Source organism: Leuresthes tenuis, unplaced genomic scaffold (genome assembly GCF_036924035.1).
Source record: "Leuresthes tenuis unplaced genomic scaffold, fLeuTen1.0.hap1 SCAF_9, whole genome shotgun sequence".
Taxonomy (NCBI): Eukaryota; Metazoa; Chordata; class Actinopteri; order Atheriniformes; family Atherinopsidae; genus Leuresthes; species Leuresthes tenuis.
Window position 1 is genome coordinate 21,992,009 of NW_027325363.1, and position 65,725 is coordinate 22,057,733.

At 41.4% G+C, this 65,725-nt stretch overlaps 1 protein-coding gene across 3 annotated transcripts; it reads right to left on the reverse strand.

Annotated features, from left to right (window-relative positions):
• Positions 1–16,606: 16,606 nt before the first annotated feature.
• On the reverse strand, positions 16,607–53,003 carry ets1 (v-ets avian erythroblastosis virus E26 oncogene homolog 1). Of its 3 annotated transcripts, none has more exons than XM_072392835.1 (10): positions 52,954–53,003; positions 51,625–51,821; positions 48,071–48,218; positions 28,311–28,430; positions 27,518–27,718; positions 27,197–27,274; positions 26,509–26,706; positions 23,908–24,168; positions 20,095–20,213; positions 16,607–19,883 (listed from the first exon to the last, which is right to left on the reverse strand). In XM_072392835.1, exons 2-10 carry the CDS (start codon positions 51,691–51,693, stop codon positions 19,668–19,670), a joined length of 1,410 nt encoding a protein of 469 aa, XP_072248936.1. In that variant the 5' UTR covers positions 51,694–51,821; positions 52,954–53,003; the 3' UTR covers positions 16,607–19,667. The 3 variants fall into 3 exon arrangements, with proteins under 3 accessions (XP_072248936.1, XP_072248935.1, XP_072248937.1); XM_072392834.1 differs by having other exon boundaries at positions 26,509–26,754; positions 52,954–53,001; XM_072392836.1 differs by lacking the exons at positions 48,071–48,218; positions 51,625–51,821; positions 52,954–53,003 and adding an exon at positions 39,082–39,468 and having other exon boundaries at positions 26,509–26,754.
• Between the last annotated feature and the right edge of the window lie 12,722 nt (positions 53,004–65,725).

Below are 65,725 nucleotides of genomic sequence, written 5' to 3' on the forward strand. Positions count from 1 at the left end.
CAGTAATTGCATCTCTTCAAAAGTACATTGGAAAAGAAATTATTGTGGACAGTGTACCATACAACTGACAGTGTACCCCCCCCCCACAAAGTCATGAAACATTGCTTTTTCTGTGCCAATAAATAATTGCAGTGAGGTTACATAAATCACACAAACTCAGTAAGAAGTGGGGATTGTGTTGTTTTCAGTAGAACAGTTGTTTTGAGGAGGCATGAGGTGCAGAGTTACAGTGCTGATATTCTAGTAAAACGCGATGTGGCTGCAGCAAGAAAAATCGTCTAGGGTGGAGTTCTGATAAAGGTGGTTTCCTGTATGTGCTTCTTTTAGGAGGAAATGGGCCTTTTTAAGTGCGTGTGTGTGGGTGAGAGAGAATTTTTAAGAAGAAAACAGCAGCTAAAAAGAGAGCTGGGAGAATTGCTAAATAAGCACAATTTACAGAGTTGTCTTGTTTTTTCCAGTGTGTGCTTATGTATGTCTCTCTGTATATATGTATGTATACATAAATACGTTTGTGTGTGTGTTGGCACTTCTAATGCGCTGTGTTTATGGGTGTATAGCATGTTGCCTGGTTACCTGGTCAATGACCCTCAAAACAGACAACCTCCCTCCATCTCCTCTTGCTCATCTAACCTTATCTCTGTAGCTGCTGCCGCCCACTCATTCTCATCCACTAACTGGGTAGCTGAGTGAGTAAGAATGAATGCTGCCAACTTCTGAGGTGGGGCGAACATGTCAGAGCTGGAGACTATGGAGGACTGAAACCGCCGTAATCCGTACCAAAAATATATAAATGGTTCAGTAAATAGGTTAATGCGATGACCAAATAAAGTAAAAAAACTATGCCATAACGCATTTATAAAATGTGAAAATTTTCACCTTTTCAATTTCATTGTTTTTGAGTTGATGTTTTACGTTGTTTATTTTTGTAATCTGTGTAGCTTTTTCTGTATCATTTGCCTTTCCATTTTCTTGCTCTATTAATTCGCTCCAAATGATTTTCTGTGTTTTATTCAAACCTAAAAACACATTTCCAATGTAAATTTTCCAAATAATTTTATCCTCATATGTATTTCCTTCACTGTCGTGTCCCCTTTGCACTTTTGACCCCTAAGTATATCCCTGAGCCCATTCATTACTATGTTAATTCTCTCTGTTTATACGTTTCTGTATGCATTTCTACTTCCTTATGCAAATGTAAGGAGCTGCCTTTCTGGGTTCATGAGAGGCCTCTTTAAAAACACAGCTGAACAAACCAGTGGGGAAGGCTAACAGTTTTAGCAGCTAGCTTAACTTGAAATCAGAACAATGTGCCCCATCTGAAATCTTTATCTTTATACCTGTGGAAGTGGCGTGCTCTTTTTACCAGGTCCAATTTCAGGCATAATTTTGTGAAATACTTTGTCTTTCTGGAGACACGGCCATATTGTTCATGAGGAATGAATGTAGATTAGCTGTTAGTTGTTTAATGAATGTCTTAGGGAGTCTAAGTTTGAGTAACTGAGTAATTTAAACATGGAACTGACTTGTGAAGGTGTAACGCAATCATAATTCCCTTTGGGCATTATGTAGTCCCAAGTAGTTATTCATTCCTAGAATTTGGCAATATAATGTAGCTTTACTTGATATCAAGGAATCTTGTAGATCTTTTTCCAGATCGATGTGAAGTTAATACACATACTGCACTGGTCCAGATGAGGGCAACATAAATGCATGACCTAATTCAGTGGATGCAACACTTACCACATTTTGGTTTTAACTTAGTGAATTGGCTATGAAAACAAACTTATTTGTGAGCGAATTGTCATCTGTTCAATAAAAACAGAGTTTGTCAAATGGAGATTGTGTTTTGCTGTACCATTTGTTGCATGAATCAGAGTATCTGAGAAATATGTATTCCAACATGTAATATGACTAAAAGACAAGACTAATAATCTTAGATATAAATTTAGATTTTTCAAAGACTGTACATTGGTCTCATAAATTAAATTCTGTTGATTCTAACGTTGCTGTTGCTAAGAATAGGAGTGTGTATGTATTGAAAATGAGCTAAAACTTTGCCATTTTTGATTGCAGAGTTTAAGTTAAAACAGTTAATTCTACTTCTCTTATAGTTCTGTTTTTTTGATTCTGTAATTAATTCTAAACCATAATCTGTATAAGTTCTGTTGCCTAAAGCTAACAAAGTAGCTTTGTTGTCTAAACTTTTTTTCCAAATTAAGTTGTGCAAACAAATGTGGCTTTGATAGATAGCGTTGACAGATAAGGTATACGTGAAAACTCAAGAATATAGATATGGGAAAATGTGATATACTCACACAGCATGTACATATTCAAGTTAAATACTGTAAAATGGATATAGTCAAAGATGAATACTGTCATTGTCATATATTTTTCTACTATTAAAATCAAAGTTAGTCCATTAATAGCTCATAAGAGTCAAACAAAACCAATGCTGCAGTTAAACAACGTCTTTCTCAGGGCACAGAATCTAATGCTAAAGTGTAAGCATGAGGTCCACATGTTGCGTAGGCATGTTGAGGAGTTAAATGTTATGCAATTGTCTGATGAGTCATAAGAAAAGGATGACTCCAGTTCAGCCTTGGGTTGGGAAGTAGGCACACATGCAAGCTCTATGAAAAAAAAACACAAAAAAAACAACTGTTGTTAATTTAATTTAGCCAAGTTCATATTAAACATTTACCCCCAAGTCAAAAGTAGAGTCGCTTGTCATCTCCTCTGTGTCCATCTCTTTCTCCCCCTTTCTCGCTCCCTCTGCTGGGTCTGTGACTATAGGGGGAGATGGTGAGAACAGTGGGCTGTAGCCTTTCCCAGCCACAGCCCAGAAGATTGGAGCAAGTAGCCCACCTCTTGCCTCAGCCCCCCGCCCCAGCCCCCAGTGATGTGGGAAAAGCTTGGGAGGGTGTCCCACTGAGCGTGCTCAGGCAGTCGTCCCAGGCTCCAAACCTCTCACTGCATCTCTGTCAGTTCCAGCATCAGTCAGGCTGAGCTTGTTAAAGATAGCTCACTTTGTGAGTGTTTTCTTCCCCGTGTTGTTTCACCTTGCCTCCGACCAAACACAGAGTGCCACACAAGTTGCAGTGGGAATCAGCTATGTAAAACTGCACCAGTGAGACGTGACTTCTTGTTACCACTTAAGAAGATGTGTGTAAACATGTTTGCCTTGCAAGTTACAGCCACAAGAGACCTATTGACTGGCATAGCTTTGACAGTTGTTTTCCAGGCTTGAATCTACATTTTTGTAACACATCACCACTGTTTCTTTCTCTTTCTTTTCAACTGTTTTTTCGTTACTGCTCGAACAACCACTTTAATGTTATGACTCTTCTCCAGCTGCAAGGCTAACATTTGAGAATTACACAAAGTCCACAGGGAGCAAGAGGGACTGGTGGCTTGGTGAGTAAACTCAGGCTTGTTCCCTCGTATTACTGATAAAGACCAGGAGGGTCTGCAAAGCGTCAAATCCTATAACAAGCCAAACACATGCACATGCTCTCATGTGCACATATAAAACAACGTTACACCACTGAAAAGAAATAAGGAACTATGAGGACAAAGAGAAATAAAGAGAGATTTCTGACCCTCATTTAGCATTAGAAAGCATCATCATTTTTGGACCTGTGCATGTCTCCAGTAAAAGTTTTAGCCATGGGAATGTGAGGATTGTTTCACAGCTTACACCTACTCTGTCACAATGTGTTTATATGAGAAGAAGAGATCAAGCAGAGCACAACTTTGTTTTTTTTTTTCAAGAAACAAAAAAGATCTTCACAGAAAAAGTATAAATCATTTCTGCAATGTGTTCAAATGCGCACCCCTCTTTAATAGTCTTCCAGCCAACCTAGTGCACTGATTCAGCTTCCATATGTGCGTGAGCAGATTTTTGTATGGGAAACTCTGTGACCTGAGGAGCGCTTGTCTCCTGCAGCGTGTGAACAGCCACCATCCTCCCTCTATTTCCCCACGCTCCACTTCCACTCCGTACGAAATACAACTTTATATTTTTCTCTTGTGATCTCTGGGTTTCAATTGGCATCACACCCCCCCCCCTGTCTCTGCTTTAAGTTATCTCTGGGTCGGGTCACTAGGGGAGCCCCAAAGTGAAGAAAGAGAAGGATGCTTGGAAAATCAACTAGGGAAGAAGTTGTCCTCAGTTCTTTAGTATTTCATTTCTTTGAGTATCATTTTGGATAGTTGAGCGATACATGTACTGTCAGTGTCTTGGGGAGGATGCTTCAGCAAGGGCTGCTGCAGTTGTGTGTTTATGTTTTATTAGGCAGGGCAACAGGGATTACACACAGCAAAAGAAAAAAGGGAACATGGGCCCACCAACTGTTTTACTATGGAAAATATCATTGTTGCAGACTCACAGTAGACACATGATTACAGAGAAACCACTAAGAGTTTTTAGCCATTTTATGTAAATATAGGCGAGATGGTATTGACAGAGGGTTTCCCAGAATGCATGCTGCTCATTTAAAAATACAGCGATGGTGTTGCTCTGTGGTTATGATTAAGGAAGAAATATTCTGCTGATGTTGCTTACTGTACCTAAGCAGCTCTGACAAAGCAGTCTTTCATTTACGCTCATATGTATTTTGAGGTTGAGTTTAAGTTCAAGTTTAAACCATGAAGAAAAGATCAGACAGAATGACAAAAATGGTTTTAAGATTTACTTCTTGTATTTTTCTTATGTGTAAGTGGAGAGGAGGAGAAAACTTTTTTTTCTTTCACCATAGTGATGAACACATTTTTGCAAATTAAACTGTTGTTCATACAGTTAACACCTACCATTGATGTCATACAACGCAATAATGAAACTTAAACGTCTCAAAGAACTAGTCACATTGTCTTTTCCTGGTGCTTAAACTCTTCAAAACTATCATCTTAACAGGATCATCAGGGTGAAAGATCTACTCTACCGAATGAGCTGCTAAAGATCCACTGGAGTATGATCAGATGTTTTCTTTCTTTCTTTTTTTTTTCGGAAGGGTGTGCAATGACACAAATATCTTTCATATTGTCAACTTGGGAGAGTTCCTCTTTGTCCGTGTTATTGTAATGATACACCCCAAAGAAATTGCTAACAAACAAAACAAAACAAATGAACTAACAAATAAAAAAGAGCGATGGTTTTGCGGAGCTAAATGCTAACATCCTCTTGAGTTACATAACATGCTCGCAATGGCAGGCATGCAAGACATTAAGGACAATATTCATCATCATCTCGTTGAGTCATCTCAACATGGTTTTGTGCTAATATTTGTTAATGATGGCAATGTACAGCTGACAGTAACACACTTTCGCCTTTTTCATGGGACAGTACAGTATCATTTGACTCGGTTTGGCCCTTTTTATGCTTTGTAGTGCAGTGAGAGTGAAGCTGTGGCAACACACACACACAACGTGTATTACATTTCACTTATTTAGCAGATGCTTTTATCCAAAGCGACTTACAGGTGTGGAGCATATAGGAATATAGAGGTATTACTGAATAAGTCTGCAACAGCCTTTAACTTCAGAGAGTTTTGAATATCTTTCGGTAGTGATCATAATGACTGAACGCAGCAAGGCTCAGCTTCTGTCCACGGAGAAACACGTCATTTATAAATCTAGTTGTGGTTGATGAACATGCTTGGGTATTCAGCAGTGATGCGTTCAATATGCGAACCGTTTTACTGTGTAACTCAGATGAGATGTCAATTATTTTTTTGTAAATTGTCCATAACACATTCAACTTTGAAACTACATGGAACAAGAAAACTTGTCAGGGTGTATTCACTGCTGTAGAGAGTTGTTTATGCCCAAAGGTGAAAGGTGTTCTAAAGTGTTTCTATGTCACGTAGAGTATTGGCTCGACTCGCTTTAAACTTTGGCTGAGGTAGTACCAAAACAGTACCAGTTACAGTATGTGGTACTACATAAAATAGAAAACCAAAAGTAATGCCAGCTGTACCATACCAAACCATACCATGTAACGGAAAAGCACCATTTGCTAACCTAGAATTAGCATTACTCCATGCTACCTGATGCATCAGCTCAAGGTTTCACTGTAATAGTGTTTACCATTAAATCTCTTTTCTCCGAGACCTTGGACTATCACTTGAGATTTCTTATAGAAACATCAAGTTACCGAGTTGACTATAGTTCAGTGGTGGGAAAGGTTAATATAATTTGAAGCAGATATATTTTAGGCCATATTGATAGCCTACTGGTAGCAGCTAGGCTACACTTAGCAACAGCATGTACAATAGTAAGTCTGTGTTTCAGTTGATGGGTTTCTTGCATACAAATATAACTGGATGTAGCGAGGTTGGCTGTGATGAGATTGTGATCAACTTCTTTAACAAAGGTATATTTTAGTGTTATGTACATTATTCTTGACTCAGTAATAAAATTATGCAATCAAAAAATTCAATTATTCAGAGCTTGGATATAGACTTGTGAAAGATGAAAGCTTAATTTCTTAATATTTCTTGAGGTTAGCATTCCTGCTATACTTATTAGACAATATCAGCAGCATCATGCTAATGTTAGAATATTAGTTTCACTGGGCTCAATAAGTAAAAGTAATTAGTCTTTAGAATTTGCCACATTTAAAATAAATTACGCCTGCAGTAAATATACTGCATGCGACACAAGTTAGCTTAGTCCACGGCTTGAAATGATGGCACTGTTAGCTTTGACAGAGTTGCTTATATTAATAAAAGTTTTTATCGAATAGGCTGTGAAATGACCAAATCGTGATTCTAATCTTGGTACCAGTAACTGTAATTTCCTAGTGAGTAACTGAATGACCTAATATAGGCTACATTTTTTCAAGCTCAGTTTTTAAACAAAGGAAAATCTGCGTGCATGTGAATACACCCTTAGATACATAATTACGTTCTCTGAGTCCCGTGACATGGACTTTTTCATTTTGAGTCAAGAAGTGGGCACTGCAGATACTTTACAGCCTTTGGGACTCGTGGGACTCCAGTACACCCTTTTTTACTGGCCTGTACCCAAAATTTTCTTATGTTCTTGGCAAAAGGCTATAATCCCCTCGGAACATAGAACAATTCCATCCCTCTTTTTTTGTCAGCCTTGTTCAGTTTATTGCCTCGTCATCTCTGCTCGGGAGCTTGGCTCTGCCAAAAAACCCCAGGATGCACTGCTTTCTGGTTCCTAGTTGCACATTCAGCCTCTGTGATGACATTGCACAGAAACCTGTCCACAGTCAGTAGCTAACCACACTGCAATCCAAGACAACACAAGCAAACATATGACCACAATGCACACTAAGACATCTTCATTGTTTTGTTAACATGTGCATTGCAAATACTGACAGCATATGCATAAATTGCATGAGTGAGAGGTGCGCTGTGGAAGTGTTTGTAGTGACTGAAAAGTGTAACGGCCCAGACCTAGGCAAGCTTATTACTTTGTTATTTGTGCTTTTAGCAGTGTTTTTCATTTTTTCATCGTGTATATTTGCAGCACACTTGTTGTCAAATTGAAGAAGATATTTTCTTAATGTCATCTCTTTGGATTGTGTTTTCCTAAACTTCACTTTACTGGGCTGCTAAAGCTACCGTTTGATTCTACTATCTTGACCTTTCTTGGTCTTGGGCGACTTGGTCTTTTTCTGATAAATCCTCAGTGGCCTTCCATGTCAGTACTAGGGAAGCAACCCTTTTCACATTTCGCTGCCGACTCTTTACTCCTTCCGCGTGTAGCTCAGAATTGAACAAAGATACTTAGTATGTTATTGCAACAAAAAAATAGCTCATTCATGTTGTGTAAACATGCTTGCACACGAATACTGAGTGTGTCTGCCCTTTCCCACAAAACTTTAACCTCTCAAGTGCCAGAGGTTGAAATATCATACTTCACTCATTTTGGCCTTTGCAAGGGGAAATGTGTTTAGACGACTATACATTTACTTCTCTTTCTCATCAGAAATAGTGTTTTTTTCCGAACAACCAAATAAGCTGGAAATGTTGTTAAAATAACTAACCTGTCTTTTTCTCTTTTTTAGCAAAAAAAAAAATCATCTTCTGAGCTCTGCCATATGTGGTAATTAATCAGCCCACTTGTCTGAAAGGTAAGCCAAAACAGAGCTTGCAACATGTCATGAGGCACATCATCAGACCGTTCTCATGACTCACCGCAAACTGTGGGACAGCAGGTGCCGGGATGTTTTTTTTTTTACTCAAAGCCTCCTTTTTCTCTATAAATCTATCTAAAATGTATACACACAGATAGTTTTCTGAGCTGCATCAAGGAAGATCATCATTTTAGATTTGAAAAAAAAAGTTGCTACCAGAGTAAAAATGTGTTTAAATATGTGAGCTGCTTAAATGTATGATTAGCACAACTAAATGTAGGGCTTAATCCAAGGAGAGCATGGCAAATGCAACTTAAAATGATCAACAGAAGTTTTGTGTCATTAAATGGTGAAGTATTGGCAATTGGTTAATTCTCCCTTTCTATAGCTTCACCCCTTCACCTGTTTTTTTTCATTCATTCTTCCTCTCTCATCAATCAGTCTGTCTTTCTGTACTCGTTTCCAAAATGCTCTGTATGAGCAAAAGAAATTGCAAAGAGGGGTTTTGTACGCAAGACAAAGCAGAGATTGACAGCAGAATGAAGGTGCAGTAAAAAATACGATTTATTATCGATACATAATTGTTACCCATTCGATGGAGCAAGAAGTCAATTGAGAAGTCAAATCTCCTTTTCTACAATTGCTGGCATCGGCTCTGAGTATCGAATCTGCACGTTCACGATGTAGTGTTGGACTTCTGACTAAACCTAAACCATAACAACGATAACACATATTGTATGTCTGGTGAAAAATACACATTTAATGGCAAAAAATAAAAAACATATCCCCATGGTGTTTAGTTGGAGAACTTAAAAAAGGAAATTTTTATATATGTGTAAATATATATAGACACACATGTTACTTGATTATAGACCATCCAAATCAAAGTTTAGGAAATGATTAAGGAAACAGCAAGATAAAAAGTAAAAGCTTTTTTAAGGAGAGACACACTAAACATTTATTAGGTAGTCTGACCCAGGACTTTACTCTTTACTTTTGAAGACCAGGCAGCACCGCTGCGCTGTAAATTAAGATGTGCCCAGCAGGAGCCGGATCACAAAGTCAACCGTGTGCAATGTCAAAGGTCAGTGGGAGGAAGCTTAAAATCAGGGAGCCACTGGTAACATCTTCATCTTCTCTGGAGCCACAGTACTTATAATACCAACAGCTTTACAAAATGATTTTGACTGTTGATAAGTATTTCGAACTGATATTATTAAATATCCTTGATTCGCTGCACTGTTAAACCATACATAATCATACTATTGAAGTTTGCCCCTTTGTTTTTTCTGTCTTTGGAAAATATTTAGATTTGTTCAGGGCTGGCCTCACAGTTTGGCCCAGCTGTTGCACAGAACTGTTAGTAATAACTCCCAAATTTTACTTGACCAGCCCCATAACCTCCGAGTTATTTCTCCCATGATTGTTTAGCCATGGGGGCCAAAGCCTATTAAGCAGTTTGCTGGCAGAAACAACACAGACAGCATTACTAATAGCAAGCTATTGCTAAGAACTGGAGTAACTGTTGCTTGCGTAGCGTGTTTCGCTTTGGCTACAGTAAATCAACGTGCTTACTTCTGAACATCTGTGGAAAGTACCTGCTATAATAAGCAGGGTTTTCTGCAGTTTGTTTCCCTGTTGTAGTTGAAAGTCATGCAATAGTCATGACCACACAGGTGGGCTAAGTTGTGAATGTGAATGAATAAAAGTAAGTGAGAAGCAAAAGCAGAAACTGGCGCTCGTGGTTGATGATGTTGACCTTTAGTACTAGTTTCTCATGGAAATGGTTAAAGTGCTTAAGGCAGCAGTTACAGGACATCAATGTTTGTTTGAGTCTCTCAATCAGATTAGACGTGTGAACTAATTAAATGAAGATGTGTGTTTTTTGCAGTCAAACTGCAAAAAACATACCCTCATTAACCATAAATGTCACATACAAAACTGTAAAGTAAATGAAGATACTGTCTTAGATACACACAACACAAACACACGCACACACACACACACACACACACATCAATACAAATGTATTTTGCATGTGTATGTACGTATCTATATATATATATATACATAAATATTTCAATGCATGTTCAAATGTGTGTAATGTGTGTGCCACACAGAGAGAAAGAAAAGCAGTCTTTTCACTAACGTTGATTGGAAGCAGATGTTGGTGAAAGCCAAGACAGAGAAGAAAATGTTTCGGAAAATTCTCAGGGCTCAGCCTTCCCTTTCTGGGCTCTGGCCTGGGCAGCCAATCACTGCACAGGACCCACTGCTCTTAGGGGGGAAAGAAGCACTGCTATTGGATGGAGAAGTGAACGTGGGCGTTGGGAGCAGATGTCCTGGGAAAGTTGCTAAATCCCACTCGACTCACACTAAAACAAAAGCGAAAACATTTACTTGTTCAACTGGACAGTGACCAAAGCCTTTTTTGATCCAGCTGAACTCTTTCTCCCTGATACTGTAGTGCCTGGTTTAGTTTACAGTATTTCTGCATGCTTCAGCTGACCATACAGACTTAGACATTTGAAATTAATTGGATTTTAGATAGCGTTTCAGTTGCCCCAAAAAGAGAAACCAAAGAATATTGAAAACTGACTAAAAGACTGCTCTTTTCGCTGCTCCCGTCTGTCATCTAGTTTGGAGACGCTGTTTGAAATGAATGCAGTTGAGTGCTTCCACACCTTTGCTATCTCTCACCACTCATCTCCCCATCCCTTCACACCTCAAAACCCTCCACTGCTGCTTTGCTCCTTTTCACCTCCTAACCTTCACCCTCCCGCATTCAGCTCTCTATTCCATCTCTCATCTCTTTTCGTCTCCGTCCCCCACCCCCCTTTCCTCTCACCCCCCCATCATCAGCACCCTGATTCAGTCACACTCTACTTCGCATATGGCCTCACCTGCACACAAAGCCCCATCTCTGTCTTATTGTGCAAGTCTATTGCCTATTCACAGGAACAGTACAACACAAATCAATCATCTTCTCCTAATGGAAAGTCCACATTAACATGAGAGGACACTCCATTTCCGTCCCAGAATGCCAGGTCGACTGGTACCTGAGCTTCAGCCAGTGTCGATCCAGGGGCCAGTAGCCACTCTCATTTCAGGTGGGATAGCAAGGTGATGCCGTCAGGTCCAGGGGTGGCTCATGGAGTCAATGGTGTATTAACTGAGGATGTGACAATGGCAATAAAAATGCAAATTACCAGCCCAAGCAGTGGATGGCCTGGATCTGCCCTTCATAAGCCAGGATAATACAGTCACCGCAGCTGCCAAGACATGTGGTTCAACACATTTCAGACACAACAATACAATGAGCGAGAGGAGGGGAGGGCAGGTGTAGAGGTGTAAAGTGTGTGTCCAACCTTCAGATCATTAAAGCTGTAGCTGAAGAGGATGCATTCTTATCTTCAACAGTCATTGTTGATTTGTCAAATAGTCTCCATTATGTTCAATTTGTATTGGGTTTGAAAAGTCAATGTTCTTCTGAATAGCAGTAGACTGTTTTCCACTTTTCAAAGTCCATTAAGATCATGAAAGAACTTCAATTTAAAAAAAGATTTATGATCACAAGAAATTGGACAATGACATGCTAATGTCTCAGTTATGGCAGTGGACCAAATTAGTAGACGCCTGAGTAGGAAATCTTTTTCTCTTTCCAAAATCCATGAGAAGGGTCATAGCTGAGAAGACATGAAGCATCTAACTTTTGTTAATCCCTTGACACCATTCTAGTCTATACTGGCCCCAGAAACTGTGCCTCAAGTTGGACCATAAGGACCCTTGGGGAGACATTGATCATATTTCACAACTTCTCTGCGTAATGGAACCACCGACTTGGTCTCTTGTGCGTCACGAGGACTCTCTTTTGATAAAGAGGACGTTCATTTAGCACAGTGAAAATGGAGATAGTTATGTTCTACCCATAGCAGAGGGTTTGTTTGGCCTTAAATCTAAAGGATAGACTGTTACAGCTTAAGTTGAAAGCTGACAGAACTTTTCCAGAAATGACAAACTGTGTTACACTGTGCCCCAAAAAAGTTAGAATATAATAACACAACTGTCCAACTGCTGATATATAACATTCCTTTAGGAGTGTTAATATATTTCAGTTCTGTTTCTTCTGCTTCACTGATCTTTACCGTAAATCGGTTTTGCAGCTTCATTTAGAGATTTATAGAGTAAAGCACTTGTTGTGTTCACTAATCCCAAGGAAAGTGAAGGCTTCAAGAGATTTTCTATCACAAAAGTGTTGGCCACTTGCCAGCATATATTTACAAATGAGCACAGAATAATCTAGCAGAGCCACTGTTTTCCCTAACATCTTGTTTGAATGTCATACTACTAATTAAAACGGTTAGCAACACATTAGCTGCATTATTTGTCAAGCAAATTTGAAGTGAACCTCTGTATAGTCAACAGCAGGTGGAAGGCAGGGTTTCACTACATATGAAAGAAAAATGGAAAGACCCCGTAAAAAGTTATTTTCAACTGGGTGCGTTGTGATCATTTTTCTTTGTCAGCAAGTGTTGGCTATGCTTATCTGAGGCAGAAATAGCTGACTGGTGCGTACCCTTGATATACTACCTCAAAGTAAAGAACCAGAAGTATATTCTGGCCTACATTTGTCGGTGAACTACTATCTAGCCTGTATCTTTCACAACATCTCTATTCTACCTCACCAAAACAGTCACTTTCAATCACACACAAGTATGATCGCAAATCTTTAGCCAGTAACCCAAGTTTCAAAACATGCACCAGCCGCTGGCTGGTTAATTTCGTCGTTAAGGACTTGCGTCATAAGTCCTCTGATGGATATCAGCTCAATAAACTCTGGGCTTCACTGTCTCTAATACTTTTATGGGCAATATGTCACCAAACATTTCTTATTGTAATGGTTACTGATGGTGCATTCATTGACAAATGTAAAATTATAAGTTCTTTATTTCAACTGGTAAAAAATTAATTAATTAATTAAAGAACGACAATTAAGATTTAGATACAAGCATTATTAAGTCATTTACTTCTTCAGTTAGGTGAACTATGTAACTCATGATAAGATTGAATGGTAACGCCTGAGCAAAAATCAAGAGCAAAAGAGTTCATGCTTCCAAAGCACAGTGAATGCAGCATTATCTGAGGTTGAAGCTAGTTGGAGAAAATGGGATGGATAACAGTGTAAAGTGAAGCAAGTTTCTGATGCAAATCTGAATTGTACCCAAATATATACTCTCAAGCACAAGCAAGACTTTTTTTCCATGCCATACCTCTTTTAACTTACCTATGTGAACATGTTTATGAAATCAGAACCTTCCATTTTCACTAATGCACATCAACTCTTCCTTGAAAGTAAGATAAACTTCTCAAATGTACCGCTTTTCTTTATTTTCCCCTTTCCTTTTGTTTGGGATATATTGCACTTTCCAACATTTTCACAATAAATGGTAAAAAAAACCATTACTATGTTTTTCTTACTCATTTACCTGCATAGAAACAGCTTATGTCCTGCAAAGTGTTTGATGATGTCGATGTTTAACATATTGTTACGTTTTTCTACATCATTCAGCTGATGCTTAGCATTTTGCTATGTCTGTCATGATATCCATGTTCACTAGATGATAATGTACATGTTCAGCACTGTTAAAATGGCCACAGATGCTAACAAAGTGGAAGGACTGGTGGTTGTCTGCTGTCTCCCATGCTAAAGAGCCTGTTTGAGACCATCCCACATAACATTTTCTGCAGTCCGTTCACTTTTTCACTTTGCTCTCTTTGGGTTACATGTTTCTTTTGACATGGTTAGGGTTAGAAAAATATACAATGTTTGGAGTTGCACATTTTGCAATTCGTGGTTGCAGTCACATCACATGGTTTCTACTCTTAACAAAACAACAAGCTAGGGATATGTTGTCATTTCGCAAATTCTAACCATGGGTTGTCACACTACTTATCAGATTTTCTGGTGTAACATTCTGCTCAATTAAACCACCAATCTGTCTCTTCATGGGACTCTGAAGTTTTAAGAGTGGAACTGAAGTGATAAGTGGGAAAAAGCTGTTGCTCAGAAGCATACGCAGTGCATAGTGTTACCTCCCCTTCATTGTAACAATGGGTTCTGTTTAAAATGTGTCAGTGTCGACAACCTCACAGACTTGTACAGTCTGAGAGATTACTAGTATTAGCTCGATCTTTTTGCATGAACACTCATCTCTCCATGCAACAGAGCAACCAAATGGGTCAACGGGAACATTATAATGACATTTTTATTTCACCAAATGAACTGAATTCAAAGGAACTGTTTTTTTATTGAAAAAGTGTCCCTGAAATGGTCAATATTCTGTATCTTTGGAAGTATACTCTTTTGTCTTTTAATCTTTCTCTGTCTCTCTCAGTCGTCTTAAGACTACATGCAGGAGACAGATGTAGCTTGGTAAGACCCTTTAGATAAATATTTGAGTTTGAAATCTGACAAGCAAGTCGCACTTCAGTATGAAGAGAGCTGTAAGCAGCTGACGACAGGTGGTGGTACTTTTTGTCAGGAGCGGCAGAAATGATCTGACATCTTTCTGTGACTGCCAGGTGTGACTGTTCTCACTTTATGTGTAGGCTTTCTCTCCTCCTTGCAGTTTTTCACCTTTAAACGCTGCTTAAATCAGTGCAAGATTGCTTTGAATGAGGCAGAGAGGGAGGTTTTAAAAAAAGTCTTTGTGTGAGCCAGCTTTCTGTCTGTGTTTGGACGTGGAAAAGGCGGGTATGAATGGTATCATAATGATTTGGATTTTGTTCCAGGTCTGTTGAAACATGCGCTGTCTGGGGAAGTATTTTAAAACCTGCCTGAAAATCATGTCTGGTCTGGATCATCAGCCAAGTCAGAGCGAGGGAGGTGGAACAGGAGAAGAACCACCTGGGTAACCTCAGCCTGCCCTCTGCCAAGAACACCACCAGCAGATCCAACAAGAGAATATTTGGAGTGAAGAGAGAGCTCTATCACTTTGGTTTGCGGACACATGTGAAGAAAGTCACGCATGTATGCATATTTTAGTTTTAATTTGTACAGTATGTTTGATTTGCATCACTTAGATTTAGACTATAAAACATTACATTTGTCATGTATGTAAAGTTCTCCTGGACAAAATAAACACACCGTTAAAATGAGCCTGTTCAAGATGTTTTAAAGCACACTGTGCTTTTTGCATTCAGTCTTCCCTTTTCTAAATCTGACCTCGACCCGTGTTTCTGTATCTTTTTGATGCAGTGCTGCAGTGGGGCCAAACAGCTGTGCAGTTTGGGCCAGCAGTCCATGGCCCTGCGTGTTTTCTATCTGCAGTGGAATTTATATGAGGGGTTACAAGCACATGAATGGGCCCCAGTGTGTTGGTTCCATTTTTACGTCACCTCATCAGTGCGCATGAGAAACACTTGTTAACACTGGGACACGCAATGGCCAGCAAACATTTCAAATTGAACCAATACAGTACAGCCACAGCTTTAAAACTACAGACGGGCGAAGTGAATTATATTTTGCCATAATTTAGTGTTCTCCTGGGAATCCTTGAATCCATTCATGTGCAATCATGTGAATTAATTTGACCACCAAACTCTTCAATTAAACTTGGTAATGGGTTTGAGGCAGACAGGGATCACATCTGTTTCCTGTAAAATATAGCATCAGCCTCGGCTTTGGATGTTCTCTTTGATGGTTACCCAAAAAGCTAAGGATGGATTTGCACAAAATTTCACCAGAGCTGGAACACGGTGATCAGACTTTGACTTGAGCCCCGTTATGTATCATTCAGGGAGTTGCACTAACACCTCCGACCTTCCATCTTTCCTCCCCATGAGCTTTTGTGGACAAAGCAATTGTGCTAAAAGTGTACATCAAAGTTTTTTTTAAAGGGTTAGGCAGGCCTTCTGTGGCCAAATGGTGTTGTGGAAATGTTACAATAGTTATCAAAAGTTATGATTTGGTTGAAGAACTCAGCCACATTAGGTTTGGAACAATTTGACCATTTTCCCCTCCAATCAGAAACTAATAAATAGCTTAGAACAAACCGTTTATGTAGATTGTAAAGTCGTGTTGATATGTCAAACAGCAATGTGTGGTTATCACAGTGTGGTGTCTGAAGGGAGGCTGAACGTCTCAGTGTTAAAAACCCCTGCTGTACATCGTTATACATCGCTGACATCAAACATCAATGTGATGACAGACGGAGGGAAACATCGAGCGTCCTCCTCATGACGGAGTGAGGCATTGAACATCATTATTACACTGCAGTGAGACTTAAGCTGCATTTCTGTAGGGAAAGATTAATGGAAGATATATAAATGAACAACATCATGCCAAAACAAAACTGTTCAATTCACTCCTCAAGGTTTGAATGGTACAGCTAAATCTCATCGATACATGTGTATCACTGCATGTAACACGATGCCGTAGCTTAAATGCGATACAGAATGAAGGATGAGTGGAATAAAACACCACACAGAATGATAAAATCTTTCTTCACATATATTTTATAACATTTTGAAGTACATTAAGTACATTTTAGAAATAGAGGCTACAGTTTATAAAACCTTTCCAGCAGAAGTCATTGATGGGCCAGCATCAGCCTTTTGTTTTTCACTCTCGCAGACAGGTCTGTTTTTTCTTATATGAAAAAGAAAAAAAAAGAAAACATAATAAAAACTTAAAATAAAACGCTACATTATTTTGTCCTGCGCTACCTTTAAATTCCCATGAAAGCACCAGCTGTCTGCGTCTCTTGTCTTTTATAAAATATAAATTATTGAAAAATATTCAAATGTTTGTGAACTAAATACAATAAAAATGAATCTCATAACAAAATACGGAAACACTATAAAACATACACGAAAGAACAACATCCAAAAACAATAAGGCTTTCCTTCTGAATCCATTGTGAGATACACATATGCCACAAAATATTGGTCTGTATGCATTCGCCTGACTAAGAGTCACTTAAACACAAGTCCTGCAGTAGACTGTGGTCTCCCACATTTAACAACAGTAAATTTTCCTGACAAAAACCATTTTCAGAATATCAACATTTTAAGTAAGAGAATGCTTTCTTTTCTTATGAAGCCATACTAGCATTATGACTTTATGTTGGAGAAAAACATTTATCTTTACAAAAAGGAGTTAACAAAAATTTGTAAAGCTTGAAAAAAAAAAAAAAAAAAAACAACGTTGACATTTAAAAAACCTCAACAAAACAAACAAAATGTAGGAGCTTTGTTGTACAACATGTAGAGAGGAATGAGCATACAGTGCAGCTTTTTACCAATTCATTTGTTTAAGGTCCAATTCTCTGCGTTGGATAAGCAACACAGGTTCGAGAATCAAGAGCTCGATAATGATGGACAAGCTTGTTACCAGTTAAGACTTTATGAACATATACAGCATCTGTTTTCTGCACTCAGTGGGACACCCAAATCAGCAAAGACTCTGTCCTAAAGCCGTGTGCTTTCCCATATATCAAACAAAAAGGAAAAAACATAAAAGACAACACTTTCCAAAAACATGAGAGATTTCTGGTCCCTGTCTTGTGGATACCCGAAGCACCGCGGCCAAAGACCTCACATGAGTTTTGGTTATTATTCCTGCTTTGTCTCTTGCTTATTTGTGTAATCTGGGTCTCAATAAAGCATTATGAAATACAATCTGTACAAATACACATCTCAAAAGCTATTTTCATCCGTATGGGTAACATTCAGCCACTGTAAACAATAACATTGTATTCTAAGATAATATTCAACTTTGGCATTTCCCAGTGTACAGCCACTGTTCCCACTGTTGGGAGGAAACTGCTGCCAATTTGCTTCAATGTAACCAGTGAATTGTTATGCATGTGCGCCGAGCAGACTGCAAAAAAAACGGTGAAATCAAGTTACTCATTGTCACCGCACATTACTTTGTTCATAGACAAGAAGCACACAGACTTTAAAACCGAGTTGTCTGCCATTTGTCAGCCATCTCAAAGCCAACCTGCATCCTCTCCATCTATCTCTCTCCATTAAACGTCACAAGTGATCATCGCCTGCATTATCCTCAAGATTTCTTTCCGTCACCTTCATCCAAACCTAACGGCTTCCCATCCTCCATTGTCCAACCTTTTCCTATTTCGTGTCCCTTTTTCTTACACTGTACCATCGCACTAAACGGCAGCTGCTTCATCATGGCCAAAATGTACTGTGTAACAGACAAAAATAAACTGACATTTGTCATTCTGCAGATTTTTGTAAAATCACTCCCTCGGCTAAGTAACTTGTGACTTTACAGGTTAAGACAGACAGGGCTATAAAAACACACCTAACGCAATGCTAACATGGACAGTGACCTGACAAATGAATCTGATCTAACTAATCTGCACATTAACAACTCTTCTTACCAAAGACTCCTGAATTTCCCCCTATAGATTGTCTACAGTTTGCTAATACTGGTGGTATATGCAAAAATGCATAAGTTTCAGTCATAATACGTGTCCCTGACAAGGTGGCAAACATGTACATAAAGGTGAAAGCGTCAGTTTCAAAAGCAACGGCTACTTTCAGTTGTCTTGCCGACACTCTGGGTATGAGTAATCTCCAACAGCTCCTTGCACTCCACAAAGCACAGGGCCCGTGTCTATAGTGTTGTCTGATAACGAATCAGCACATTTTCAGTTAAAGGCTTGAGATCAGAACAGTCTAACTTGGCGTATATTGTTTGATTCTACTTTAAAACCCTCTGAGATGAAAATGCCGTCCAATAATTGGCCTGTTAGGCTCACACTGGGTGTTTTTACAATCAACAATATGAAATGAATGAAAAAATACTTCATTCATCCCAAAGGGTAATTATATTATAATCATATTATCATATAATAGTAATATATTATAATATTATGATATAGTACTGGCACAAGCATATGGTCCTTAAACATAAATTCTAAATTACACTTTTTTTTTGGTCCTAGCTGAAATCTCTCTCTTTGCCTGAGAGACACAGTAAGCATGTATGTTGATGTGATATAATACCTTTCTTGGTTTACTTTTTACATTTTGGCAACTGTTGTCTCAGCAAGAACTTTTCATCTGCTCTCTGTTCAACCTAACAAGGAAATCAGTCATTTTATTTTGCTCTCTCTCTTGGCTCTCCCGCACTTTGTCTCTTGGTGCTCTTTCCCACCCCACTTTGCTACTTAGAACAGAACAGAACCTGAACTCTAACCAATAGCGCTTCACCTGCCTTGAGCTGCTAAATAACACCAGTAAACGTCACTTACTCGCACACAAACACACACACAAACGCACGCACGCATATACTTCTCAAATGCGATGGGGTTTTACGGCAGGTTTTTGGCTCCTGCCTTCCTTTTTAAAATATGGTCGAAGGGACAGGAGCTCAAAAGTTGACAAAGACCACAGTTAGTCATCAAAAACATTTGGTCCCCCCCCAAAAAATGGTTTACCAACTCTATCAAACAGTTAAGACCACTTTATGAGCCTCAGTCCGTGTGGCTCTTTAACTTTTCTCCTCACTTCTTCTTTCTGTCCGATTTCACTCGTCCGTATCGGGCTTTACGTCCAACATTGCGTGCAGCTCTTCGGGTGTGTAGCCCAGCAGGCTTTTTAAGTCACAGACAAAGCGGTAGACGTAGCGCTTCCCAGACGTCTTGTGGATGATGTTCTTGTCATAGTAGTAACGAAGGCCACGGCTCAGTTTCTCGTAGTTCATCTTGGGCTTGTTTTTTCTTTTGCCCCACCTCCGAGCAACCTGCGACAAGCACAGGGAATAAAGCATGTCAGGATAAGGTATAAACAAGTCACCTCAAAATATGCAGTTGAAATATCCTTCCAACAAAACCTAAATGGAGCTAGACACAATAGGCAGCTGTCTTTACAAAGAAAACATCTTGTTCATCTGGCCAGCTATTTAGGACCTCCCATCTCGTGTGCCAGTGAGCAGCAGGGTCACGACCTCTCACCTCATCTGGGTCGGAGAGCTTGAACTCCCAGCCGTCGCCTGTCCAGCTGATGAAGGACTGGCAAGACTTGTCGGTCAGTAGCTCCAGAAGAAACTGCCACAGCTGGATGGGGCCACTGCCTGCAGAGCAGATGGAAGAGGGAGAGAAGGTGTTCATTTATCGTTTACACGGAGATTGTTGTTTAAGGGGACGATGTATTGAGGTAAGTGTGAGTTCAGGGCAAAGGGATCGAGTTTTGAGTGTTGTTCCCAAGTTCTTAAGTCTTCTTCGTGGTTCAAGTCATTAAAGTTCTACATCATAGATGAAATTGCGTTGCATCAAAAGAATCTTAATGCTAAATGCCCAGGGGGGTTTGAGGGGTGGTATCTGTATAAGTGTGTAACAAACTAACGCATTTTAGTCATGCAAAATATGTTAATGCTGTGTAAGAGATAGTTGAAAGGGCTATATCACAACAATGTATATTCATCATAGACACAAAACCGTTAAATATTCATGCCCATTATTCACTTAGGTCGGAAGACGGACAGAGTAAACCTTCTAATCTGGGTCAGACTGAAGAACAGCAGTGGAACCAAATGTCCTCCTCAATACAACAGTTTCATTCATCATGTATTCCCTTGTCTGCCAGTTGCCCTGTACTGTATGTGAATCTAGAGTCTGTGTCTGTGTGAGTTCCATTCTGATGAAATCACTATTCTAAAATAAGAGGCACTGCCTTTAGGCTTCTGCAACACATCTATTTGACTTCAAGACAGACTGTGTGTCTCACACAGAGAGCGGCTCCCAAGTCATCTATCATGATACAATGGCATGCATTTTTCAAGAATCAAGAATAAGATAATAACCCAGTAGAACCTAAATTTGAACGCTAATGCAAGAATTTATCACAGTTCACAGGAGAAAAAAAAGGGAGGGAAAGTAGAACAAAGGCGATCAAAAAGGAAAAAAAAAGGCCGTTTTTTTTTTTGTCTCTGAACTAGATTCAGCGCGTCACACTTAAATTGTGTGGTTTCTTTGTATATATGCGAACCCACCAACTTTTCTGAGGCTCGCATGATGAAATCACACCTGCTTATGCAGCACACCGCCCCAGCAAAACCAGAGCTGAGCAAAAAGTCACCTCACTTGAGTGCCTCAGAAAAAACAATCGTACCCTTACACAACGCACACAAAAAGCTTTCAGGGAAACAGACGTGTGGGTTGAAGACTTGAAAATGGCATTTCAGAGACCTCTTTGACTCCTGCAAGGATTGGAGAAGGTGCATGAGAGCAGTCGTGCCGGGTCTGGAAAATAAGTGGCTCGGCAACACTGCGTCTCTTTCAGACAGAGAGCTTCGGCTCACATTCCAAAAGTCTGCCACTGTAACAGCCAGCCCACATGAGGGTGATACCAGCCCCCTGTGCTCTCACGCCAGAATGCAGGCGACCCTCTTAAAAAAAAAAAAAAAAGAAAGAAAGAAAAAAGTTTCCAAAAATACGCTACAATCTTCGTGCACAATGGATCTCATTGAAAAAGCGTACAGTGGGGCAAAAGGGTGGGGGCCCGTATTCACAGCAGTGTCAAGTGCACACTAAACCAGTCTTGAGCATTTTCAGTTTAAGCAAGAAACGTGGGAGGCGATTTAGTGTTTTAACATCATATATGACTTGTCCGATTATCATCGGTTTCATTTGGACAGCTTGACGATTCCTCACTGCAGTTCAAATAAAGCACGACTGTTAGCCTTGTTTCTCATATGGGAGGAGAGGAGATCATGCAGACTGAGAGTTCGACATGTTTTAAAGCCATCATGTTTTTGCAGACAGTGGTGTAAATGGTAAATTAACACAGGAAACCGCAAAGTTAACAACTGGAGCTTCACTTATCACCGTATAACCTTATCTGCCTCCCTATCCTCGCTGCGAGTGTCACCTGCCACCCCGTGACTGGAACAGGAAGCTGAGTACAGCAACCTGTCAAGTTGTCATGAGCATCATTTTTTAATTAAATTGAAGCTTGTTTCTTCATTTCAATTTGCTTTTCTCATTTTGATTCCTTTACTCCCTCATCCTGCCACAGGTGTGTGCGCACGGCCATGCGTACACAAGCACATACGAAAACGCTCCGAAGGGCTTCCCTCTTTTTATGCCGCTCTTCAAAGTATCAAGGACCAGACCTAGCTGCTTGAGAATTTTCACTCTCTGGAAAATTGAAGATTTTATGGCTTTATCCATTTATCTTTATCTATTTATCATCTTTCAAATGTTTCCATTGTGCAAAAGCTCAGAGAGAAGCTTTCCTTTTCGGTGAGAGGACATTATGCATGAGGCACTGAGCTGTCGGGGGCTCTATCCTGTTATAAAAACTGATGTCAGCCATCCAGACATGAGTTAGAATACTGCGATGCACATGTGCAAAAGAGAAGAAGGAGGGCTAGATTACCAAATGATTCTTTTTCTATAATTTAGTTTTAGTCTGCTGGTTTATCTAAACTGGGCGCAGAGCGCAACACAAGCTCTAATGGTTCTAGAGGAGCTTTAGACTGTGTCCTACTCTTCCTTATTTGATTATGAATACATTACGACATCTTTCTAACATCGTTACAAATGAATGAGTCATTGTTCTGCAAGTGGCTTTTGAACTAATAAGCACAGAAATGACAAATTAAGTCATGCATACCGACTTTGGGTCAGACTAATGAGATGTGATGTATGCATTGTTTTGCGACGATGAGAAACGCGCAAGGATTTCCCCTTTTTTAATGCTAGCAATCAGGCAGCCTTGTGACTATAATTTAAACAAGACACTGAAAAAGCCCCAAAGACTTGAAGCGTCCACAGTGAAGCAGTTCAACTGCCCTCGCAATCTAAGTTTTCAAGTTACCTTAAACCAAACCCCTTGGTTGGGATCTTCTTCATAATATTGATGATGTTCATACAGTATCTAACATTGAGAAGATGCTCACACAATGCCAAAAACAGCAGGAATACATATAAAAGTAGCATTTATGGCTGAGCGTCAGCATACACATCTGAGTGAAAAGTTAAAAGTAGCAACAGCGGCAGCTTTGAAACCAAACAAATGTGACGGATACTAAAATAGTGCATTTGCTTCAGAGGTTGCAAATATCTCCACATCTTAGTGAACTTGAAGAGCACACATAAACACTTTTTTTTTTTTTTTTTTGAGCATGTGTATAAGTGCAAAGATGTCTCTTGAGATGAAAAGATAGCTTTGCTCTGGTGCTATGTGCAGGGGCAGGCATAATGTCTATGTCTCACCAGGGTTGCTAGGACGACCTGGAAAAATAGGTTGAGATGCGGGCAGCAGATAACAAAGAGGCAGATGAGAAGTGAAGAAAGAAGAAGAGAATGAAAGGGAGAGATAGAGAGAAAAGACGAAAAAGGGAAGGAGGCATGAACAAGATCTACTTTGCTTTCTGTGATGTGCATAACTTTGGGCGGCATGGGTAAAAGGTGTCTCTTTTTTTTGGTCTAAAAGTGGTGCACTACAGCACTCCCACACGTGGGGCTTTTGCAGAGCATCAACAAGTGTGTTACAGCTGTGCACTGGGGATGAAAATAATATGCAGAAAAGGAATAATTGGAGTTCAACTTGTTGTTTTACTTTAAGTTCTCTGAAAGATAGCAGACACTACACAGAACACAGAAATCACAAATTCTAACAACATCAAACAATCGATCGATCGATCAGTGTATCCCTCATTGTGTTTGAGCTTGGCCCCATTTAAAACCATCTGCCTGGAGAATGTAGAAAACGCCAAAGCACTTTTTGAGGAACGTATTAAGTGTGGCCTACACACATCCTACCTGTGTATCCTGCCAGTGCTGCCGCTGGGATGACGGGTTTATCTTTGCTGAGGTCTGAGCGCTCCCTCACATAGTCTTTGAAGGTGCCTTTGGGCTTGTGGCCATGCAAGGCAGTGGGGTAGTCTTCTGAGTCAAAGCTGTCATATGACGGTACCCGCTGCAGGCTGCTGAATGAGGACTGACTGCTCCACGAATGGGTCAGCCGGTCACAGCTTTCAAAGCTGTCAATGCTCTCAAAGGAGTCCTGACCGCCAAGCTTACCTGAGAGGAAATGACAAGAAAGAGGGAAAAGGAATTGTTATTGAGAGCCTCACTTTGTATCATGCTTGCTGTTTTTCCATTTGAGAAGTCTTTGTTTAATTTCAATATTTACAGTCTTGTGCAAAAGTCTTGAGTCACTCCTCACGTCTTTACATATCGCCAGGAAATCAGGAAATACGTGCAGTGATTAATTAAAACATGCACGAAGATAACTGGAAACACGGTATGTAAGGCAAAACAGAGTCAGCTCTAACAACCTTAAAAGCCAATATCTAGTATGGCCAACTTTATTCTTCAACACAGGCGGAACCCTCTTAGATGAGCTTTCTAATAATTCATTTCAGTAGTCCTCGATTGTTCTCCAGAGACATTCCAAAGCTCTTTTTTGGATGCTGGCTGCCTTTTCTTCTGTTCTCTGTGAAGATGATCCCACACTGCTTCAATAATGTCTGGGCTCTGGGGAGTGGTTTTGACTGCATAAGACCTGTTGCCACTGATTTTTGGTAACCGCAGTCTTTTTACTCCCTAAAGAGCCGAATGCATTCGTGGGATCTTTTGTCAGGTCTTTACTGTATTTTTTCCAATTTCTTATGCACAACAAAGCAGGTATAGAAAATAGATGGACGGATGATGGATCACTTTCAGATGCTGTCCACCTTCTGTAGATACTTTTTAGGCCTGCAATTTCTTCTTTTGACCTCCATTTGTACAGTGTGCTCATATTTTCTGAGGATCTAGTGCACACCACGTCAAGATATGGCAAGTTTTCAACTGGTAGCTCTTTGGGAATCCCCCTGTTTGTGCAAAAAAATACTATTTTGTTTGTGTCAAACTGTGTTTTTTATTTGTCATTTTAATACTAAAGATGCGACTGAAGAAATCAGAATAAAACATGTTTGCAACAGGCTGCTAGCAACAAAGTCCCTGAAGATGTCATTTAAAATTGGTTTCTTTGCTAAGGTGTCTGTTATGTGTAGTCACAACACTGGCTCCTTTCTCGAGTCGGGTGCCTTTTTATGCTTGAATTATTCATAGCACAGTTTTAACTGAACGTTAGTGGAAAAAGTAGCCAATGTTCAAAGAAACATTTTCAGAAAGCACTATTGCTCAAGAACAGTTTAAGAGGTTACAAGATGATCTGGCTCCTTGAAAACAGTATGTGAAGAAGTGAGGGATGCCTCAACACTTTCGCAGAACTGTCACAGAAGCTAATCTTAATGAATCGTCATAAACAACACCTTAGCAATAAATGTGTTCTTTCTCATCAAGCTACATTGTTCTGTGATGTGCCCTGTCTCTCCATTTCACACTTCATTTCACTTTTACTACCACCATTTGGATTTTATTCTAAATGGAAGACAATCACACAAATTGTCTTGCTATTTTTGGCCTTGGGAAAGATAAGCGGAGTCTTTGATTTGTAAGTCATTAACAAATGACAGATAACGCAGTGCCTCCACCAACGCTGAAACCTTCAGCTGGTAAAATTGAAGCCACATGTGGATATCAGTTGTGCTACAAAGTACTTTCCCATGTCGGGAAAGCACAACACAACGCTCAAAAGCTTGGTATGCGTGCTGCATGATGATTTGACCTTAAATCTTGCAGGCGAATGCTTAAAGCGCCAGAAGGAGTCTTGACTGGTCTTCATGGCACATGCTATTCATTTATACAGCTGGGGATTTGTGAGAAGAAAAGCCTTGCTTTATGGCTATAAATGTAAACCATGCTGCTAATTCCTCTGTAAACCATCGCTGGGAGAGAAAACAAGCCTGCACATTCGCAAAAGCAAACAGCTTCATGAGAAAACCCCACGCCTGCTAACGAAGGATGACACCTCTATCTCCTTACCCAGAACATAGAGCTTGAGTCGAGGAAAAGAGGCCAAGAAAAACAAGAAAGAAAAAAAATCTTTAAGGTTACACCACTTGAACTACTTTACATAAGGGACAGGCGGTAAGAAGAGAACACATTGTGGCTTTGGTTCATGTATCACTCTGACAAAAACAATAGCATTTTCTTTTTTTCCCAACCTAGTCGAGAGTGTGTGAGCCGGGTTTGCTGGAACCACAAACCAACCAGAGAGCCTGCTCTTCTTCTCTTCTAATACATTCGCACTGATGTGGCATGACAAGATTCTGGTAGCTTCAGCACAATCACATGCAGGCAAACGCCCACAGACACCTTCAACGCTTACGTGCGCTCACACAAACGCTTGCACTTGTGGACACCTTCCCTAAGTGGCCGACTCAAACAGAAAGTCGAATATGACATAAAAGCACGTTCCTCCTGCAAATCTCAGCTGTACTCTTCACACTAAGTTTATATATAACCCCTCACCTCTGCTGAGGCGTCCAACACACATGTTGTCAGGGGAGACCACCTCCTGCTTGACAGAAAAGTAGTCGCTCTGCATCGAGTTAAGAGTTGTGTCTCGTAGGATGACTGCGGGGTATTCGCTCTCATACTTGAGCGTGAGTAGTTCCTCTGAGCTGATGGGATGCAGTGTCTGGTAGGATTCTGTGATGAAGCCGGGCTCTGAGTATTCAGAAGGAGGGACACACTGAGCATGTTCAACACCATAGCCTGGAGACACAAAGGGGAAATTAGTGGATATAGAAAGCAAAAAAAGGAGAGCAAGGAAGAAAAAAGAGGAGGGAGATCAATCGTAGAGGTGCAGAGTCATTATCCCTCTTGTGCTAAACTGCTGCTCAAATGCCAGGGTTGTGAATAGACCACAACAAAACATGGCATCGAGTGCATGAGATGAATCTTGCAGATTTTAAGCAAAATTATTGATTAGACCAGTAATTATTTCCTATGATGTCTGGCCATCTTACATCTATAGCTGCAAAATGGACAACGGATCAATATCCAGGGAGAAAAAATCATAAATAGAGGGAAAAAAATGTGTGTTACATTAAATCCCCTTTTCTCTAAAGTAGTGCCCCACTCTCTGCATTTCCATTTGCATCTTAAGCATGCATCATCTGTTATTAGACTGACAAGGACTGTGATGAGTACTTACTGACAAAATAGTCTGAGGTATAGCGGGATTCCTGGAAGTTGGAGGTCAGTCCATTGATGGGGTAATGCTTTGTATCCTCTTCATGAAAAATGGATAGAGAGAATGAGCATCAGTGACCTCATCATTGATTTTTTTTTTTTTTGGTATCATGTAACTGCATCCAGAATTATGAAAAATTAATGACCTGAGCCTAATTGTATTTTCCTGTTTGGCTCCTGTTACTAAAGTAAATGCCAACAGGGTTTCTCGATTAGAATAAGCAGCGATATCATCTTCTCACAAGAAGAATTTGCATGTTTCTTCAAATGTATGTGGCCTTACCTTTCTGAAGCATTTCTAAATGTTCCCAGAGGATGTCACCCACAAAGTCAGGGGCTAAGTCCAAGAAGCGCTCCTTCCCCATCGCACACAGGCTGGCTCCGTTCATGCCAAACTTGTCAAAGTCAACATTTTTCAGACTGAACTCGTTCACTGTCCATGTTAGCCACTCAGCCACATGGTTTTCTGTCCACTGTCTGGGATCTGAAAAGGATCACATACAGTGGTTGCTACATGGATTTCTTTAAATGGTGAAGTGCATAGATGGCTCATACGCATTTATGCAGACACTTGTCTCCGTCTGTGACAGGCCCGAGAAAGACTGTCTGCAGGTTCAGCGCTCTGAACTGCAGCACTTGCTGCAAACTGTCATGCAACAAGCAACAGAGGGCATGGAGAAAGGGAGAATGTAAACAGCAGTGGTAATGAAAAGCTGAAAACCATAGTTGTCAGTTATAGCACAATTACATGGAGTCGGGCTGTTTGCACGCAGCTTGATGCCACGTTGCGGTTGCTTCGATTTACAAGCAAACTCATCATCTTACAGTCTGTCTGGCTTAAATGTATATTCTGTGATGTAAATCATTTCTGGAATGACTGGGTGTCTCCTGCTTTTCAGTCTCTCTGAGACATGCCTTCACTGCATGCTCTGAATTAGGTTTGCTATGTGAAAGAATGTGCGTGGCTGTCATGTGACACATTGAGGTGGTTTTACAGGCTCACACTTAACTGGTGAAATTTGATTTCCTCAGTGGAAACGTTAACTAATGACAACACAAGCAGCCGGCACTCCTACCTTTGGGAATACCCAGCCTTTGCTGTTCCTTTGTGAAGCCACTGAAGGTGGCCTTCAGAGCCTGGGACATCATCTCTTTACTTCCTGGTGTGAGCAGGGGGACATCTCCACACTCCGGATCTGCCAAACACAAATGGCAAAATATGAATTAGAATTTAATTTTGAGCATTATCGGTGTGTGTTTCATTTGAGATCTGAATAGCTGATAAGCTAACATAGCATACTGCTGTAATTCTCATTGGCAGCTCGAGCCACGGCAGCACGTCTTGTATTGTATTTCATGCCGATAAACCTCAGAAGATGGAAAATTGAATTGAGACCGAGAGGTGACACAGACAGGCTTGTTTGTGTAGCTCAGTAAAAGATCCACACGCACACAAAAGACAAAAATAAAAATCAGTGCAGATCTATCGTGATCAACAACATGGTGCAACAATTACATTCTGTCTAGACAGCCACTGATCCAATCTACTAAAACTGGACTGGTCACAGCTTTGGATGAAAACACTTTTTATGGTAATTTAGTGCCACACATGAGGTTTTCATAACCTTCTTTTCACAGGTAACTCAAGTATCTGGCACTTGCAGGATCCTTTGGCAGATCCCACTCATCTGGCACTAAAACAGACTTGCTAGTTTATTTACAAACACTTCAAACGCGGCCCTCTCTCCTCGCCATACATCCTGGGTGGGAGAGCAACACCCGCTGCCCATCAGTGACACCACGACCTCCGCTAGCCCTCCTACCATGCTGCCCATACACAGTGGCCCTACTGTCACAAGACCAAGCATGGGCTCAAACATTCTGACAGGTCAGGGGTCAAAGGATGAGGTGACAATGTCACTGCGGCTGCTGGCGGGTAGCTTGGAGAGCTGAGGGGGGTGAGATGTCTCGAAGGTCTTTGCAACACACTAGGGTAACTGTTTTCTACTCACTGCCAGTGGGCACCCAGCGGGGAACAGAGCTCCCTTTGATGGCTTTAAACAGTGCCTGATGACTCGCACTCGTCTAATTAGATTGACCAGGCTGCAGAAGTGTGGGATAAAGGGCCAAAGCATGGGAGAGAATGAGGGGAGAAGGGAAAAGACCCCCAAGGCAACAACTGCTAAAAAGCAACTCAACAAGCACGCAAGGAATATCTAAAGTTCTTATTGATGGCCATGTTTATTAATCACACAGTGTGCAGTGTCCAAACAAATCTTTATAATCTTACATGATAAACTTTGGGGATAAAGTACACGAGGCTAAACTTAAACACCACAACAGGGCATTTTGGGCTGTCAGCACATGCACAGCAGAAATTTAATTAGGCCTCAAGTTAATCTCCATATCTTTAATTCATCTTTCTTGACTGTGGTCACAGTTAAAATCAGTCATACCCCAGTCAAAAAAGGCTTGGCCTGAAGGCAAATTAGTTATGAGGAAAAGTTGTGTCACCCCACCCCCTTCACTGCACCGCCACTCGTCGAACCCAGATGTCCTGGCATCTCCAGCGGCTGGTGGTTTTATCTGCAGGCAGTACACTGGGGCAACATTCAGTTCATGCTTGTTTTCACCACTCACTGACGTCTCGACCTTGTCTGGAATGCACAGCAGCTGTCCCTCCTTTGCCCATGTAACCAATGTCTGTCTGGCTGTTTGTAAAATGATGTCTTCCAGTTTCTCTTTTTCTGTCTTTGGTTCTTTTTTTTTCTTTTCTTGTCTTGACTTTTTTTGAATCCCCCTTTAAAGAAAGAAGCCTCACAACAGACTCGAGGCAGAAGACGGACAAGAGCCCTTTACTTCTTCATGTGATTCAATTAGGCCTGTGATAATATATTGTTCTCTGGTACACTGGTGAACAAACAGAAAGTTAACCATCACAGTCAGAGGAATAGCTGAGAATAAACATTGTTTAACAGTTTCACATGAGACCTTAAGTACTGTCAGACACAGTTTGCACATCAAAAAAAGACCTGAGAGAGCCGCCGGTATTCAGCTACCCCGACAGACAGTTTGTCTTGCCTTTATACCGAGCTCATTTTTCTTTTAAGCAGTGTTAGTAGTGTGACAGCGTTCGTGTTGCAAACTGCTGCAAACTGAGATGGTACTGGGGCTCAGACAGTCTGCACTTTGATGTCACGGCAAAGGCAAAATGCGGCAGTTTATTTAAGCTGGATCGAGTGGAGTTTGTCTGCACTTTCCAACTGTTCACGCCTCCTCGCTTTTATCAAGCCGGCCCTAGTGTGCACTTGCCCACACAGAAGTGAACCCACTTTAGCACTAAATCCTCCATCAAAGACACTCTTAACCATAACGCATGAGAGCTAACATTAGGCGCCCTAAAGAGAGAAATATGTGAACCACGATTACAGGCCAAAGTATCATGTGAAATGTAATTTGTGTTATTTCTTTTTTTTGTTTTTTTATGTTTTTTTTTTTTTAATTAGCCTTTTCTTCTACTTGTGAGTTTGAAGTGGGATTCTTTTTTAATGTTTTTGTTTTCTAAGTTTGCTTTGTTAGGTGACAGCAAAACTGCACATCAACAAAACCATTTCTTCTTTATTTAGCGCGTTATATTCATGCACACTGCTTTCTTGTACTTTTGCGAATCAAGCTGCAGTCTTAAAATTATGAAGCAGAGGGCAGGGCAACGTGAAAGCAAAGTGGTAATAAAGCAGCCTCCACAGTGAATGATCCATGTGAAAGTTATCTGCGGCAGTGCTAATGTACAATGTGCCTCCATTAGTGAGAGAGCCGAGCCTGGATCTAGACCATCTCTAGTAAATGATGAAGTCCTGATATGATTTCAATGCCTGCGAGTCCCATTAGATGCAGAATGGTCAGTATGCACCCAGAGTTAAAGCATCTACAACTCATCACTTTCCACATTAGATGGTGCGAGTCTGTCCACAAAATGAGTCCCATCCACTTTCCTCAATATATGTGGGAGGGGTTATAAATCGCAGGCAAGATGATGGTGTTCACATCTCATCAACAGGACTCAGACTGAATTAAAAAAAAAATAGAGCCAGTGGAAACTATGAAGTGAAGCCCATTTCTTCTAATGATGGTGAATGAATAATAAGTCAATCTATTCTAAGAATCACTGATAAAGTGAGACAGATGTGTAGTCTGCATGTACAGTAAAAGGTATTGATTAGCCACTCCCCTTTGCCATGGTATGGGTAATGAGTAAGCTGCTGAGTGTGATGATTATATATGCCTCCACTGATAGGCGTTGGACTTTTACACTTCTGCCCTTCTTACAAAGCCCCAATCCAACCTTATATCTAGGATCTTTTTGGTGCCTCAGGCTGTTAAATTGACACGCATATAAACACACACATACACAAATTAATTAGCAGCCCTCTTGCCTGTGCAATAGAGCATGGGTGTGAAATTGGGAGACTTGTGGCCGAGACCAGTCCATTGGGGTAGAGAAGGCAAAGAAAGGGCTGAAAAAGATAGCAAGGGAGCATCTTGGGTGGTTGAAGGGTGACCGAGTGGGGTGGTGGTGAGTCATCAGCCTGTAATACGAACTCCCATAACAGGACAAGGGAATCGGTGGGGGTGGGCACAAAGAAATAGAGACAAATGCAGACAAATGAATGGGAGGTTTCATAAATCTCTCTCTCTTTTCCTCGTCTCTCCAGTGACATCACAGTGGGATCAGTGCCATCTCCCAGCCTCTGGCGGAGGCTCAGTTCATTCATAAAGCCTGGACTGCCGCCTCCTCTCTGAATGATGCAATGATACAAGCAGAGCAGGCAACCAGACCCAACAAATAAGGGACAATATGCTTTCTATCATGCGACCGGGCTATAAATAGCCTTATGGAGTTAAAGAGTGGGTGCGTGCTGGTGTGAGGAAAAGAAAGTGAACTCTGACAAATGTCTCAGTTTAATCATAGGAGCCTCAAAGCATGCTATACTGGCTGTTTCCCACACTGTGCACTTCTCAAGCTAAATGTAAAGTAGATTCTCTCTAAAAAGTAAAAGTGTCCATTTCCTGCTGCTGAAAGTGCAAGTTCATGTGAAAAGTGAGGTGAGTTATGGGTTTAAGTAAGGATTATCTCATAGCCAACACTAATGCCTTCCTGGATGTCCCTACATGCACACAAGTATACATCAGCAGCGTCACAAAAAGGTGCTGGAGAAACAACAAGAGGTCTTGGTAACCAGCCAATTGCTTCTAATTTGCCATTAAAGCCTACCAACATCAGACCAGAGCTGGCAGTGGCAGCTGAGAGAGCCCTTGATGGAGATCCATATCTGATCCCCTGGTCTGGGAACGTAAGGTCGTAAACCCAACCAACATGAAGGGGGTCCATTCAGTGCCACATGGTGATAAAGTGGCTACTGAGGTCTGCAGTGGAGCAAGAGGAGGAGGACGGGGTCGGCAGTCAGGTTTAAAGAGGGCTTCTTGTTCAGTCAGCCGAGCTGTTTAGATTTCCATCCCAATGCCAAGAACCAGGAATAGAAGTATCAGCAAAGTCATAAAGCCAGACTAGACCTAGACCCAAGCTATGCTCTAAAGAAGGACAAAGTAAACGATCCAATAGCAAACCAGGACAGTCCCACTATCACAAGCACCAGTGCTGAAACACTAGTTTTATTCTAAGGACCTAACCACTGGCTTCTGGCTGCCCTCCTGAAACACAAGCCTGTGGTGGTGTAAGGCAGCTGTATGGGACAAGACCACTAGTGCTGACATCTGTCTTTGGCCATGAAAGTGGAGTTGCCCCGGACCATCACTACCACAGTCTCGCTGGCTACCAAAGCAGACAATAAGTCAGACTAATACCCCATGGCTGCCTTTCTGTCTTTCTCTCTTCCACTCCCTCCATCTCTGAAATCATATTAGCTTATGATGTGAAAGTGCATTAACTCTTGTGTTTATGCCAAATTCTCGGCGCTTGATAGGACATTGTATTTGGAATGATCCACGCCATCAGCAACAGAAGCTAAACATATCTTTGCAAAAGGCTTGAAGGAAATGTTTGGCTTTCCATGTGAGCGAGAGAAACAGAGACAAGTTGCTTTCAGTTGGATTCGGCTCCTTTTCTCATACTCAACTGCCTTCAAGCTTTGTTCCCCTGTGATCTTTAGCAGTGTAAAAATGTCTGGCTTTTGGGCATGCCTTAAGTATTTAACATTGAGCAACAGTAATGTTCTTATCACAAAAACATATTGCACAACCCTAAAGTTCTCTTTTACTTTGAGGAGGAACATAATACACAACAAGAAGGGATGTGAAAACTGACTAAAGCTGATGGATTTGCACAGTTTTGATGTAAAAAAAAAAAGTGTAGAGTGTAGGTGGTGTTAGTTTTGCCGTATCCAGGCCAGCTACTCCAATCTCGACATTCCCCTCCCGCCGCCTGCATCTCTGTTATAAACAGACATGGGATGCTCTGGGGGAACTGTTTAGGCATTTAACCAAACACACGACATATCTGACAAACAGTTTATTCTCCATGTTGCCTTTTTTTCCACAAAACATGGTCCCTGCCCCATTTTAGTCCAAACTGATACATTCCACAACCAGGCTCCTGATACAAGTGTGAGTGATGTGGGACAGTATACAGCCACGCAACCACACTCACTTATGCCTCACAACCTTTCTCTGGTGGGACACGGACGCGTGCAAGTCTTGTAATGACTGGTTCTGATTAAACATCATACATACATAAGAGACCATTGCTCATTTGAAGGCAAGCTATGTGCCACAGATGGATACTTGATAAATAAATTCCCACTAGACCGCAGTGTTTTCATGTTGCGTGCCTTACATTCCACCTCTGTTTTACAATTGCTAATGTGCTTCTCACAGCTTTCTTGTTTTCCTCTAATGTGACCAAAAATGACTTGTGGTCCAAGTGGCAAAATGGTTTCAGCTCATGATGATGAATTGCCCCTTCTATTTTGAGCTCAGTGTCGCCTCCATGGTTAATTGGAGTATAAAACATGAAACATCTGGCCACATCTCTTTTCCTTTATCTTATTAAGATATGTAGGTTTGGCTAACTTCACTGATCAAAAGATGTAAAACCAAAAGTTACAATTCAGAGTTTTGCAAGAAGAGATGGAAGTGATTTCCAAAACATGAGGATATCATCGCAGTTATGTAAACTCAAACTGTTTTTTTTCTTATCACCCTCTTTTTCTATCTCTCTTAAAGACACACACACACACATCAGTACACACAGACAGGTTGTGACTCATTTCATCAAAGAATGACTGGACTTCAGGGGATAGCGTGCTGCTTCATTTTACACCATGACTGGTCATGATGAAAGGAATGACCATATCTTGTAAAATTCCGTTCAGTGACTCATAATTTGCTCAGCGTTACCTTGTAGCCATGCACTAAACAAATACATGTTTACAGGCAGCAGACAGAGCCTTTCTGATAAGAACTCACAGGAAGACAAGAAATATTGTTGCAAAGGCATATTCCTGTGAGAACATCGTCGCATAGCTCTCACTATTTTCTATAGGTGTGCCTTCAGCAGATACATTTGATTGAGTCACCACAGCCCAAATCATCATGACGACCACACGGTCACACCAACACAAAGATACCCTCCTCTATTGTTTTTAGATTGAGCAAGCCAGTCAATCAATACAGCTGTAACGCTGTAGGTCTGATGCACATCCAAGCTGTGACTGTGGCCCATTTGTTCACCTGATTACAGAACCAGCACGCAACGCTTGTTGACTCAAAAAACAGGTGGTGTGTAGCAGAAGAGAAAATCTGGAGCATACCCCAGCAAAGTGAGTGACACGGCCTTGTTGTGGACAGCTGAACATCCGCGTTGAAACAAACCTTTTAAGAGGGTGGACTCATTCAGAAAGCAGGTATTTGTCTATACTTCCCCAGTTTCCATTTCATTACAGGAAATCCAGCTTCTAAATTTGGAAGCATATGACAGAAACAGCAAAAGAGCAAGAGGGCGGGAAAAAAAAAAATAACAGAAAGCCCTCAAGACAATGCTGAGCTGCACGGGCAACCGTTTAAGGGCAGTGTCAAGCCATTTACGGACAACGAAACTAGTGATGTAGGAAGGGCAGAGAAGCATGTGGCAGCAGAAACCAGTCAGCAAGGTAAACAGACACATAATCGGGCAGCCAGTGGCATGTGGCGCGCCTGGCGTCGAATGCCGTGACTCAGCCTTACAAGTTAGGAATGACTGGGGATGGGACAAAGTGCACTTACCAGGAACTCACCATACACCACATCAAGGAGCCGTGAGAAAAACTCATGTGGCCAACAGAAAGGCATGGAAACGGAGGAAGAAAGGGAAAGGGGGGGGGGTACACTCGAGGAGGAATTGTGTGAGTAGGCGGGTGAATGACTGAGGAGTTGTCTGTTACAAAAAAATTGCTTGTTAGGACTTTATTTCCCCCAGCCAAAGAATATATTTTCCTTTGTTTTGGTTGCTGGCTTTTTGCAGAATCTGAGTAAAATGAGAGGCTGTGGAGGACCAGCTGCTAGGAGAGGCCCTCCACTTTGATCGCTATCATTTTAGTCTATTTACTGCCATCATATTGACCACACCTTGGCAGTTCCTCAACCCCTCCAACCCCTCTCTCACCATATGTTTATTATTTAGTAGACTGATGTATCTGGTGCTAACATGCCTTACTTTATGACTAAGTTTTATAAGCAGAGATTAAGGCATGTAGTCACAGGGGAAGCATTGAGAAAGGACTCATGCAGTATTGTGGTTTTACGTTTATATGGGCAATACAGCAGATGACGGGCTCAGTAAAGGAGCAATGAATGAAGCGCTGACTAAATGAGGGGATAACCCATTTCATGTAACAAATAGCCATAACTGCGTAACACTAGAAAAAAGAAAGACAGGGTCTTTGTGGAAATTCACAGTCCTTCATTTCATTGATATCCACCCAGTCTGTTGACATGCTTAACCAGCACAGGGAGGCCTATTGAAGAAGCTGGTATGAGTTGCCCTGTAACCCAGACATGGCCTGGTCAAAGCCTACAGAATGTGTGATGTCATGAACTGAACAGGACTGACAGGACTAATTTTGATCTCTCAAACCAAATCATTCCCAGTTTGATGCGGCAGACATCTGATGTAAAACTGGCCTGTTTGCTCCGTTTGGCTGGTTTCATTGGCAGACCACATCAAGAGAGGCCCGGATCACCCAAACAGTGTTTGCACAGCTGCCAGCTAGCCACGCACACTCAAACATTGGCATACATTACACTGTGCTACTGAAGTGGCGCTGACACGGATACAACACAGCCAAAACCTGAAGCTCCCTCTGTCCTGACACCAGCTACCCCTCTCCATGAAGCACCAGCAGCAGAGCCTCCACAAAAGAGAGAAAGTCTCAAGTGATTTCAAAAGTCACTCATGTAGCACAGCTTGTATGTGCTTGTATTGTACAGTATGAGGTAAACATGGATCTAGATTCCATATAAGGCTTCTCTGCGAAAGCAGAGTAACTGCCAGTTACAACAAACTGCAGCGTTTTCATCAGATAAAAGCGAGCCTCCCCTAAAGCTCCTTCTATGCTTCCATGCATGCCACCCAGCAGGGCATGCTCACAAACATTCCTGTCAGCCACTGAAGCCCGACTTTCAGGCCTGACGAAACAGAGAAGCAAAGTGAAAAAGGGACAAATTGCTCAAGACTAAAAGAGACCTGAGCAGCAAATGATTGACATGTCATGTTTGTTCAGCATTTAATCCACAACTTTATGAAAACGTTGCTTGAAAATACTGTAACTCCCCCTGTAAGTCTTCCAAACCTGTCCCTGTTCAGCTGATTCTTGTTGTGGCTACATTTTGCTCTCAGGAGCAAGTGACCATCATCTGGGTGACCATAAGTGTTCTGTGCCAGGAGTTGCCGTAACTGTAACAGAAAACAGAAGACTAACAGCTTGGCGGAACATTAGAAGCTCTGTTTGGTTGCACCTCTGACCCTGACGGTGTGTGAGCGCTTTCAAAGGAATTACCTCAGCTGGAGAGTGAGGACAGGCCCTGAGTAAGCCGAGACTGGCTGCACTTCCGTCCCAAATGAAAACAAACAGTATAGTAAGGTGGGCTGGAAACCACTTGAGTCTGTTCGTAGGGGTATAGATGCATGTACAGTAGGCTATGTGGATGCAGGTGCTGCTGAGGGAAAAAAATGTGACGGTTTTGAATCACCGTTTTTAGTAAGTTGTAAGCAGCGCGCAGCTCTCATATGTCTTAATAGGACTGGGGACAGCCTTGAACACTGGTAGAACATTTACTTTGTAAGCATGGTGATACCCAAGTAAACACAACAGTGTTAGTGCAAGAGAGAGTTGGACAAAAGTTTGTGTGGGGTTGTGAACTGCTCCTTGGCAGCCTCAGCATGACCCGAGTGCACCCAAGTGAGCGTAAGTAGGACCGAACATTGCAAAACGATTTTGCAAGATAGTGCTACGCTCTGGCAACATTACTGCAGCTGTCAGCACATTTTGTAAGTTTGTGAGATGTATATGTATGTAGCTATGCTCTGCAGGTATTGACAGCGGGGAGAAGTTGGTTAATGTGGTGAGTCACAGGCCTTTAGTGAGTCTACACTAGCAATTAGTATCAAATTTCCATGATGCATCAAGGCTCCACTAACAGGCTGAAAGCCACCTGAGCTGCAAAAGCACAAGGGACTAGTTCATGTAAATTAAATCCAAAATTCAAATTGTTCAAATGTGCCACCATGTATAACAAAACTTTGCGTAAAAAATGAGAAGTGAAACCAAACAGAGGTTTAAACTCCCCACAAGCAAAAACAGCTCATAGTTGCGGCCTTCCTTGTCAATGCCCAGTTCAAGCCCTGAAGCATTGCCAAGTGTTCCAGGCAGCAGAGCTGGAGAGGCAAGCCTCAGCAGTGCAGATTCATCACCTCACCCTGCCTCTCCTTCCCTCTGAAAAGTCAGTTTCAGGCACAGAGGAACACAAGGAGTAGTGGGCGGAGGTGGAGAAGATAGGAGAGGGAGGCAGAAGAGACAGTGGGTTTGTTGGGGAGGGGAGTCGTTAGGTACTGTCCCCCAATCTGGCCGGACAGAGAGCTTTGGCTCTCCCCTGCATGACATGGGATAAGTGGGTCAGAGATGGTTGAGAGATCTCTGGAGAGATAAGAGTTGGATCAACGAGTTAAAGAGATGGGAAATTTGTATAATAAAGCTACAAAGCATGAATGAATAGTCAATCTAAGCAACACATAATCAAAACAACAGAAGGGACAAACTCCATCTGATGAGAAATCATACAACTTGCAGTGTGTATGGAAGTATGACACAAATAAGATCAAAAGTGTCTGAACTTAAACCGCCATGTGTCAATTTCATTTGCCAACAAGACATGACAACATGTACCCCGTGTCTTCTGAAAGAAATCTCAACAAATGAGTAAAAAGTTGTTTTCACATTGGCATATCGTTTCAAACACATCTTATTCTTAACATAAACGCCGTTTATGGCCTTGTCCGTTCAATAACAATCAGGAGAAGAATCACACACATACAGCCTACAATTGCAAGAGTGTAAACCCTCCGGGTGATTTTTTCTTTCTTGCGTGTTGTCCAATATTGAGCAACCAACAACGTCTTGGCACAGAGATGCGTTCAGGACGTTTTGTCCCTCTCGGCGCATCTAATTGGCGAGAATTAACGCCGTGGTAACCAGCAACGTAAACTGCCAGCAGCCGGTTGTGTTACAAGAAAACATTTAGGAGTCATGATGTCTCGTGTTAGCTGTCAAGCTCGTACAGAAGAGTTGTATTACTCACCTTCCATCTTTTCAGCCTTTATGATTGTTAACGTCGGTTTCATATCGACAGCTGCCGTCATGATCATCAGATCAGTGGGACTTGAAAACGCCGCGCGTCCCTCTTTTATTCTAACAGCTCCAAAAACTAAATAACCAAATAATATAAGGAAAAAAATCACCTCCTTTGGCGCCCCAGTTACTTGTATTGGCCGATTTTTAAAATCTTTTTCTTATATTTAGCAAGGCGTACAAGACGACTGAGATTCTTTTACTCCTCTAACTTATCTGTCTCTTTCCCTCTCTCCTTCTCCAGTACATGAACACACACTCCCTCTTTTCCTCGTTCTTTCTTACTCACTCACACACTCACTCACTCCTTCCTCTCTATCTCTGCCTATGGGCGTTGCATTACAACGAGCGACGACAGCAGAAGGGGGCGGGGTTTCGGAGTTGATTCACAATTCAATCACCCCCCCACCCCACACCCCCCGGCCCCACACCACCCCCAACGCCCACCCCGGGCTCCCTCCATCTACCCCTACCTCTTTAGACACACTCATACTCACACGCTGTGTCTCTGTGAGAACCTCCTTGTATTAAGACCCCTTCACGTCATCAGAAGCAATTATTACTCTGCTCTTTCCCGAAAACGTGCGTTTTACAGGGCTGGAGAAACGATGCAGGAGCTGCCGAGTTTCCTCAGAAATAACGCTTAGCCTTATTTTAGGGGGGGTACAATGGAATATGACAGCAGACAGTTAATTTAGTAGCTCCATAGCGTAATCTTCTATGCCAAACCACGAAATTACAGTAGCATCACCCAGTGTAGTTTCCTAAATGAGTGCTTCAAGCGTACCGACTTATATATAGAAGACGAAAACAGCATATAATACAGTATCGTTGCCATCTGACACTTGAGTCTGAGCAGTACTGTACAGTACTGTGGAAAAGTCTTGAGCCACCAGTCATTCCTTATTTTTCTTCCATGGAGCAAGACTTTTGTGTTATTTTCAAGGTTTGAGCAATAGTTCTCCAGGTTTTGTCTTCATTCTGGTAACAAACTATGTAAAAAATTTGCCAGCGGAGTAAGTTTTAGTTTGTTAGGTAAGTTTTGTAAGCTCTGACTTATAGATCACTCAAGCTTTTAAAAGGCACCTAGCTCAAAGGATTAAGCACTTTTGTTTTCTACTCATTACAGACCATTTAAGGACTACTAGTCTGTCACAAAGACACATAACCCCCAGTACCTCGCCATTTTTTATACAAATAAAGCAAAGATAAAACCATTTTCAAGGCAGAAAAAAGTCTGCTCGCATGTATTTAGCTAGCTATTGTCGCTAAAAACTTGGAATATGTCTGCATGATGTGCAGTGTGTTCGTAGTAAGAAGTTCAGAGAGCGATTTCCCTAAGAGATGAAAAAGAAAAACATCTAGACCTGAAGCCTAATCAGAAATGGTCTCCATGAAAGGTTGGCTGTGAAGAAAATCAGTGGCAACAGGTCTTATGGAATGATGGATCAGGTTAGAGGCCGAGACAGCTTGTCTCACAGACTGCATTGATGGATTTAGTCGGTCATGCAAAATAATGTCTTTTGATGTTAATTTTTTACTTTTCATATTTGCTCTTTCCCATTAATCACTGCACTTGTATCCCTTTTCTTAGCAACATACAAATAGATTTGTGGTGGCTCCTGACTTTTGCGTCACATTTACTGCATGTCACTTTGAAAAATATTTGAATAGTTTGAGGCTTAATGTAGATACACAAAAGCCAATTTAGATGTAGAGTAGTTTGGAAAAAAGCATTTGTTTTTCCTGAAATGGAAATCTCAGTTGTCTATATTCTGCAGGCTTCCCCCATAACTTGTAACTCAGCCTCATAAACACTTCAGAGTGTTTCCTGTTCACCTCGCACTGATCAATAAAATCCGCCATGTCTCACACTGCAAAAAAATACTGTCAAAGTGCAACTTTGAAAAAAGAATAGAATATATATATATATATAGTAAATATTGCAAGCCTTAGAAATAATTAGGTCATAATTACATTAATCCATCAAGTTATCTATGAAAATCTCGTCTGAACAAGGCAAACTGGCTGCTCTTATTCCAAGTTAGCTCTTTTTTATGGAGTTTTGTGCTTTCTTATCGAGGGTAATCAGGAACAATGACCATGCTTGCTGGAAATTGAATCAAGAATTTGTTCTGCCTCTGAAAAAGAACAAAGACAGGGAAAGATTGAGCTCTCCAGCCACAGTAGACTCCACTTAGTACAAGACATTGCCATTAAAAGGAACGTCTCCCATGGCAACAGAAATGGTAATAACAGATTCTAATACTATTGCTTTAACAAAACAAAAAAAAGCAAGAGATAGTGTGGACACAGGTTGTGGTAAATAGGCTAAGTGTCTCTCTTTTGTTTATTATTGAAACAATGCAAATGCTTTCCTTTAAGCCCTATAATCAGTCCTTTATTTTTACATCCATCCAGCCTCAATGTGACTCATGAGTTGCACATCGATATGGTACTTCTGAATGTAAAGTACGCGTGTATGTCTAAATGGGATGATCTGGAAGCAGGCTGGGGAGCCAGGGATATTGATCACACATGGATTTTTAAACCAGCGGTACTTCACCGGCTCCATTAGCAGCCCTGGATCGGGTTACCCTGGCCTGATATGAGCCTCTTCTGGGAGGAGTGCTCATGGGTTCTGTGGTGAGGAGAGCTGCCTCACCAGGGGTAAAGCAGAGGGGTGATGGAGGAGAAGAATGGAAGGGGGGGGCAGTACCTTTCAATTCATCTCAGTCAGTCGGCCCATCAGCCTCTTACACTCTCTGACTGAACCTCTTTGTTTTCCGTTAATGAACTCCCTCATATCTGTTCTTAAAAGGACAGCCTGGGTCCTTTAGAGCCTAAGGGCAGCCATTTAGGCTTTAATGGTGTTGCTGACTAATATGTAAGCTGGCGTCACAGCAGCACATTCTGGTTTGGGTTTTCTTACGATTTGACTTTGTTTCTTGAGCGAAAAAAACAAACAATGTCAGTTCTGTTCTCTTTTCTCTTCAATTAATTTTCTAACGTTTATGAAGACTGAGATGATAAAAAAAAAAAGATTATTAAGCTAAAGATATTAAAAAACATATTAAGTCATTTTGCACATATTCATGCATCGTTATAAAAGTGAGTCAAAGAATTGCTTCTTCAAACTTCTCAGAGCTTCCGTTGTTCTTTTAACAGTCTGTTGTACAATGACCTTGAGCAAACACATTTTTCTGAACAGCACAATGACATTTGGAAAAGAATGAGCCGAAACAATCACTTTATCTTCAAGTTTAGCACCAATTCAATAAAAATAACAACAACTGTAGAAACAATGTGCTATTTCCTCTTTAGACAGAGGAATTGTTAATCATCTTACAGTCACAGAACAGTCATTCATTGTGTGCACTTCTACATATGTCTCAGATCAAAGAAGTTTGGGTTTCACTGTCTTTTCTTCACCTGGCAAATGCTGTTTCCATGGTTTTGACAGTTAGCAGGCTTCACTCATTTGTGTTGCAGTGGAGCTTTCTCTCTCCTCTGCGTCTCTCTGGCACATCTGCGTTGCCTGCTTGTCTATAATCCTTAGATGTAACCGTTGCACCTGCTACTTTTCACAGAGTTAACTGAAAGGTTATTCGATTTGGAGCAATCCATACAGCTGTCAAGTGATATTTGTGTTTGATGTTGGCGCCCTTGCGGCAGGTTACAAGGGTTTGGGCCGCTCTAAGTCTTCTGAATTGGTATTTCCTTCTATGTTTCTCACAACCCCATAAAATGCATAATGTTGACTGAGATGGGATCAAAGTGCAATGCATCCCAGACAGTAGATAAGAGTATGACGTGATGGTTTCGGCATGTCGCGTTAACAGACAGCGTTTAGCATGTCATCAATCAGTCACTCATTATAGGCACTCAAGCACACACACAGAAGGGTGATGGACACACGCACTCGAACACACACACACACAAACATAAAGAGAGCAGACAGTCAGACAGTAAAACAGTGGGGTCCTTGTGGCCGCTGTCTGGCAGCTAAGTCTCAGCTCTATCTGAGGTGGATGCCTCTGAAGGTGCCACAGGCTGGATGCACTCCTACTGAGATCAGACGCTTAGTTGGGGCAGGATCCCTGCATGAGTGTGTGTGTGTGCGCGCGCCTGACATTCCAAAGTGTCTTCTGAGAGCATGTCTTTGTGTGTGTATCTGCACACGTGCGCTCTTCTAAATTATGTGTGTGTAAGTGCACTGGAAAAGTAGCAAGGCCTCCCTGAACAAAGGCTCAGCTCTTTTCTGAACAATTAGCTTCGCTAAAAAGGACATCTCTTCCTCCATTAGCGGCACCACGTGCCCCCCATCACTCCATTGTGGAGATAATTCAATTATCCCCACCCCCCTCCGAGGCTCTTTGCCACTCAGACTTCCCTCTCCTCATCTTCCCCTCCCTCCTCACTGACAGCAGCGTGCACTCAGAAAAGGCTCCGCTACCTCACAGCTGACAGGACAATACAGCAGTCTGTGGTTTTGAATTATTTCTCACTAAATTCTTGAGGGTAGTTAGCTGAAACACTGACAGGAATGAGGCTCTCAAAAGGGAAAATTATCTGTCTGCAAATATACTATAGGCAGTTTTTCTTTCCAAATGGAAAGAAAACTCGTTATATTGAACAATTACGGTTAACAAGTGACCTTAAAGCTACCATAAGGTGGACTTTGGACCGAATTATGACTCACAAAGAGATCTTTGCGCTTACCGTTACTGGTGCACACTCATAGCAACCAACTGTCTCTGATTATCACTAAGCTCACAATAGAAACATTAAAACAATGGGAGGTCTCCCTCAGGGTTCATTAAGGCGCCACCTTTCCTGATGAGCTGGCATCTGTTGCATCATCACCAGTCAGCGATTGCTTGTCTTTTAGAACTGTGCGTTCTCCAACTGAAGTTTGTAATTAGTCACTGTACAATCAAGAGGAACTTAACACACCAGCACTTCCTTGAAATAAAGCATGTAGCGATCTGGGAAAGGGGAAGTTTAGCAAATCGTTTCAGGAATAAAAAAAACTCTCAAATACCAATTTTTTCAAGCAGTCCTTATGGCAAGTAGCTCACATGGGAAAATGTGTAACTTACTGTTAAGAGTAATTCTTTAGAAAAACAGTACAATAAAATGAGAAGCAGAAGAAACTTGTTATAGATGTCTCAGAAGCTTTATTTTCTTACTAAGATTGAAAAAAAATGCAATTTTAACACACAATACAACCAATTTCCAAAAGTCTGATGCGGCATCTCACTCATGAAAGTCAAGTTTTCTAAATATAAAATCCACAAATGTACTGGGTTTCAGTGACAGATTACCTCTTTCCTCCATTTATTGACTAACAGCCCTTGTCTCGGTGCTATCATCATACTGTGCAGTTCAAATTTAGGACCATAGTATTTGTGCAGCCCATTCCTCTACAGTTGTCTGTTGCTTTTCCGTGTTTCCACTCTTGTTTTGTTATATTGTTAGAGGGGGAAGTGTGCGCTGGTCTGATTAGCATCACTGTTTCCTCCTTTCCCATAACCCCCCAGACCCCAGCAGGCTGCCTGTTTACTTTTAGAAATAAAAAATGGGCCTGCGCCCGTGAGGACGTGCCCCTCATCAGAGGCGAAGCCCCCACCCCTCCTCACCCGGCAACCCAAGGCTCCACATCTGAGATCCTCCTCCCCAGCAATCCTCTCCTCCCACCATCGCAGTCCCAGTCCTCTGACTTATCCCTTTTCCTTATCCGTTCTCTCCTTAAACTGTATTCCACCCACTCCCGTTTGCTCTCCACCCCATTCCCCTCCCCGTCCAACTGTCCAGCTGTCAAATCACATCAAATAAAACACAGGCCAATGGTCCCTGAGTGCCAGATCACAGCTGCGTCTGCATGTACTAAATGGGAGTGCACGTTTAAATGTACAGTGAAGTCATGAGTGCCTGGGAGTGGATGTGTGTTTGTGTTTGCTTTACTGAATGGAAGGATGCTGTAACACAATACACACCAGAGTGCGGGGTGTGAATTTAATGAATGAATATGTGGAGTGTGCATCCCTGCAGGATGTCAGTGGAGTGTGCACACATGTGTGTGATATCTGCGCCTGGATTTCAATGAGACCACACTGAAATACACGCTCGCTCCGTCTTTTTCCCATGCACACATATACAGTGAAGTTCCACAGTGGGGTTTTAAAGCAGGTCCTTTTTGGTTCGAGTGTTGGATAGTGAAGAATAGAGCCGGGTTAGTGTAAACATCACCATGGCATGGCTGTTGTCAGGAAGCGGTGTGTGTGACATTGGGCTCTGAGCCAAACATACAAGGCGTCTTTAACGTCCAAAATCCCCGCCTCACATCTGCTCTGTACTCTGTCTTTCTCACACTGACATATTTCATCTGAAAACATGCAATCCATTTACAGTGGGGGGAAAAAAACTGACCTTGGCTGTAAAATCCTCATGTAACCCACCTTAAAATATAAATAAAGCATATTATCCCTTATACCCAAGGCACCCTGCTATGGTGAGATAGATTGGAATGTTGAAAACTGATGACCTAAAAAAGGAACAGAATTTATCTCTACAAAGTTATCATTTTGAATTGTGCCACTAATCTATCCATCCATGAATTAATTTGAATAAAAATCAAGGATTATTGTGAGAGCTGTTTACATGTTTTATTTAATGAAAATACTTTGGGATATTTTTGGGATATTTTTTTGAGGCGATGAAGCTGTACGAGCAGTCAGCACGTTTACATGCACAGTTGTGTTGAGCAATAACTATAACAATAACGCTATACTGGGCCATTTTACTGGGTCATTGACATGTATAATAGGTCATGATCAGGAGAGGAATCAAGTTATTAACCAAAGTATATCAGACACTGCAATGCTGTGGACTGTTAACTGAAACATTGTGCCAATTCTAACTTTCTTAGTGGGACATCCTCGTACATTTAAGTATAGTTGAAATCAATGCACAGACAGTGTCTTTTTTTGAAAAAGTGATGAAATTCATAATATATTTGTGAATATGCTTTTTTTTTTTTAATGTTAACAGATTTTTTAGGTTTGAGTTGACAGTGCCCTCCTTGTGGGTTCAAGACATGGAGTACTTTACACAACCCCACTTTTAAGAAGCATACTACCAAATAAAAGTCATTTTATTCCATCACATTCAACTCATCTGACTGATTAAAGATAATGTAATAGGTTTCCTGCTTGATTAGAGGGAGCTTATGTTATAAACAAAACAACATTTAAAGTTGCATTTAGTTGAGAAATCTCCAGAGTCAAACCCCATGAGGAGTTTGAAAATTCATATATATAAACTTAAAATGAGCGTCGGGAAGTACTCGAGTGAAGTTTTGAGGGGACACTAAGAGTTCAGTTTGAGAGAAATGAGTCAAAGCAACGGCTCATGAAGTAAAGACACAGGTCACAGGTTATTTAACTTCTTCTGTGGTTAGCAGCAACTCATAACGGCATACGCTCATAGAACAGAAACCTCAGCAGCTCTGTACGACACCACTGTCAAGAGCTGGATTACTCTAACGACATCTCCGGGTGTCTTAAATGGTGAGATGTGGTTTGCATGAATTTAGGAGACGGACAAGAGGAAAAAAGGTCAGCACTCGGTCGTTTTTTTCCGCTCAGTATTGTTTACGTCAACAGTTTAGCGCTGGGAGGAATGAAGTGAGGGCTCCAAAGGAGTGTGTCTCTGGCAACAAACATCAGCAAATCCCATCAAATCCTGACTCCCTCTCATGCACATGCACACACACAAACACACACATGCTCACTTAGCAACCCCCCCTCCAGCACCTCCACCACCTCTCCAGAGACCAAACCAGAGGCTTGGGAAAAAGATGGCCGCCCTTTGGCCCCCTGTCTTGCCCCCTGCATCCAGCTCAGGGAGGTGACGGAAGAAAGCTTGTGCCCCCCAGCACCCCTACCCTCCTCCAGTGGCCTGTGTCCCAGTCCAGCAGAATAAATCATTTTTGAGGACTAGAGGAGGCCAGAGTCAAATGCAGGCAAATGCACTGGAAGGAATGTTCCAGTTTAAAATAAAAACTCATTTGAAAAAAATGTAAAGCAGAACTAGAAAGAGAGGATTGGAGACAGAAAAATGTAGGGCATGTAGTTGTCCCCAGAAGTAAAGCACAAGTGAGACAGAAAAAATAGCGGGTTGTGAGGGGGGTCAGGAGTGGTATCTGGTAAAGGCATTGCCCTCAGGGTCAGCATCACTAACATCCCCTGTACTGCAGATCTAGAACAACAGGCCAAGTTGGGGCTGTGTGTGTGTGTGTTCAAGTTTGCATGTATTAGTTGTTTTATGGGGATGTAAATGTGCTTACCTTGTTCCTCTGTGGGGACTCGCCTCTATTTTTGAAACAAAAGTGTAAATCACTCCATTTCAGTTTGAAGACTTGGTGAGAGCTCAGGTTAGGGCCTTTGGTTAATGAGTTGAAGCTGGGGGAAAGCTCCAAAAACAGCTGTAAACTAATGTGATGTCCTCTGAAACTGCAGAAATATGACTTTGAGTGTCTGTGTGTTTTAAATACTTAGTGGGGGAGTTTGGATGAGCGTGCCAAGATCACAGAGATTAACGTCAGTGTGGCTGACCGTTTGACACAAAGTCTTTTGTTTGCTATGTGATTTTTTTCCTTTTAGTAACTACTGACAACTGAGGTAAGTACTGTAATTGCATTACTCTATGAAGAAAAGCAAAATGCATGTTGTTTTCTTACTAAGCTAATATGTCTCTTTGGTTTAATATCTTTTTCTTTTTTCAACTACGTAAGTATATTTTAGGAAAAAGAAAACACTATCTACCAGCAAAATGCTGACTTAGATTAAATACCATTGTACTGCAACAAAAATGCCAAGTTTAGGCTCTAACAAATGAACAAATGTTAGAGCTCAGACCGTCTCTGCATTCCTTACCTGTAGGACACACGTCGCGCCCATCGGGTACCTCCTGCAGGGGTATATCATGGGGATGAAGGGGCTGTGATGGGTAAAACTGCTGCTGGGGGTGAACCACACCCGGGAACTGGATCTGAGGGCCCATTGCCACTCCTCCACTCTGCCTCTGGGAACAAAGAGCATGATGTAAAGCTAATAATAATAAAGCTACTGCTGAGACCATTTAATGTGCGCTTTCATGTAACAAACAGGTTTAAACAGCTTTATCTCTTAACCAATTTGTCAGAGTTGGCATGTTGTAAAGATGAAAATAAGTGATCTGTCTGTTTACTAGCTTTGGGGAAGAGTGTAATCTTGGATCATGAAAATGATTATTTCATTGTTTTCACTTAAAGATAAACCTTGTGGCTAAATTTAACTCACTCGGATTATCTTTTCTGTGTTGTTTTTTTTTTTTTTTTCTGTTTTTGGTGCTTATCACAGAAATGCACAACCAGGAGGCTGCACTGACAGGAGGAAGTCTAAAGTCAGCACATGACAGCAGAGCAAGAAGAGATATTAAGTTTTGTGTGTACAAAAAAGAGCAGGGAGGAGGCCAGCCAGCCACTCTTAGAAAACCATGACTTCTATTTTGACAACAAACAAAAACTTCAAAAGATAGTGTTTGAATTTCTTGATACTTGCCCAACAATCAAATATAATATGTTCTTTTTAACTTAGCATGTTAGGTAGTATATTAAACTGGCTTCCATCATGCTACAACTTGCCATTTGGATTTAAGCTAGCTTTCCAAAAGTTTCTCAGAATCTTCCTGCCAAGAAAAATATAGATTTTGCATTAACACCATGTGAAAAGAGACTAAAAGCAATGCCAGACTTTCATATGTGAAATATCGTATCTGTATCTGACAGGCTAGTAGACAGAGTGACTGCCAATCTGATAAGCACCCTCCATTTAGCCTGAGCAGCAGTTATCAGTAGCCATTCAGCTTCATGGATGGCTAATGTGACCACAGAATCAGGGAGGCCTGTTTACAGGGTTCTGTTGAGGTTCGCATGGAGCGCTGCTATTTACTATCAAGTTAGTCAGCAAGTGGGAGGGTTAGATAGACAAGGAGGGAGCCACATGGATGATTTATGGATTGTGCATTGATAACGACGGCGATAACATCAACACCAAAATGTTCTCGTATCAGTCTAGGTTTAGAATAACTTTAAATGCAGAGGCAAGCCAACTATTTGGAGGAGGCCGTATGTCACTTAGAACTCAGTAACGATATTTTAGTTGGAAAACTTTGAGACTGTGTGTTTAAACATGAATTAGGCCACAATTCTTGGTTGCAAACATGGGCTTTCCTACCTGAATGTAGGGAGAAAGCCGGAAAAAGTGAAAGGTAACAGATTGTGGCCAGCTGCAGAAAAAGCAGTAAATCAGAGCAATATAGTCGTATTTACAGACTGTTTCACCGGAGTTATGTTCTTTAACACAAATAAACACGTCACACATCTACACAACCATGCCACATTTCCAGAATTTATTGGACAGTCTCTGCTCTGCTGGGTGAGACTATATGCGTTTTGTTTAGGTTCAGCTGGACAGAGAGCAGATAGGAGACAGTCTTTTGAAATGATCACAAAGTTTTTACAGTCTTCACATGACCACGGCATTTCTGGCTAGTGTCTACACTTACTCCCCAGAGGCAGCACCACCTAAAACATCAAGAGCACAGAAAAAAGTGGGAAAATACAGGTAGAGTCTCCGCATATAACCACACCTTTCTAATGAGTCAAAATACATGGATGAGTGGGATTATTTTCCTTCTGCAAATCTAGGGGAAAAACAGAAATCATTGTGGACAAGAAAGGGCTTTACAGACAAATACAGACATATTAGTGTGGACCTAGCCTTGGAAATAGTACAGTTAAGTGTCTATTAACACATTTAATATCTTGATATCACTTGCCAGGAATAGAAGGACAACAGAAAGGCTTATCCACTACCATCTGACTCTTCTAACAAGGAATAAGTCACAGTATTTCCAGTATGTAAAGGACTTCTGTGTCTAAGCCTAAGTGTCAAATAAGAAAAAAATTCCAAATCTATGAGACAACACTTTAATTCACTTTTCGATGTGTAATCATGACACTCATGATTACTCATACAGTAAAACATGCATTCAGTCATTCCTGCATTTTTAAATTATTTTTTTTTACTGTGGTTCTATTATAAAATGTGTTCTCTGGGGATTGTAGTGCAGTCTTTGCAAATCACAGGAGCCCATTCCATGTGAAATCTTCATTGTTTAATCTATTATACACTTGTTAGAATAGTGAGGTTCAGTGTCTTCTATATACCGTAGCCTTCAGGTAATGTATTTGTGAAAAACTGTGTTTCTTCATACAACCCTTATCATCTGCTTTTTTTTCAGCACTGCTCTGTAGGGTTATCTAATTCTGTCTGCGTTTATTTAACCACGCAAACGTTTGCATTGAAAAAAAATATATAAACAGAAGGCTGATTGTGTGTCATTACAAAACCAAGCAGTTTAAAGAAGGCAGTGTTGCTATACATTTCACATGACCAATTACTGTTGAAGTGAGGTGTCATTTTTTATCGCTAAAGCAAACTGAGACGGATTGTTCAGCATTCTGTCTTTGTGACACATGTAAGACAGAGTGTCTTTGTTGCAAACAATCAAAAAGAGAAAACACAACAGAACCTCTGCTTTTTGCAGATAATAAATGTAAATTTGGAATAAAAACAATAGAGGCACCGAGGTGACACAGGTTCACCTTTTGACCAAGCAGCCCTGGTATACAGTATTCTCAATTTCAAAGGCAAGCCCCACCACCTGAGCCAATTAGGACCCAGGGAGCTGTACCTTTCCATGTTGTCTATCAGGCCAGTGTGGGGTTGCCATTTGCATGTAACCCCAGTCTATTTTCCTAATGTGCTGGTGCTCTGCATACAAATGGAGGCATTTATTTTGCCGCTCCTTGGCCTTCACCCTTCAAACGCTCACCTGACAGGAATCCCAATGTTCCAGGCTACCACTGTCTCTGACTCTGTAATCAGCTCTCTCATTTGGAGAGCGTTAAGCACAACGCAGGTGGCTCAGCCGAGAAAAGCATTAGTGGGTGGGGATTGTCTGACTCCTGTTTGACTGGTTAGTGGCAACGCTGGAGGCCTGCAGATCTGTGCTTTACAGTATTACTTGCTAAAGAGAAGTGTGTGTTGCAGAGTGGTTGTGCAACACAGAGTCGAAAGTTGTCTTGTTCAACAGCTCTATTTCCTAACTTTTAATGAAATCATCAAGAACAGCATGTCCTGAGAGAAACACTGTTAATGCAATGCTGGTGGACTAATGTAAAAAAAAAAAGTTTGCTTCTGTGAGGTGATGGAATCCTGTGTTGCTCACACACATGTAATGCTCCTGTGCACATTCCTGCCCCCTCAATGTGGCTGAGCCACTAACACGCGTAAACACACACAAACACTCATTCCCTCTCACTACTGGGCAGCTGTGTGGTAGGTAGCCTTAACACAGAGATAATTTACGAGGGAGGTCTTACCGTTGCGCCCAGACGGTCACACGGGTGAAGGGCTGGGTAGGAAGAAACTGGATCCATGTAGTAACTCATCGTGGATGCTGTGGACAGGAGAAGCAGGGCCTGCTGAGGGGATCAACACGCAAGCAGCAGAGGCAGGGTGGAAAGACCTATCTATCACACGTTGTTTACACTTTGTGTGTACAAGTATGTGGTATATACTGTGTGTGTGTGTGTGTGTGTGTAGAGGGAGGAGAGAGAGAGAGAAGAGGGAAGGGGGTCAAAGAAAGAAAGAGAAAGAAATATGAGCTGAGTTTGAACAACCTGCAACATCAGCTCCTCAGTTCAAAGAAGCTAAATCAAATTAAATTTAAATGTAATTAAATTTCTGTTTTAAGGGATTTAATGTCTATAAACAAAATTACATCTGATATTCACATATATTTATATATTTAATCTGATGCAAATCCATCCCACAGTTTCCCAATCCAACGATTCCATCACTTCTCCCACTGTCTCCCCCTTTCCCATTACGCAGCCACCCCCTTTCATCTAACTCTTCCTCCTCCTCTTCTCCTTCCCCTTCCTCTCATCCTCCCCCTCCCACACACTTTGCTTATCACTTAACATTGAACACGTGAAGCTCCACCAACAAAAGAGACGAGAAAGCTAAGATGCAGGATTATACTGGAGGAGGGACGGTGTGTATGGGCAGTGGCATGTTTGCAATACAGGGTCCCATCTTCCTCACATTCATATGTTAAGCAGTTTCTGGATTGTGGCAGCTGCTAACAGACTGCGGGAAGATGCGCCAGTGCTCAATGCTTGCAGATGTTCAGCAGCTCAAAAAGATTCTGATGCTCTTGTTCCAGAAGAAATAGTGCCCATACACAGAGTGAATAAAGCTCGAATTAGTTCTGCCATTCAAAGCCTTGCTTCACCTTGTGCCTTTTAAATGCAACTGATTTGGGTTTTTTTAAAAATAAGATCAGGGCAAGATAAAAGAGTGAAGCATTTTGTGATATAGAGATTCGAGGCTATATTCTAAGAAATTAGTTTTATAAGATCTTAAGCTGCAGGAAACTGACTATTCTGTTGAAATAAAGTTTATGTTAAAGAAGTAACGACGGGAATTTAATACTATCTTCATAAGCAAAGCTTTCAGACTGAAAGCTTACATTAAAAAAATGCGCGCTTCTCATCTTATCAGAATTCCTGTCTGGAGAGAGAAAAACTTAAACTTTAAATGCAGCACTTTAACCCTTATGCGTTTCAGGATCGCCTAGCACAGATGAAGAGTTCAGTCATTCAGCCTCTGACTTTTCGTTTATGCAATAAAAACTTCGTACTTACCGAATGCGGTGCTCAAAGTTTCCTGCAAACTGGAAGCGCTGGACAGCTGAGCGTGACAGCTGAGCGGTGGACTGCAGAGATGCTGTACCTGCTCGCAGCGAGTCCCACAGAGGAAGAAATATTATGCACACTTGTAGTCCCTCCCTCAATCGCACGGTGATCCTCTCCAAATCCTATTTTTTCCCTCTGCGTGTAGTCTTTGGACTTCACAAGCAGCTGCGGTTGACATGCAGCTGCAGAACAGGTGGAAACTTGTAAGGAACCTGTGCTGGTTCTGCTTTAACCTCCCTTTTCTTACATCACTCAAAAATACACTTTGCTGTCATCTCACATAGTCTTGCTGAACTGACCTATATGTGTCTTTGGGGCTTTATACGAAACCTTGAAGTAATTTACTCTGGTTCAGGATGTGTATTGTCACCTGAAATCTGCAACAAAATGTGTTTGAAATCCTCTTATGCTGGGTTAAATTCAAATGGAATTAGTTTGTTGCATAATTGGTTTTTCCGGTGACAGAAAAATAGCAGGAAAGAGGCAGGAAAACATCACATTGAGAAGGGTATGACTATGACAATGGCTGATCTTCCTGTGATGTTGTTGTCATCAACATCACAGCAAAAAAAAAAAAGATATACACCAATCATTTCTGAGCAACCAACCAGAAATGAATATAATTCCTGCTATTTTCTATTTGCACTTCCATGACACTTAAGTCAACGGCTGAAATGAACCTTTGAAAAGGAACACCAGTGTCAAGTTTTACCTTTTACACGCCTGATGCTTCGGCATTTTTTAATGCTTGTGGGACACTGATTAAAGCTATGGCAGAAACGCTGGCCACTCTTCTGCGAAATGAGAGGTGAAGTCTCACCATCCACCGTGCTCTGATTGAGGCTAGTGATAGGAGCACAGTGGTTTATCAGTCTATTTGCTTATTTACCGCTTTATTTGTTTATTTATTTCCTCACAGCAAGCTTTCCACTGCATTGCAATAGCTAACAGCAAAGAGCATCATCTCTTTCCCGTCTCCCTTCTGCTCCCCCTCTATCAGCCTAACACTCAACACTTGCGAGTGATCTGAAACACCTTGTGGCTCCATGATAATTCTCTGACCCCAGTGAAGCATTTGTTTAAATTAGAAAGTGCACGGTTCAAACCTCCTGACAGCCAATGCTCTCGCTGGTAAATCTTAAGTCTGGGGCTAAAGAGTTGTGAGTGTGTGTGTGTGTGTGTGAGTGTGTGTTTGTGTGTCAGTGAAGAGCTCAGGAGGGATGGGGGGAGGGGTCAAGTCCAAGGTGAGAGGCGTGAAGAAGTACCATAAGGGGCTCGGTGGCAGGCAGTCTGCATTTTCTCAAGACCTCATCTGAATCCCTCTGCGTTCTGTGGGCCTCAGCACACCGGGCCCCCGGGGGACACAGATGGGCAACACGTCGGGGGCAAAAGGCGAGGGTATGACTTATTGCCATGTGGAGAGAAAAGCATGGGGCGCGCCCCTGCAATGAGGCCAAATTGAATAAAAGCGAGGCTGAATGCGATCCAGATCTTAAGCTGATGCCCCGGCAATGCTGTTTCAATTAGCTGGCCCTCCAGTTCAAAGGCGAGGCCCCTGATACACTTCTGCTCTGCTTGAAGCCACTATCATCACGTTGGCCCTCGCCTTTCACCTCCCCATTATGGTGCCATCTTTTTCCGCTCAGCGCCTCTGTCTGTCTGCTGGCTGTGCTCATGTTTTACATTAAACAGATAGTGAAAGCTTCGGCATCACAGGCAGTAAAACCATCAGTCAGGAGACCTGCAGGGGTTTATTTCATTCACCATCAGTCACTTAGTAAGAACCGCTCTTGCATTTATGTCAATGATAAACGTAGCTTAACCTGAAGATATTAAATGCACAAAATGATGCTTCAATAAACATTCTTCAATCTTCCACAGCAGACAGATACTCTCCTCACCCCAAATCCCTAAAGTTCAAGGTTTGACCATTTAACATAAACCCTGAAAGAAAAACAGGGTCAAGTCTGTCTTTCAATGTTTATGCTTTGCATCTGTTTAGAAGTGATGATCCATCTAGAAGCTGTTGATGATTTTCTTATAATTTGGAGTTTGAACTTGCCTTAGGTATATTTTCTTTCAGATTTTTTTTCTCCAACATCTTTGTTTTCTTTATGGATTTATGCCACCTCACTGCTTTAAAAAACAAACAAATAAAATAAAACCAATTACTGTACCATACTGCTGGCTGTCCTCGGCTGGTACCCTACATCATGTTGAGCAGACTGTGAATTCTTTTGTCTCATTTTCTCATTTTGGATCTTCCAAAGATAGCGCTGACAGGTGATATTAATGGTCTTTTATTAGCATCATCCTGATTGCTACAGATTTTTGGAGGCATGGAAGGAGCAGGAGAGAGGCAAAAGAAGAGAGGAAAAAAAAAAGAATATGGAAGTTTTCCACCCACCACTGCTCACAGGAGATCGCCTCTCTCTTTGATAGCCTGCCCGAATCTGTTCCCCCCATAGAAACTGCCCCGCAGATGTTGTTGCTGTATGCAGACTACAAAGAAGGAGCCCTTTATGAGAAGTACATCTATTTTGGGCCTCAGTGTTTCCGAGCCGTGGTGCTCAGAGAGAGAAGTGCAGGCCCAATCTTTCTGCTGCTGAAAACTCTGTTTTATTCGCTGCCCGTGATATTTTTAGATTAAAGCCCAGCTCTAATGAATAAAGTGAGGATGTAATATTTTATGACAGTATCAATATGCCATCACTGCGGTGGGCTTTGGCTTGAAACAGTCTACGTTGCTATTGGCATCAGCGGAGAGAAATGGGGAAAGTTAGGGCAGTAACCTCTGTGGAGTTGGAAAAAGGAGAAGCCTTTGTATCAGTCCTGACTATGTTCATTCAGAAGTGTTTGTGCTTCAGACTCTCACCCCCAACCCCAGATCCATGACTTTGTTGCACTGTTGACTGTCAGGCAAAGGTCCTGGGTGCAATATTAACTCTTGATATTATCTTTAATTAAAGCACCAATCCCTCAGCCAAGTTGTCCAAACAGTTCTGAATAGGCTCTGTAAATCAGACAAACATCCTCAATATTTGATGGGTTGAGAGTGTGCACTATAGCCTCCAGATGGTTTGTGTTTCTCAAGCGTTTCACGAGGGATGGTACGGGACAGCGATCTTCTGTTCGAGTGTGCCTCTTGACAGAGCGAGTTCCTCCAAATCACATGCTGAGTCGTTGGATCTCTGCCTAGGCCGTGCTTTCTCTTTCTCCCATTTTTTTTTTTTTTGCGTTCTGTCTCCTCTGTGTGTGGGTTTATTTGTAGGCCATGTGTGTGCATGAACTGTAGCTTTGGCTTTTGTCTGTCAATACCGTCTTTAATTAACAGCACACCCATGACCAACTGATTCCACTGCTGAAACTAAGACTATGCATTCAGTATCACATCCAAAAAGCTCGGTCGGCACACAAGACGGTCCTCACAGGCAGAGCATTTATTTTGTATCATACTCAAGAGTTTTTCAAGCTTGTGGTGTCTTTAATAAATGGGATGTTACTTGCGAAAATAGAATTAAAGGGAAGAGATTGTTGTAAGATGACAGGAAAAAGCAGTCTGAGGACGGAAGAAGAGAACCACAGATGTTGAGTTCAACTTTCCCCGGTTGATAAGCTGTTGGCTCGGTGCCAGGGTACTCCCCTCGATTCACACAAACACACACTTAAACACCCTGCCCAGTTGTGAACTTAATCCCCCCACCACTCCAGTGGTGTCTCTCATTCCCTATTCCTCTTCATTAGGGTCCCAGAACGAGATGCTTGTCATGTAATTAATAGAGGACGTTCCCTGAATGCCTATGCAACACACAGTCTCATTAGAGATGTGAGGGAAGGCTGAAGCTGCAGAGGAGAGGTGGAGAGTCAGAGCTGGGAGGCACGTACAGCAGGGTAAGAGCAGTAGGGGAGTCAAAAAAAAAAACAGAATTTCGGGCAGCAAGAGGACGGAATGTTACATGTTAAAGGGTGAGATTTCTGATCTAAAGATTTCAGCTGGGGACGTGAGTGACAACAAAACGTAAAGACTCACCGCAGTGACCTGGATTTCTTCTTGATATTCATGAATCCCGAGAGATGCATAAAAGCCAGCCTTGGCTCATTTTCTCATAGAGTCATCAGATTTAAAAGTGATGATCAAGTAAGGGAGATGGCTAAAAAAAAAAAAAAAAACACACAAAAGTCCACACAAACTTTATAACAGATAGCCTGCAAACCCAAACAGGCTCCAATTTTTGCGGCTGTTCACAATCCGCTAAGAGCCCGATTCATTTTCTATCCAAGTCTACAAAGGTTTATGTGCGTAATTAAGAGATTAGATTCAGTTTACATGGACAAAATTTGTCTCCATGGAAACTGTTCACTGTACACACTTTTGATCCAGCAACTGAGCGTGAGCCAGGAAAACAAAAACAGAAGTTAGTAAATGTAACTCAAGCTCTAGAAGTACAAACATTGCCTGTATTAAAACGAACAAGGACACAGATCAATTTATTTTCCTCTTTTTGACTTTTTCCTTCTTTTTCCGGCAACACAGGGGCTCCTCATTTTTACATCTCAGTGTGCATTCATGGAAGACCAAGATGTTACTGAAGGCCAATCAGTCTGTGCATATAGACACAGAAACATTGAATTGACCTAAAATGTGATGCTTCTACACTGAATAGAAGAGGCTCTTCTTAAGAGTTATAGATTATGTCAACGTCTGTGTCCTAAATTGCTCACTATTCGCTATATATTCGCTATAGTCAACTTTATAGAGAGTCGGCCATTTTGTCGTGCTGTCTGAATATAGTATATGTTAAGATTTTATACACAGTATAGTATCCCACATTTCACTCTGAATAGTATTTTAAAGTGTGATGGTCACTGGCACAGAAAATTAAAACAATAATTCATCAATCTAAAGGAAAGATGACTTTTGATCAAGAAGGCCTGCCTACAAATGCAAGAAACCTTCCAGACATATTTTGGTTTGTTATACCAAGGTATTTTGTATTTTAGGGCGGCACAGTGGTGTGGTCGTTATCAATGTCGCCTCTCAGCAGGAAGGTTCCTGGTTCCAGTTTCGTCTTGGGCCTTTATGTGTGGAAAGTGGATTCTCTCCTGATACTCCAGCTTCCTCCCACAATCAAAAAACATAAATGTTAGGTTAATTTGTGATTCTAAATGGACTGTAGGAGTAAAAGTGAGCTTGTGTGATTGTTTGTCTCAGTGAGAAACTGATGGTCTGTCATGCCTGGATGTTTTCATACACATAAAGCCTAAAACATAATGCACACAGTATTAAGGATATTATACTGGGGGACGGGAGTCACGTCATTAACAGGGCTGAGAAAATGAGTCGAATAGAGACTCAAGGTGTTACTTTTATGATGATATTCAGCCCACTATGAAGTTCTAGATGTACAACTCCATTAGAAGTCAGTAGAGATCAATAAATAATTGAGGGATTTTGGACACAAGTGTGTCGTCCCTCATCTATTTTCAGTTAATCCATTGATTCACGTAAAACCTGCTTTTACTTCACTTCCCTAATTTGGAATTTTCCAGTTTTGCAGATTATCGAGGATCTGGGTGAGAAAGTCAAGCACTTTTTTTTTTTTTTAAATGGGGGAATCATGAGCTCCGCATCCCTATTGTGTTCACACTGATAACAACATCAGTGCCCTTAGCGGACTTGTTGGCTTCATTCACTTCAGCCTGATGATGAGCTGGGAATCAGCCTACAGAGGAAAGCTTATCAGGGTGATGAGAGGAGCTGCTGTCAATGGCTGGTTTTCACTGAAGTCTGTGTTGTGTCTTAAGACTTATCGTCTCTTCTGAATAACACCCTGGACAGCAACAAAAAATATTCAAAAACATTCTTTTATTCTTTGTTTTTTAACACATTCATCTGATGGCCAACATATCCCCAGCGTGTTGCAAAGCCTTGAATAGTAACACCTGTAAACCCTTACCAAGTCTCGTTTCTCTCTTTTGACTAAAGCATATTTTTACCCCTTCATACCTCTTTGTAAGTGTTTGTGGACAAATCACCGGCGTCGATGGTTTGCATCTCCACATGGTTAAACACGTTAACATGAACATTGTGATAAAAGTAGCAAAACATTGAATGTCTTCATCGTGATACTGAGACACATAAACGCTGAATGTCAGTATCTTCACAAAGTGAGATGTAAACTATGTCCATGTGTTTAGAGTGAGAAGTCAGGAGGGTGCAACAGTAGTGTGGTGGGTGGATCTATGGCTTCACTGCAAAATGACTCCTGATTGGATTGGATTCTTGACTGGAGCCTTTGCATGTACAGATTTTCATCCCAAGCTGGTCTCACACAAGTACTTGAAATAACAAGGATGAGACACTTAATGTGTTATACAGATGTGGCGGTAGCATGGAAAGCGACAAGCTTCTCCTCCACTGACTTGTTCACCGGGGTGATGGTTCCCGCCCTGTGCATTCGTGACGACACTACTATTATTCTTTTTCAGCTCGCGTCAAGCTGCCCAAACCATAATTCTTCCTAAACCTAACGAAACTGTGAAAAAAGAACATAAGAATATATTGAACAAAAAGCCCATACTGAACTGAATATACTGAACTGTGTTAACAGTTCCACTCAGATATTAAATCGGGATGCCTCGGTCGATATTCTTCGATATCTGTGCCATTCTGCCACCATCCCCTTTTGGCCCCCAAAAATGGATTTTTGTGGGTCATCAAACTACTTCAACTCAGCGAGGAAATGCATGTGCTCATCACACCGAGAAAAGTTCCTGGTGCAATGAGCATAAGAATGTGTGTGTCTGCCTTAACAAAATTGCAAAGGTAGCACATAATTTCAACACATTTTGGTTCACCATCATGCAATGCAGTGTTGGAGGGGGTGTTCTTATTTAACAAATTACTCTCATATTAGGTTGTTTTTACTATTGATTATGACATCATCATGAGATTTGACATGAATGAATAAGAAACTTTACTTTATCCAGTGTTGCCCACAAAGAGTTTAGGGTTACAATTTTAACATCTCAGTATCAAGAATATCAGCCTATGGTGACAGGTGACAGGAAGTAACAGGTTTCAGCCCAGACTCCACAATATTTTCTTTTAAAAAAAGAAATAAATTCTTAAGAAAGCTATAAATTCAAAGGAACAGCATCTCCAACAATTGCATCCTGAGGTGAAATAATTTTAAGTAACCATCCTGATGTGTCAGTTGGTAGTAAGAATCTGTTTTTTTGGAAATGTGTTCAACTAGTCTGATTGGTAAGTGCACAAAACAAAAGGAAAAGGTGTTTTTTTCCATATTCTTAATAAACCTGCTTAAAGGACTGTTTAAAAACTGTGCATGAAGATGGAACTGAAGCTAGTCAGGGGAGAGACGAATATTAAAGTAAAATGTAATAAATAGGTTAGGGCCCAGAACTGATACCTGTGGAACACCTTGTGTAAATTCTGAATAAATTTCCAATTTAAGAACTTTCTGCATGTTTGTTCTGAGGCCAAATCTTGTCTTCCGTACAACTACTATTTCAACCACTCGTGTGTTCTATTGCGAGTAAAATATTGCAAATGATTGCATTATGTTTTTATTTTCATAAAAGAGTTTTCTTTCATTTCAGACAGGTACAAGTACACTTGAGCCTTTTTATTCTTCTGGTAAATAAATCCATGAACAAAAGAAGAATAACTTCTCCAACTATAGAATCATTTAGTTTTTCTGATGTTCGCCTGCTGTCTGGAATTGTTCATCATCTTGGACAAGCTTTCTGGCCTATCACGAGAGTGGCGCAGCCAATACGACCAGCAGCTTCTGTTGATGAGTGGATACAATGATTAGGTCTATGCCCTTCTGTGATTATTTCTTGTCTTCCTGCTCAGGGACTATACTATTCATGTAAATCAGCCTCTGTTTACCTCTGGTGCCATCACTTTTTACTGTATGTTGCTCCCGTATGAATAGCCTCTAGATTGGAGGTTTGTGTTTAATTGCCATCTGCGGCAAATTCCATGCACATCTCAAGCCAACAAAACTATCAAGTGAGCTAAAGTCTGCTTTCTGGAGCAATGAATGAGTATTTCCAAAACCAAGAAGGATTTATCAACTGAAAAGACTGTGATGACTGAGTTTGTGAGGTCTTGATGGGGGATCTCCCTCTTCCACTTTCACTGTTTTACTCCTACACTGTCTCTCTCTCTCCATCTAAACCCACTGCATGCAAACCCACCTTAATCTTTGCCCCATTTCTGCTCACCATTCTCTGGCAGGTTGGGGTTTCTCTTCATCTTACAGTTTCATGCCATGAGTCCACTATCCAGCTGCCTGCCACCCCCACTCACCCCACCTCACTCAAACCCTGCTCTCACTCCCAGCTCTTTCTGTTCAGGCAGGTTATTTTTAGAGCTCCGTTGATGGTTTTAAGGATGTTAAGTCCACATTCTGCCCTGGATTTTCATTGAGGAAACGACCTGTTTCTCTTTCCCCCCCCTCACTTCCATTAATTTCCTTCTCTGTATCCTCTCAGAAACCTTGTGCACATAACATCCCCTTTGCCAGCACACTTTCTCTTTCTCCCCAGCCTCCCACTCTCTCTAAGCAACTGACTGTCACCACCACCATGCTCTCACCTCCCTGCTCACACCTACACAACTCTCTTGTTCTCTCTTTCTCATTTTCATCTGTGCTCTTCCTCGCAGAGAGATGTTTTTCCTCAACGCGCAATCTGGGCCTTTTATTTCTCAGACTACGTGGCTACTCTGCTATCAATCTGTGTTAGACGTGGAAGACATTTTGAACACTGTGGACTTTCATCAAGTTGTAGATAACTTGTTCTGGAACTAAACCAGAATAAGCCCCAGCTGGCTTAATGAGAGACCCTTGAAAGAAGCACCAGAGGAAACACCAGATGCTAATATGGTAACAGTGCAGATATTCCAAATAAACTGAACAGTTTATGAAGTTTATGAAAGTTTTCAGAGCTACTAAGCTCAAAGATTCATAATATGAAAAGATCCATCCACAAGCCTGACATGACTCTGCTGTTATCTCACTTGTTTCGCAGCTCAACTGTGCCCTCTATCAGTGGAACCCTGAAATGCAGATACAATGTGTCTGAAAGTGTCATTATTAGGTGTAGTATGTATGGCTTGGTTTAATTTTAAAAAATAAATAAAAATAGAACGGGAATATTGATTTAAAACTCAGCAGTTTTTTTTTTGGTTTTTTTAGACATGTTTTCCTTTCCGTCACTTTACTAAAATTAAGTCTTTCAATTTGTTTTTGCTGAACAACTACCTCACACATAGCTTGAGCTGGTACATAATGCCATCAGGGGGCTGGCATAGCCACCTACTGGCTCCTGTTCATCTCAGCAGCTGTCTCATATAGCCCACACCATATGTTAACACTTTACTCTCCAGATATCCCTAATGACAGCGTCGCACTGTCTCTTTAAGAGTCAGTGTGGAATGCTGTGGTTTGCCTAGGCGTTTGGGGTAGTGCCCTCACCCACACATAAACACAGCTCTAAAAGGAACCCTGACTCATTCTCACTCTTTCTCCTGTTTCACCCTTAAATGCTTCCCTAGCCGGGCCAGCCTGTATTAGATGGTTTCTTGTGCTGTTTTGCGGCCTGTGCCTTCATTCTGCTTGCTGCTGTAAAAGAAAACAATGTCCTGCCCTCATCTGGTTGGTATAGTGCACAGCACAGCCATGCTTTATGCACCTAATATTAATTTGCACCACAGATAAAAAAAAGGGTGGATGACATTCTTGTTAAAAGGCATGTTTTCTAACACTTCAAACAAAAGCCTTCGATAGAAATTGTCATTATCTTGAGGTTGTATTTATTTCTAGTATGTAGTTCTTTGAGGAAACACAAATAAACATTGCATCATTAAGATTAGACAAGGAACTGGTTCCTTAATAATGAACCAATTGAACTAATTTACTCAAAAAGTTTATCCATTCTTGGACATAATATCCCCATGAACAAGTGTGCACCAAAGTCCTTAATTAACCACTTCTAGCTTGAGCCAGAGAGCCCTCAAGTGGTGGGAGTTAGAAGTATCTTTCCTATGAATAGGATCAATAGGCAGGCCCTTTATTAGATCCAGATTTGACCGTCTGAAGGCACAGATGAATGATTTTTGTAGTCTGGTGAGCAGCCCACGTTGAGTTCAGCCTGTCAGACATGTCTGGGGGGACATGGGGGAGGAAAGAGAGACTCTGGCCTCAAAGTGAAAGCCTTGAGAATGCGGGACAGGGGTAAACCCTAAACCTGAGAGCTCAGCACAGGCTTGCAGCCTTCCAGGGAACAACACTTTTCTTATTGAGCCAGTGGGCCAGACTCAAATGAGAGGTGACAGCATATTCATTTCACTCAGTGTTTTTCTTTAAGGGCTTTTTAAAATGCTGCTGAAGGATGAGCGGTCAGTGGATTTATAGTTCAGGGGATGATTTAAGCTTTCTAAATGGCCCTACCTTCCTCCTGTTCTTGCTCTCCCTGTATGGGTTTTTTTTTTCCACAGGAGCCAGTATTTTCAGGGGCATTTATTCTCAGCCTCATGTTGTTCATATAGGAACGACTTCCTCTTGGCAAGCAAGACTGATTGAAAATGTCGAGTGACCACCTTAGATTCCCATGCATAGTCTGGACTACAGACAGGGTGTTTCCTCACTTGGGCCTGAACTGACATAAGATAAGTGGTTTGAAAACCCATGTGTCTACTGTCAGATTTTTTTTTAGTAATTTGTGGTGTTGTGAAAAGTAATTCCATGAACACACACCACAGATGCGTAAATCATAGATGGACACAAACACTGACCCCAACACATTTTGATTAAGTGCATACCAGAGCATATTAATGACAACATGCATGTAGTCTCGCCACCACATGTCCTTCCCTATTCTCCCAAGCTCACATCTCAGCTTTATCCCTCAGGGCAAAAATACCACAAGTGAACAGATGAGGTCATAGAGTGGACGTATCAGCGCTTTGCTCTGGAACCGATGAGTGGCAACACATCAGGAGGCATTGGGAGGTCGTTAATTTATAGGGATGCTATTACCTTCATAAATGCTTGCCCCATAAAATGACTGCTTTGCTTTAATTTAATACTTCCCCTTGCTAATTATCACTGCACACACAAGTGGGAAGCTGTTTGCACGCTGCGTCGGGTGAACTTGTCTTTATAGACCTACAGAATAGAACTTTTGTCAAGTTTTTTCAATTCTATGTGTAGGTTTAGTGTATTTTCTTGAAACAAAAGAAGCTTTAGCTTTGGCCTTGTGTTCAAAGAAGGTAGATGAGGGTAGATGTTGTAGCATAAGACCTATGTGAACGAGGCACAGGCATTTCGTTGTCTTGATTCGGGATCCCTTAAATCATTCAAACTGTAATTCAGCACATAGAAATGTTATAACTTTAAGGTAAGGTAAGATGACTTCCCCTCTGTTGAACATGAGCCTTGTGCTTACATGTAATTCCTTGTCTGGGTCCTAAATGCCTGAGAGCGTGCGTGAAAAGATTTGATACTCTGCCCTGCCTTCCCTGGTGCCACACTGCCATTTTCTCTCTCCCCAAGGAGCAAAGAAAAAGGGATGGAATGGAGCAGGACCAATCTCCATCTCCAGATCATCTCTTGCTAGCCCCCTCAACTAAATAAATAACTCATTACAGTTCAGAGTAAGGAGCTTCATTTACTCCAGGCGATGTAATCACAAATGTCTGCAGGTTGCCCACATCGTCTCAAATACAAATGTTTTTAGTGGAATCCCAAGAGGAGGCACTGTGAAATATTAACATACCAGTGAGGAGAGACTCTCAGCTAGCTGCTTGTGGCCAAGTGCTGATGGTAGATAGTTTGGCATCGCTATTGGGTGGGATTATATCTTCTTGTTAAGGCCCACAAGGAGAGTCTGTTTGCAGAGATACGAAAGCATAGATGCTGAACTCTGAAGATGTTTCCGTGAGCCATCGACAAAGGGGCACAATCATCTCACAACCACATTCCACACCTAATGCCAATGCCAGATGGTGCAAGATTTGATGAAACAGTAAGACTGAAGATCTGATGCTTTTTTTTTTGCCGTCTTATGAAAACACAAGGGAGGGGTGCTTCCACACAGGACAAAGCAGTCAGTGTTAAAAAGCTTAAACAGTCAAAAGAGGTCAATTTGTCACACTCTTCTTTTTGTTAGATATCAGTTAACATAGTGCCGTTCTATTGTATGATGACATATGATATGGAAAAGTGTATTTCAGTCACATATCTGGCTCAATTTAGTCATTACCCATAAATAAACCCTTTTTATCTTCTACATTAAATTCAGTGTGATTGGATTTGATTTAAGATGTGATGAACTGTTAGAATATTATTTTCTGAATTCTAATTCCAATTTTGAAAACAACAACGACAAAGAAAAGCTTATTATTTTGGACTTTGTGTTTCTTATCACAAGCTGCCTTTGGTCAAATCTAGATTTTGAAAAAAAAAAAAAGAGTTGACATTGGTATTAATATGAGCTCTAACGGCACACTTTGTTCATTTCTTTAACATTTTGAGAGTTTCAATAGTTGCTGCTCCAATGTGTTAGAAAACTTATTCTACGGTATCCTGAGGAAGGCAGCACAGCAGGCGCATGAATGCCATTTTTCAGTAAAACGGACGTTGGGATTTCCGTCCATTGTTTAGTGCTGGGAACACCATTATCCATG

Bases quoted from the DNA above. Each gene is read 5' to 3' on its own strand.
- ets1 (XM_072392834.1), bottom strand. From the start codon at position 51,693: ATGAGTTACTACATGGATCCAGTTTCTTCCTACCCAGCCCTTCACCCG. The intron at 27,719-28,310 runs GTAGGAGTGCCG...GATCCTTTTCAG, and splicing joins AAGGCTGGGTATTCCCAAAG to ATCCCAGACAGTGGACAGAA. The intron at 27,275-27,517 runs GTAAGGCCACAT...TTTTTCATGAAG, and splicing joins TTTAGAAATGCTTCAGAAAG to AGGATACAAAGCATTACCCC.